Here is a 63,297-nt window from a genome sequence, read left to right on the forward strand (position 1 = left end):
TTATCTTTGTGTTACTGGTGACTGTTTTATGATTTACTTTTGCCCCATTATTTTTATAGTCTGCCTGAAGGTCTATAAGATTGCAATTACAATTTAAACTTTTACATTCAAATCATACTTTTTTGTAGTGTTTATTCCCATGACATGCCTCTTGGTGTTTTTCTCTGGCTTTATCAATATTATGTAACATTTAGGGGCAAAAATGCTAATTAATAACCCAAATGCTGAGGACAAAATTGCAAATATTTCCACAGCTACAGTGAACTTTCCAGGAGAACTGACATATGCTGGGATAAAGGTGATCCAAACAGCACAGAATATCAACATGCTGAATGTGATAAATTTGGCTTCATTGAAGTTATCTGGCAACTTTCTTGCTAAGAATGCAAGTACCAAACATATTACTGCAAGGATCCCTATGTATCCCAGCACTGCATAAAAGGCAACCTCAGAGCCTGTGTTACATTCAAGAACTATCTTCTTGTTGCTGTATCTGAAAACTTTATCGGGCATAGGTGGATTTAATTTCAACCACAATATACATATCACTATTTGAATCAAAGTGCAGGAGCAAACAATGATCCTTTGTTGAGCGGGACCAAACTTTCCTGCAGCTTTGTTGCTTGGATGTGTGGCTTTAAAAGCAGTTACAACAACAATTGTTTTTCCCAAGATACAGGAAATGCAAAGTGCAAATGTCACACCGAAAGCAGTGTGACGCAGCATGCATGTCCAGACTGTTGGTCTGCCGATGAAAGTGAGAGGGCAGAGAAAACAAAGGAAAAGAGAAAACAACAAGAAGCAGCTCAGCTCAGAGTTGCTGGCCTTAATTACTGGAGTTTCCTTGTAGTTAATGAAAACAGCCATTGTGACCAGTGTCAGGGAGGCCCCGAGCAGTGATAAAACTGTAAGAGCTATTCCCATTGGCTCATGATATGTCAGAAACTCAATTTTCAGAGGAATACACTCATCCTTTCTCTCATTGGACCAGTATTTGTGTGGACAGGGTGTGCAGTCTGCTGCACCTGCAGAAAAACAACAACAAAAAAAAAACACTTGTGGATATTTACCGATATTTACACTGTTTTAAATAAAATTATGAAACTTTAAATCGGAAAATTTAATTTTGTGCAATAATAAGAAGGAATACATAACACAAAGACTGCATATTTTTGCATTACTACATAGTACAAGTAATAATTTTGTGTCTGCCTACCTGTTGTGTTGACTATAGTTCCATCTGCACATGGAATACAATCAAAACAGCACATAAGTTTTCCTTTGATTTGAGCTTTCCTTGTTCCTTTTGGACAAACATTAGAGCACACAGATGTGGGGACCTAAAGAAAAAAAACATTAGCTATGCCAGAAAAATGCTACACATATTTTAATGTCTTGTTATTTAACAAAATGGAATGTAGTTGATAAAAAATAAAAGTGAACAAAAAGGTTTGAACAATTACAGTTTTTCCAGTCCTCCATACTATCTTTTCCTCTTCTATGCTGAGTTTATAATTATTTTTTTCAGCAATTGCAAAATGACCCAATGTCACATGTTGCACCTGCCCATTTTTCAGCTGCCAGTTAATAATATCATAAGAAGCAGGAGGGTCACCCTTCTCATCAAAAAACACATAATCTCCAAACTGGTTCCTGAAGTTGACCCTTTGGAGGTGATAAGTGACCTGTGCAGAAGGGAAAATTATATGTCAGACGCTTAGAAGCCTTCTTTTTGTTGTTATTATTGATGTTTTTTGTTTTTGTTTGTTTGTTTGTTTTTTCCAGACAGCTGTACTTATTATTTTCTCAGTTTCTCACCTCTTTGGGTTGGATGTCAGATATATTTACACAAATCCTTGTTTTGTTTACTCCTACTGGTTTACAAAATACCAGCTGGTGAAGGGCATGTGCAATAGCATACACAGCTTTATACACATTATATGCCACTCTGAGCTCTGTCACATTAAAGAATACATCCTGAGAATTTATTAATGTCTCATTGCCAGTGCATATTTTGTTTGTTTCCTCAGTACTTGTGTCAGTACCAGGTGAAACAGGTCTACAGCCAACAATTAGCTCCCAGAAAGCCTTCACAAATGCTGCACTTGGATCTGAATATGGGTTAATATTTGAGAGAAATGGATTCAGATTTGGAATAGCCATCTTCTGCACCACAAATCCCAGAGCTCCACCAAAAGCTTGGTACATTTCAGGTGTGGAGGGTCGAGCAGCTGTTATCCATGCTTCACTTGCAATCCACTGAATGCCTGTAAGATTCTGCTTCACAATTTCTTTCATCAGAGGGTAAAAGTCCCCCTCAGGAACAAATGCAAGAATTACTTTAACAGTTGATTGTTTGATCATCTCTACAACTCTTAGAATTTTTTCTACAGGGTATGTACGCAGAACTGTCTCAACAAAAGCAATACAAACTCCAAACTTTTTAACCTCCTCTGTAAAAGCCATGATGCCATTTCGTCCATAATCATTGTCTGACTGTATGGCTCCAATCCATTCCCAGCCAAAATGTTTGATGAGTGCTGCCAAAGCTTTTGCCTGGAAGTAGTCGCTCGGGATTGTTCGAAAAAAAGTAGGGTACTTAGCTCTATTACTTAGGCAGGCACATGTTGAGAAATAACTTACCTAGGAAAAAGAAAAAGCAATAAAAGAGGTTGTTTTTAAAGACCACAAAAATATCCAGATTACATATCTCAAAGTGTAAAAATTGTGGGATAAAATATCTTACTGTTGGTATTTGGAATGGTCCAAGAGTTGTAGCAATAGCAAGGGACTGAGATGATCCTGACTCTGCTACAAAAGCAGATAAGGCTGGAGGACAAAAAGAAGTTGAACTGATCTCGTTTGAAAGACTGGCCAAGGTTAGTGCAGCACGTAAAGTATTAGTGGGAGACGCACATGAGTCAAGAATCCTATAACCAAGCGATATGTTTGGGAGGAGTTCAGCATCTCTGTTGATTTCTTCAATTGTAAATAACATCACTTGGGTCCATCGGAAAGCTCGCAGGTCAAATCTAAAAAGAATAAAGAAAAAGAAAGAAACGATACTGAATGATATATTTGAAATATATGCTTTAAAATATATGAACAAACATGCAAAAGTATGAAAATGAAAATGAAATGTTATACCCTGCGCATGCCACTCCAGGAGGCTCCCTCTCAAATGTAGAAGTGGTGCTTATCTCTTTGTTCGAAACTGGAAAAATTCCTCCAATCATTATATCACCTTGTTTAAATATACTTGGCATGTTAAATTTGCCTAACAGCTCACAACCAAAAAAAGTCTTAATGTAAAAAACACACAGAAATAGAGAATTATATTTGTGCATCTTTGTACTGCATTGCCAAATAAAGGTAAGCACAGAGCTCTTATAACATTTGTGTCTGATATGGGAAGATATCCCTTGAGGCAAAGCAATCTTACATTGCTAAAACCTGCACAACAGGGAAAAGTGACTGCAACAATCAAACTAGACAAATCCGTTTCACTGCTTTGCAAAGAAAGTAATGGGGAATTCATCATTATTTTTTTTTTACCAAGATTAATAGAAAAAAAGCTGATTAGCAAAAAATTTTAGTAATTTTGCTTAATAGTCAATAGCCACCAGATACTATCAGTACAGACTACATAACTCAGGGTCTTTGTTAGCCTGACTCACAGATGGGTCACTCTGGTCACATCAATGCAGGTATTGACTGGAATGAAACGGACTGGTTATCAGGCGTAATGCTACCTAACGAGCCTCTATTGTGAGGAGAGTGAGGACAATCTGCATATGAATCTAGCTTACACAACATCTCAGCTTTAAAAGCTCTAACTCAACACTCTGCTTTTTGAATTGCGAAAGCTCATAGGAGAAGTGAAATGTCTTTAGCTACAGAATAGAAGCCCAGTTGTTTTTGTTTTTAACCTTTTTTGGATTTACCATGTTCTGGATGACTAAGAATCTTTACCAGCAATAGAAATTGCAAGAATGTGTTTTTTTTTTTTTAAATTTAACTGTGAAAGTTAGACAAAGTCAGCCTAATAAAATATGTGTTAAGGTGTCTGTAAATAAATATCAAGTATCCTCTTAGCTAGTATATAATCTTTGTCACTTATTTAAAAAAAAAAACAGACCAAAATGTTTAAAATTGTTTTGCCCAGATCTGTTTTGAGTGCTCCATTTTGTTTCTGGTTAAATGTCTTTTTACCAAGTTAGACCTCAAGTTGTCAATATGCTTTTATATATATATGTGCTTTTATGTGTGCATTCCATTGAATGCACATAGTTCATTGCTCCTATAGAATTTGTTTTTAATTCATCAAAGAAATGAGCCAAACCTCACCCATAAACACTGATTTGTTATTCGTTGACACCCTAAAACTGTCTTGGCCTTTTATCTATTGGAAAATGCAAGCACCCGATGCAAGTAATAAAATTTGCAAGGAAAGCTTACCAAAATTACAAAAAATCATGTAGTTCTCATGTACATTGTCCAAAAATCTATTTAAATGAATGCTCTTACAAATACACCCTGCTTGGCTGGGGGTGGGGCAGGTGGCTTTTACACCACCACCATCTCTTTAATGAAAAGTTACACAATATCCAATTTATACAAAATCCATAAATGTGCTAAGCTGGCTTTAAGGTATTCTTTATTAAAAGGTAGTATAGGTTGAATAGACAATAATTTGGATGATTCTTTTCTCTTCTGGTGAGCCATTAGGGCTTCCACAGTAGAACTTAAATACAGACAGTTCAGATACAAATACAATGTAAAACATGAAACTGTGTTTTATTACTTGGTACATTAGGTATCCATTATAAATGTTTGTTTTAGACATATGCATAAATGTTATCTAATAGAATTAAACTTTCTGTGCACATTTACTGTGTTAATGTTCATTGAACGTTTATTGTCAGAACACAAACTCAACATTACAAACTCAAACATTTATTGTCAGATCACAAACAGTATTTTAAGATATATTAGCAAGATATTAAAAGTTCACTGGGTGTCTTAAAACTGTGAGGTCGATAAGATTTACATACAGAAATTATGCTTTTTTAAGACTAAACCTTTCCCATGACATGCCTCCTGGTGTTTTTCTCTGGCTTTATCAATATTATGTAACATTTAGGGGCAAAAATGCTAATTAATAACCCAAATGCTGAGGACAAAATTGCAAATATTTCCACAGCTACAGTGAACTTTCCAGGAGAACTGACATATGCTGGGATAAAGGTGATCCAAACAGCACAGAATATCAACATGCTGAATGTGATAAATTTGGCTTCATTGAAGTTATCTGGCAACTTTCTTGCTAAAAATGCAAGTACCAAACATATTACTGCAAGGATCCCTATGTATCCCAGCACTGCATAAAAGGCAACCTCAGAGCCTGTGTTACATTCAAGAACTATCTTCTTGTTGCTGTATCTGAAAACTTTATCGGGCATAGGTGGATTTAATTTCAACCACAATATACATATCACTATTTGAATCAAAGTGCAGGAGCAAACAATGATCCTTTGTTGAGCGGGACCAAACTTTCCTGCAGCTTTGTTGCTTGGATGTGTGGCTTTAAAAGCAGTTACAACAACAATTGTTTTTCCCAAGATACAGGAAATGCAAAGTGCAAATGTCACACCGAAAGCAGTGTGACGCAGCATGCATGTCCAGACTGTTGGTCTGCCGATGAAAGTGAGAGGGCAGAGAAAACAAAGGAAAAGAGAAAACAACAAGAAGCAGCTCAGCTCAGAGTTACTGGCCTTAATTACTGGAGTTTCTCTGCAGTAGATGAAAACAGCCATCGTGACCAGTGTCAGGGAGGCCCCGAGCAGTGATAAAACTGTGAGAACTATTCCCATTGGCTCATGATATGTCAGAAACTCAATTATCTTAGGAATACACTCATCTTTTCTCTCATTGGACCAGTATTCGAGTGGACAGGGTATGCAGTCTGCTGCACCTGTTGAGGAAAAATAATTTTTTTGTTTACTTATAGAAACAGTTTAATTTAAAAAAATTCTATAGTTTTTTCTATCAAAATGAACTTGGAATAAACATTGCACATATAATGCCTGATACACTAGATTATTAATATATGTTTCCTTTAGTATGTGTAGCACATGTCAATTGTATGTCTGCCTACCTGTTGAGTTAGCTATAGTTCCATCTGTACATGGAATACAATCAAAACAGCACATAGGTTTTCCTTTGATTTGAGCTTTCCGTGTTCCTTTTGGACAAACATTAGAGCACACAGATGTGGGGACCTAAAGAAAAAAAAACATCAGCTATGCCAGAAAAATGCTACACATATTTTAATGTCTTGTGATTTAACAAAATGAAATGTAGTTGATAAAAAATAAAGGTGAACAAAAAGATTTAACAATTACAGTTTTTCCAGTCCTCCATACTATCTTTTCCTCTTCTATGCTGAGTTTATAATTATTCTTTTCAGCAATTGCAAAATGACCCAATGTCACATGTTGCACGTGCCCATTTTTCAGCTGCCAGTTAATAATATCATAAGAAGCAGGAGGGTCACCCTTCTCATCAAAAAACACATAATCTCCAAACTGGTTCCTGAAGTTGACCCTTTGGAGGTGATAAGTGACCTGTGCAGAAGGGAAAATTATATGTCAGACGCTTAGAAGCCTTCTTTTTGTTGTTATTATTGATGTTTTTTGTTTTTGTTTGTTTGTTTGTTTTTTCCAGACAGCTGTACTTATTATTTTCTCAGTTTCTCACCTCTTTGGGTTGGATGTCAGATATATTTACACAAATCCTTGTTTTGTTTACTCCTACTGGTTTACAAAATACCAGCTGGTGAAGGGCATGTGCAATAGCATACACAGCTTTATACACATTATATGCCACTCTGAGCTCTGTCACATTAAAGAATACATCCTGAGAATTTATTAATGTCTCATTGCCAGTGCATATTTTGTTTGTTTCCTCAGTACTTGTGTCAGTACCAGGTGAAACAGGTCTACAGCCAACAATTATCTCCCAGAATTCCTTCATAAATGCTGCACTTGGATCTGAATATGGGTTAATATTTGTGAGAAATGGATTCAGATTTGGAATAGCCATCTTCTGCACCACAAATCCCAGAGCTCCACCAAAAGCTTGGTACATTTCTGGTGTTGATGGTTGAGGTGCTGTTATCCAAGCCTCACTGGCAAGCCACTGTATTCCAGTGATGTTGTGTTTAACTACTTCTTTCATTAAAGGAGAAAAGTCCCCTTCAGGAGTAAAAGCAAGAATTACTTTTACAGTTGATAGTTTAATCATCTCTACAACTTTCATAATTTTTTCCAAAGGGTATGTACGCTGAACTGTCCCAACAAAAGCAATACAAACACCAAACTTTTTAACCTCCTCTGTAAAAGCAAGAATGCCATTTCGTCCATAATCATTGTCTGAGTGAATAGCTCCAATCCATTCCCATCCAAAATGTTTGACTAGTGATGCCAATGCTTTCGCCTGGAAGTAGTCGCTCGGGATTGTCCGAAAAAAGGTGGGATACTTAGCTCTATTACTAAGACAAGCACATGTTGAGAAATAACTTACCTAGGAAAGAACAATAAAACAAGTTTAATAACAAAACAATAAGTGCAGAATTGAAGTATAACAAAGCACAACGTCTCTAAAACATTTTTTTGTCTTACTATTGGCATTTGAAACGGTCCAAGAATTCCAGCAACAGCCAAGGACTGAGATGATCCTGCTTCTCCGATTACAGCAGATATAGCTGGAGGACAGCCAGAAGTTTTTTTTTGGTGTATTTCTTTTGGTGTATTGGCAAGTGTTAACGCAGCTCGTAAAGTATTAGTAGGAGATGAACATGAGTTAAGGATTCTATAGCCAAGAGATATGTTAGGTAAGAGGCCATTATCTTTGTTGATTTCTTCAATTGCAAATATCATCACTTGGGCCCATCGAAAAGCTCGCAGATCAAATCTGGGAAAGTTACAGAGTTACCAGACAATGTAAGATGACTGATATGCTGCTGTAATGCAGATGTACATTCAACACTAAACTCAGAAAGGAAGGAAAATGAAATGCATACAGAAAAGCCAGAGACGAAGACAAACTTACAATGCACATATGACTTCATTAGGTTCTCTCTCAAATGTAGCAGTGCTGCTGACCTCTTTGTTGAAAACTGGAAAAATTCCCCCAATCATAATGTCCCCTTCTTTAGATAAACTAGGCATGTTAAATTTTCCCAAAAGTTCACAGCCAGTAACTGTATTCACACAGAGAACACTCAGAAATAGGAGATAAGCTCTTTGCATGTTTGCATTACGTTGTCAAAATTAGATGAGCACACGGCTCTTAAGATTTAGTGTGTTTCGTCATGGAGAGTTTTTTTCCCCACAAGGCACAGAAATTGTGGATTGGTTAACATGAAGGGAGGTGTTTTACAGGTGTGTTTTGTGGATTGTAAAAAAGCTTGTCTGTTATTGTATTCTTTATCCTCTTTAAGTCATAAACTGAATGCATTATAATATATATATATATATATATATAGTAAAGTAAAGAAAAAAAGAAAAAAAGTAAACAAAGGGGGAACACCATATCAGTTTATGTCCCTAAATAGCTACTCATTTCTTCTTCCACTTAATGCTTAAATGTAGGTGGTTCAGTGGTTCCTACCAGTGCTACCAATTTTCAATCACAAAAGTTAAAGCTGAATTGAAATGTGTTTTGAAGCCAACATCAGTGAAAATATATCCATAAAATATGTCTTTTTGTAGAAATTTTAAATTAAAAATAAAAATTACTATATCTTTTGGTAAATCTGAATATTGAAGAAACCACTCGGGTGTTTTCGGCTTTTTCCGTGACTAACCCGGAAATCTGACGTCCAATGAGCCACTGAGGTTCACTATATCTTCCTCAGTGAGCGGATGAATATTAGTACAATATAGTTCAGTTTGTTGGAATTAATTGTTCGAACAGGCCAGAAAATACAACTGGAGTTAAATTTTTTGGGTTCCCAAAAGATAAAAAACCTTCCTCAGATTTGGATCCATAAACTCCGATGTGGGAATTATTATCAAAACTCGGGTTCGGATCGACATCAAAGGGGGCAGCGCTCAGACCTTCGTTAATACGGTGGACTGACTTCACGCCAAAAAAAGAGGAACTTTTGCCAGCAGCGGTTCTAGCTAGTTTTAATTAAAAAATAAAAAAAGTAAAATGTGGAAGAGGACAGCACCACAGAGAAGGAGAGGGGCAACAGGAAGTTTTACTTTGGACTGATGTGAACATGCGCTGTCATTAAAAGGTCTGAGCTGCTTACAGGCCAACAGCCTGAGATCAGTTCAGAGCAGTTTATTGATGAAAAAATATAAACAATCTATGTGTGATTAAACAAAAGTCATATTCTGAAACTGCTGTTGATTAGTTTACTCTGGTGTGAGAGTTTATAATTGCTACTCCCAAGCATGCTCACATTTTTCACTAGTTAGCATCTGGTTAGCATTGTTAGCATTGGGCTAGCTTTGAGTTAGCAATAATAATAATAATAAATTTAATTTGTAATGCACTTTTCATAAACAAAAATCTCAAAGTGCAACTAAAATCAGTGAAAAAAAATCATCATCATAAAATCACGTGGAGGCAGAATGTGAGCTCTCCCCTGCTGTCTTTATGTTGATTTTTAGTGTTGTGTACTGATGTCATGACAATGATCTGGGGGTAATTGGTTCTCACTGTTCCACGTTCCCAACTCAGTCGTTATGCACATTGTTTTGTCGGCCATGACGGTCCTGGCGATCATCAGAATCTGAATTTAAAGAGTTTTCTTATCTGATTCCGGAGATCCAACCGTCGATTCAGGTTCATACTGGTATGGTTGTATATGCATCACTCCTGCACAGTCTTCCAGGATTTCTCTGTGTTCAAAAAAAGGCTTCTTCTTCCATTTCCACTAGAAAACAACAGGACAGTAACGGCGTTCTTGGCCAGCCTTGGCACAGTGCCCATCATGAACTCCACCCCACAAATCACCCACTTCGGAAATTATTGACTAAAACCAGTTTATTTAACTTTTAGATAGATAAAGTTTTTTAAAATTTGATTTCAGTTCAACTTTAACAATTAAAAGTTAACAAAACCAACTTTTAGAAGCGTTACAGTTTGTTGATACCACACAACAGCAAAAAAAAAAAAAAAAATAATAGAAAAAAATACATTTACATAATCTGTCAAAATATGCAGTAAAACTGTGCCAGTTGTTTTCACATCAAGATTGTTCTGGGTAGAATTACAGATTAAAGTGTTCTTGGAGGTACTTTTCCCATCAAATGTTTTTTTGTGTTCTGTTCTGGCTTCAGTATTATAATATAACATTTCGGAGCAAAAATGCAAAGCAACAAACCAAAACTAGAGGCGAGAATTGCAAATATCTCTACAGCCACAGTAAACTTCCCTGGAGAGCTGACATATGCTGGGATGAAGGTAATCCAGACTGCACAGAATATCAACATGCTAAATGTGATCAGTCTGGCTTCATTAAAGCTGTCTGGCAGCTTTCTAGCCAGAAAAGCAAGTATAAAACACAGGACAGCAAGAAGTCCAATATAACCCAGCACAGCCCAGAACCCAACAGCAGAACCAAGAGCACACTCTAAAATGATTCGATCTTTATAGTACTGCATGTTCATACTTGGAAATGGGGGACTTATTGTTAACCAAAGTATACAGATAACAACCTGTATGAGGGTAAAAATGAAAATGGTAATCCTCTGCTGTGGAGGCCCAAACCATTTAATCACATTACTGCCTGGAAGTTTTGCTTTGAAGGCCATTAAAACCACTATTGTTTTCCCCAGAACACAAGAAATACAAAGGACAAAGGTGATGCTGAATGCTGTGTGGCGTAGCATGCAGGACCAATGAGTGGGCCTACCGATGAAGGTCAGAGAGCACAGGAAACACAGTTTTAATGAAAACAGCAACAGGAAGCTCAATTCAGAGTTGTTTGCTCTTACAATGGGTGTCTCTTTATGAGTAAAAAATATTATTGATATAAGGAGGGATAAAAACATGCCAAAGGTGCTGAATCCAGTAAGAAGCGCCCCCATGATATCCTTGTAGGAAAGGTATTCAGTGCGTTTTGGAAGACACTTGCCTTTCTCTTCATTTGGCCAAAATTCAGGTGGACAAATCAAACAGTCAACAGAATCTGCAAGAAAAATCAAATAACACTGAAATGTAGCACAAAAGAGGATCTCAGTTTACTTTTATTGTTCTCATACATTTGTTTTTTACATATAGTTGCACCAGTCTTGGCTTTTACTTGAAATTTTTGCTCACTTGTCTGATTACTAATTGTTCCTTCAGGGCACTCAAAGCAATCAAAGCAACACACAGGCTTATTCTTGTTTAGTGCCTTTCGAGTCCCTGGTGGACAGGGTTCTCTGCAGACAGACTTTGGCACCTGAGAAGCCAAAACACAGAATATAAAAACTCAAATATTCAAAAAACTGTATGAATTTTTATTTATTACCTGCTAAAAGATCAATGTTTCACAGATGCATATAATTACCTCATTGCTGTCACCCGCCCAAACTATCTTGGCATCTTTTTTTAATTTTAATTTCTGCCCCTCAGGTAAAGAATCATCATATTGACCAATTTGCTTTATTTCAACTGAACCATCTTCTTTAATTTGCCAATTCACAAGGTCATACTGGGCAACTGAGTCGCCGTTTTCATTAAAGAAAACTTTGGCCCCGTTCTTTGTTGTGAAGTTTACGTACTTTAAGTTTTCCAACACCTTTGGGAACACAGATTTTAAATGCTTAAAACCTACTAGCAATGGGAAAAAAATACATTTGACTCACTCAAAAAAGGGAAAATGTTTGTGTTAATTATACACAAAAAGAAAAAAAGAAAATTCTAAATGATAAATGTGCTTTTACAAACGACAACTTACAAACTTAGGTTGAACTTCGCTCTTGGTCACACAGGCTTTTTTTGTTGTTGGGTTTAAATCATTTTGACACTGCAGAATGGCATGCAGGGTGTATGCTACAGCATACACAGCTTTGTATACATTATTCTCTTCTCTGAAATATGTGACATCTGTGTAGTCACTAAAGACTGTCTTTAGATCTTCTGTACCAGTACACATAGTGGAGGTATTTGATGGAGAGAAGCTGCAATCAAAGAAAATCTCCCAGAAAGCTTTAATTATAGCACTTTGTGGTTCATCGGAGGGTTTCAAGCTAAGTAGGAATTCACCAAGACCTGGTATGGATGCGTCAGGAAGGGCAAAGCCCATTGCCCCATATAAGATATGCTTTCTGTCAACAGAAACAAGGTCCTTCTGTGTGATCCAGGACTCACTGCCAACCCACTGCTTTCCAGTTATGTTATAAGCTTCCATAGTGGACAGAAAGGATTTTACATAAGACAAGGACATAAACATCAGCACCACCTTTGATGAGGACTTCCTCAGTGCCTCCACTATAGTGTCCAATTTTTTCTGAGATGTTCTAGAGTACACGAGCCAGTATTCTACACATATCCCCTTCTTTTCGGCTTCCTTAACAAAAGATGTTGTGCCTTCTTCGGCATATGTGCTCTGAGAGTAAATAATTCCCACCCAGCGCCAGTCAAAGTATTCCATGAGCTGCACTAGAGCTGTGCTTTGGAAGTGGTCACTTGGCACAGTTCTGAAGAATGTTGGGTATCGTGTTTTTTCACTTAAACATGCACAAGTAGACAGGTGACTCAGCTTCAAAAAAAAAAAAAAAAAAAAACTTTCAATAAAGAAAGGTTACATACATTCTTAGATGACAAAGCATTTTTTTTCTCACCTGTGGTATAGATACAGAGCTGAGTATGATGTTAATGATTTCACTCACTCCAGAGGATGAGTGACCTAAGACAGCCAGAGTCTGACCACTACACTTCAGCAAATTATTTCCATTTATGGCTTCGACAGCTGCTCGATTCAAGTTTGTAGTACCACATCCATTGTACACTCTATAACCCAGACTTACTCCAGGGAGGAGTGTAGGATCTCTGTTGATCTCTTCCACTGTAAAAATCATTGTCCTGGCAAACTTCAGCTCCCTATCATTCCAACTGTAAACACAAGGTAATGTACACACAAATGCACAAATCAACATAATAGATAAAGCCCTTCCTATAACAGTATGCAGTTTGTTGATGTTCACTCACCGTGTGCAGTATGAATATGGAACTGCCCTGTAGCCATTATCTACTTTTTCCTCAGTACTTGTCATAGAGAAAACCCCAGCTATATTAAGATCACCTTCTTTGGAAAATTCTACAAATCCTGTCTGCCCTATCACTTTGCACGTTTGGTTTTCTGACTTTATCCTTGCAAGAAGGCTTAGCAAGATAATGGTTAGCCAACCCATCATGAGCTACCCTACCCTTTTACTGAAGCAAAAGTGAATTGAGAGCTGACCTTTATAGATTTTTTTCAGCAGGAAAGTGATAATTAACAGGCAATGAGAGTAGGCAGAGAATTCTCAAAAGATGAATCTGCCTGCATCACTAAAACAGTTTTTTTTAAACTCAAATTCAGTTTATATACATTATGGCAAAAATGATTTAAGAGTGTAGTAGACATGTCAGCTGTCAGGAATGCCAGGTTGATGTTGTGTTTTTGTAGTGAGGTAGAGATAATTTTGCATGGAAAACAGAACTCAAAATGTGTTTGTGTGGATTGTGTGCAACAGTGTGCCTTTTTTTGGGTGTGTGCATTATTTTTTCTTTCAGATCTCTTTTAGTTAATTTTGGTTTCTTCCATCTAATTTTCTAAACATTTTCAGTTTTATTATTTCACAGGGCTTTCTGAAACTCACTGAATTGAATGCAAGTTGAAAGCAAACTCTTGCAAATAGCAACTGTTGTGTTTTCGGTTGTCCACACTTAGAACTTAGTGAACGTTTTAATGACTGGACAGTGCAGGAGCACAGTAGTCTTACAATATCTGTTTTAGATACAATTACTAACAAACTATTCTTGATTGTTGCACAATTCAAGTAGGGTAGTAGTTAAACTTAAAATGGATTAATTGATTAATCAAGCATCATATTGAAATAATGTTGCAAACTATGAACTGAAGGGGAGTTTAATCTATTACATGTTTTAAGTGTAGCTGGGAAAGAGGATTTCAACACAGCAGGAGGAGGACAAGAAGATGGAGGAGGAAGAAGAGTTTAGACAGTAGGGGGTTCGATAAACTATCAAAGCCAAACAAGACCGAAAATGAAAAGCAAGTGAGACACAAAAGAGGTCAGATCTTCTAGTGGACAAGCTTGTAGTTAACCATTTCACTGAGCATTTTCATGCCTACCAAAAGTTTAAATGTGATGAGCTGGACATTTTCATGGCAGATATTCTTGTTTTTTGTTTTTTACATGCTTTTTTGTCCTTTTATTTTTGTCAGTTTTGGAGTGCACAATTCAGTGAAATCTCGGGATTGCAGTGTGATTATTGATGTAGGTGTTTGCACTTAAAAGTAAATGTAAATAAAAGGTAATCATTGTATAGTGTAAAATCCAAACTAAAATAAAAGAGCAATTTAAAGTGTAAAAAGTTGCTAACAAAGTGAGAAATTAAATATATATATATTATGAAAAAAAATGCAATGCCTTTACTTCAAAAGTTTTTGTTTGTTTATTTTTTGTCTTGGAATACCTCTGGGTGCACCTCAGCCTTGTACTACTGAACCACCTTGGAGACAGTGATCGTTAAACTTTTCTCTTCCTAACAAGGGGGAAGTCAAAATGAAAGTATAAGATCATACTGTTTTTGTTATTTTGGTATTTGTCAGCATGATTCAGTGAAAAATAATGTATATTAGACAACAAACTTATTTGCTTGGGTCTTGTGCACAATTTTGAAAACTGCAGTGCAGACTTATAACTTAACTACAGAACCAAAAAGACATCTTTGCAGGTCTTTATTAGTGCGTTACAAACAACAGCAATAAAACAAAAACAAACAGCTACAAAAGCATCAAATAAAGCATGCAAGTGACAGACTGTACTGCAGGCCCTTATACCCTCACTCAACATGCCCCATTTCTGATTGTACATACAGTACAATTGGCCCCAGACACTTTACACTAAACTACATACTGCTGCACTTCATTACAAACAATTCTTACTGCACAATTACACTACAGCACCAATGATACATATATTCATACATTTTAAAACCTTTGTGCCCTAATGCCCTTTAGTAAATACTTGTAGTTTAGTAATCTTTTGTACTGCTTATATGATTTTAGTTTTATCTTTTATCTACCCATGGGTTGGACAAAAACACATTTTTAATCCTCTTCATGTCCTGCACATAGAGTAATTGACCATTAAGCTGACTTGAATTAAAGTTAAAGATATTGTATTGATGATCTTACATAAAGATGTCATCTCTACAGTCTGAACTGTATTAAATTCAGATCCAAATGACACAAAACATAACAATAATTTGATTACTTCAATTGAAGTGAAAGCCATTTGGGCTGCTGCTTCACCAAGATTGTGAAGCTATGCTTAGCCTGAATGTTCCTACTTTATTTTAAAATGCAATCCGTTGTTGCTCACAGTAATTGTTATCACCCTAGCAGCATCCCGAATTTACAGTAATGTTGTGTAGTTCTTTTTCATTTACAAATTCTGAATGGCAAAACTTCCTAAACAAAACTGCGATCCTCTGAAAATGCATTATGTTACAAAAAGCAACATCAGTACTTCAGCAATGATAATAATAAAAAAGAAAAAACAATAAACATTAAAACTGACTTAATGGATTTGTTACATTTTGAAATGATTTTTTTATTCTTCACATTTTTATCTAAATTGACAAGCTTAAATTGTACAAAACGATGTTTAAAAATGTAACTTTAAATCAACCTGTTTATCCTAATAACAAGTACGTACTGTGTCGGTAGCCTTGAATTTTGTTGACATATGACCAGATGCAGATGAAGTAAGACACATAAATAGTTCATCTTTGTCAGGATGAATTGTAACAAAGATGGAAAGTAGATAAAAACACAGTACAACAGAGCTAAAAACTCAATCTGCCCTAAAATAGTCCAGGACCTCCACGTTGATTCTCCACTAACCCCAACATGTATGTTTTTAGGCCGTTGTTTTAAATGACTATTTAGAAAAACAGCATTAAAAGTCAAACAGAAAAACAACACAGTTATAGATAGAGATCTTAATTTCTGATGTGAGGGAAAACACCTTTTAATGACAGTATATAGAGCCTCACAGGCAATTAAAACACATATAGTTGTTCCGAAAGCAGAAACAAAGTAAAACACCATCATGAACGAATCTAATGGATGGTGGACTGCAGCTGGTGGTGAAAAACAGCACATTATCAGGGTGAAAAACATAACCATGGTGGAGTGGTAGTTATAAACATGACTTTTTATTCTCCTTGTGTAGATTGCAAACACTACTAGTGCTGCTGCCAGAAAAACTTTACCAACACATTTGCTGGAGACTGGTGCATCGAACACTTTCTCTGTGCAAACAGGGAAATTTATGATTTCTGTGAAAGAAGAAAAATAAATATTTGTAAGTAGCTATTTAAAACATAGTTTGTGTAGACATTTCTTGCAATAAAAAACACATTTTATTTATTTTTTTTACCTGCTTGTTTAAGAAATACTTCTTTTGAACAAGATGAGTAAAACATCTGCTGAAGAAAAATGAAAATGTCTAATCCAGCACACTCATCACAGAATTATGCAAATGTAGATGGGCAATATGTGAAATTGCAAACATTGTTTTTTCTGGTTTTACAAATTCTATATGACTTATTTAGCAAAATGAGCATTGGGAATAGCATGGAAATTTTTGTCCTTAAAAAAATGAAGGCCTAGTATACACACCTCAACAAAGCAGATTAGGAGAAAAGCTCTCTTTGATGCTTCAAAGGTCACAGAGCTTAATTGGCTGTCAGAAAATATGAAGGTACAGTATTCTGTAAATCCAGTTCTATGAATCTTGCACCTAGAATCTTGCAGGATTTTGACGTCAGGGTTCCACGCATTAAAAATTGCGATATAGTCTCTTGTTTTCCATTGATGCACCAAAGCATTGTGGGTGCAGTGAGTCACAGATACCAATAAAACAGATGTATCAAATACATTTCTGTGATTTAACTGTGTGATGTGGAAATTATTTTTTTCCTAAGGAAAGTAATAAACAAATAAGATTATTATTGTATTTTATAACAAATTTATGATACAGTGCACATTTTATAGACCAGAATGAAAAAAAGTTAAGGTAAAATCACATTTAAAATTGTACTTTTTTTAACATAGACTACTATAACTTCAGCACTTACCTCCACATAAAGTAAAAACCAAGTGGTCTTAGATGTGAAAAACACCCAAAACCTCAAAACTTCACATTTGCATGTGCATCTTTTTTCTTCTGCAGTATTCACAGTGTGCTCGGCTCTTTGTATGAGGTTCACACATGTATAAAAGAGCATGTACACCAAAGATACTGTAGAAAGTAGAGGATCATCTATTGTAAATCTCTCTTGTGCCAGAATCTTCTCATAAGTAATGTTTATTTCAGCAGATCTAAAATTACAAACACCATTTCATGACATTACTGCATTTATTAGATTATCACATGTATGCTTTTTGCACATTGATGTTATTTCATATCTGTTCATCAAGGCTTAGCAGACATAAAAAAACAATGGCATTGAAAAAAAACATAAATGTAAAAAAGTTAAACATTTTAAAATGCAACACTAAAATGTAAGTATAATAACACTACAGAGTCCCTTTGTGCACAAAAAAGCATAAGAACCCAGCAGTGAGACAATTTGTGTGTAATTACCAAGAAATTACCTAAAATTGTGTTTGACTCTACAATCTCCTCAAGAGACTATCTAATAGTCATTTTAAGTGTCTCTTAATGGGGTATTTGCACCCATTTAATTGAAGCTTTTCCCCTGCCAAGGAGTTATTCAAATTAGCCCAACTGCTGATGAATATGTTGAAAATCTATACTGAAGTGTTCAAATCAACAACATGACAAAGCAAAGTTATAAAACTGTGAAAACAGAAAATAAACCTACAAGGAAGTTACTCACCTCTCAAATGTCAATGATTCTTTTACTTTGTCACATTTGTGACTAACAGAGTTTTCACATGATGCATTTAAGGCCTGTTTTTCTTCATAAAGCTCATTGTGATTAAATTTAGCCCTCTCATCCAGGTTATACCAAGAACCAGATGGCATGATCCATGTGAACAGCATTAAGAAGACAAACGTGACTGCTGTCATTGCAGAGCCTTGCCTTTGGCGAACTCCTTTCTTGGAAATCTGTTTTTTATAGCTTTCTTTCTGCATCCATGGTGGAGGAGGTACCTTTATGAATCGGCATTATTGGTATGTAGTTGTTTTTCTCTTTTTTTAAGATTTAAAAATCACACAACAATTGGCTGTCGTGAAGTGTTAAATAAGATTGATGTACAAAAGAAGAAGAAGAAGAAAAAACTAAATTTTTAATTTATTTTTTTGGCAAGTCTAATATGACAACAACACTGATATATAGAAAGTGAAACATTGATTGTGTCAGTAATGCAAGCAATCCTATTTTAAAACAATAGCCACCAGTTACTTGGTTGATACTACAGCAGAAGCATTAGTGTTTGTAGTTTACTTGCCTCCACACTGATATCAATTTGCAATTTATGTATGATATTAAAAGGTCTAAATCTTTAAAACTGGTTATTAGTGTATAAAAACTACAAATTATTAATAAGCATGAATAGTACTTTTACACTTTCAACTTCTTCTTTGTTTTTTTCAGGGGTCACCTCCGCCATCTAACTGTCTTCTGCATCCTCTGTCCTCACTCCATCTACCTCCATGTCTTCTCTAACTGCTTCCATATATCTTCTCTTTGGTCTTCCTGTTTGTCTTTTTGCATTTCTAACATGTTTCTACCTTTAAAACAATTTAAAACAATGACTGGATATTAATAATAATTGCTTCTTAACTGACGACAAAAAGGCCCCTGGTTTGGATCTCAGATGGGCCTTTCTGCACGGACAGTATGTTTTCTCTGTGAATGCTTGGGCTTTCTGAAGGTACTCCAGTTTCCTCACACAGTCCGAAAGACGTATGTACACTATGTTAGTCCTGTGGTGGGCTAGCAACGTGACCACAGGTGTACTTTACTGCTCACTCTTTTACTGCTGGTATAGACTCTAGCCAAGTTGCTTCACTTGAAGTTTTGGTCAAACTGAAAGCCACAAAACTAAAGAAAGGGTTGACAGGCCTTTAAGTTGGCTGATAACGAACCCCAGAAAGATAACAAGGAAGCTGTTTTCTTCTATGACTCAGATTATTCATCAAAATTTTTTGTTGCATATCAACCCTACTGAAATCAGGTCCACTGCTTACCCTGCTTACCCAGGCCTCTCACTATGTTATAGGGATGTAAAAATAAAACATTTTATACCAAAACACAAACATGTACCGGAATGCAGGTTTGTTTTAACAATAACTCATTTTTGCTGCTTACATATCTTTAATGCATCGGATTGTTGGTCATGTGTGGAGATGCGTTGTGTACTGGCCACTGACCACAACTATAGTAGGTAGATAATGTCTCATACTATATAAATTCGTAGTCTCATTAAAATAATTATGGAACATTTTCAGTCTTGTTTTCTAGAAATGCCTACCAGCCATCAGAATTTGTTCTTTCTGAGGCCCCATTGTTAGTATCTCTTATTGTGGTTAACCCAACAGGAATGTGTTCTGATTCTGATATGAAAACTCTCAAACTGCTGTTTAAACATATACGTGAGATACTGACAACTGAAAAATCCTTCAAATAACATCACTTCAAAAAAAAGTGAGTAATTAGGCCAATATCATCTACTTAAATAATATAATAAATTCTTGATAAGCATTTTCAACATGTTTTTGTCAAACAGTTCACCAGCAGCTGAGCAAAGTAGGTCCAAGGTCAAACAGGAAAACAACAAGAGAGATAGGAACATCAAAACATTGTTTTAATTAATCGCCAACCAATGGTTACATGTTGTGACAAAGTTTTTAATTAGATTACACATCTCATTTTTCTGCGTGAAGTAACATGACACCTGTTGTTCCTGTTGTTGTGAACAGGAATAGAGCAATGGGCTGCATTGTTTCATCTCTAGAGTCTGTTTTTGCAGCTTGTCCGTCCCACTGGAGTTGGTCTACTGAGTAATAAAGTCATGTGTGCAACAGATGGGGGCTTTCTATATTCAGCTGTTTTTCTTCTCTTTATGTTTGTGTGGGTTTTTTTTGTGTGTGAATAACCTTTTGTAACCTTTGATTTGAACTACAGTATGACATTTTTCAAACTATGTCCTGCAATGACATCCACTGGAAAACTAAGTAATATTGTGCATATTTTTATTTGCATTACTTTTTTTCTATTTTCATTTTTTTTATATGGTCTTGTTAGCTCATGCTTTTTTTTCTTTTTATTTCCATGCCCTGCAATAACTATAACAGATTAGAAATAATAATATCAGAACTGAAGGTTTGAAATTGAAAAAAAATAAAAATAATGTTGTATCAGTTTTAGGTGCCTTTTCCCATCATATTTTTCTTGGTATTCTGCTCTGGTTTTAACAAGATGATATAACATTTTGGCAGAAAGATGCAGAATAGGAGTCCATAGGAGGAGGCCAAAATGGCAAATATTTCCACAGCATCTGTAAACTTTCCAGGAGAGCTGACATATGCTGGGATGAATGTAATCCAAACTGTGCAAAATATCAACATGCTGAAAGTGATAAATTTAGCTTCATTAAAGTTATCCGGCAGCTTTCGGGCCAAAAAGGCAAAAACAAAACACAATATAGCCAGAAGGCCTATATACCCCAAAACAGCACAAAACCCAACAGCTGTCCCAAGACTACACTGTAAAATGATTCTGTCCTCATAAAGCAACAAATTCATAAAAGGAAAAGGAGGGCTCAATGATAGCCAAAGTATGCAAATCAAAACTTGTATTAATGTTAAAGCCAGAACGCTGATTCTCTGCTGTGCAGGCCCAAACCATTTCATGACATTACTGCCTGGAAGTGTAGCCCTGAAGGCTATTAAAACAACTATTGTTTTACCCAGAACACATGATATGGAGAGTACAAAGGTGATGCCAAATGCTGTGTGTCGCAGCATGCAGGACCACTCAGTTGGACGACCGATGAAGGTCAGAGAACACAGGAAACACAAAGTCAAGGAGAAGAGTAGCAGGAAGCTCAGCTCGGAGTTGTTGGCACGTACTAAAGGAGTCTCCTTGTGTTTGTAGAAGATTAGAGTTGTGATCAAGGTTAGAAAAATTCCAAGCAGAGAAAGTATTGCCAGCAGTATCCCCAAAATTTCGTCATATGCCAGAAACTCTATTGATTTTAAGATGCAGGCATCTCTTTGTTTGTTGGACCAGAACTCTGGTGGACATTCCATGCATTGTGGTGACTCTGTAAATTTAGAAATAAAAATTCATATCTAATAATTTATTCACTTCTCATAATGTGAAACATACATGTATGTTCTTATAACTAAATCAGTAAACATTTTGGTTAATTTACCTGTTAAATTACTGATTTCACCTGCTGGACAGGGTATGCAATCATGACAGCAAATGGGTTTTCCTTTTTGGAGAACCTTATAACTTCCTGGGAGACATTTATTGCTGCAATCTGACACAGGCACCTTATGCACAAAGATAATTGTTTTGTATTTGAATTATAAATACATACATATATATATATATATATATATATATATATATGTTGAAGTAAATGATTTAAAATATGAATTAAAAAAAGTAATGAGAATATAATGTCATAAAATCATTGACTTCTGTTTTACCTCGGTCAGGCCATTGCCCCAGACAACTGAGATGTTGTTCATAATAAACTGGTTGTCATCTTGAAGAGAAGCATCAAAAATGCCAACAGTTTTACCTTCCATGGTTCCTTTGTTTGTAATTTGTAAATTAAAAAGTTCATATCTTGCTGGTGAGTCACCATTTTTGTCAAAATAAACTCTTTCCCCATCCACAGTGGTAAAATTTACAAAGTTTAGATACTGCAATACCTACGGGACAAAATAAAAGTAAGTTTTCTGATAACATTTTTCCACAAAAAGTGGGTCAGTTTCTTACCTGCCACGGTTGAACGTGTTTGGTGTTGTAACAGCTGGCATCAGAAAGCGGCCTTCTAACATCATCACATTTGATAAAATTGTCAAGAGCATGAGCCACTGCATATACTGACTTGTAGACATTTTTAGTAAATCTGAGCTCAGACACATCAGTGAACTGTGAGGAAACAGTTTGCAAGCTCTCAAAGCCAGTGCATGGCTGCTTTTGTGTGTTTGCAGTTTTGTTCAGAGAGCAGTCAAACACATCTTCCCAGAAATCTCTCACAAACTCACTTTCAGGGAACTGTGAAGGGTGGAGCTGCCTCAGATGCTCCTCCAGACCAGGAATCCTCGCTTTGGCAACAGTGAAGCCAAGTGAGCCCAGCAGGATGGTGTATCCTTCACTATCTGTCAGTGAGGGATCTGTGATCCATGCATCGCTGCCAATCCACTGCAGCCCTGTTATGTTCTCTTTGTACAACTCAGAAGCTAGCAACTTAATTTCTCTGTGAGAAAGAAAGGCAATGATAACTTTGGAAGTAGAATGCTTAATGATTTGTACTATTTTCTGTAAAACATTTGGAGGATCTGAAGATGAAAATGCTACAGAGTACTCTATACAAACTCCATAGTCTTGTGCAGCTTGGATGAATGCTGCGATGCCATCCAGACCATATTCATTATTCACAGCTACAGCCCCAACCCAGGTCCACCCAAAATACTTCACCAGCTTTGCCAGAGCTTTGCTTTGGTAGAAATCACTGGGGATAGTTCTGAAAAAAGTCGGGTACTCTCCTCTGTTGCTCAGACAGGCGCAGGTAGCAAAATGACTAATCTATAAATAAGTAGAAACAGTCAAACATCTCACTAGCAGTGACAGAGGAATTATCATGACAATAATTATCATTAACGCAATATTTTAAATTTTGTTTCACAGAACAGTGAAATAAAAACCTCAAGTTTAACATAATGACTATCAACTCACAAGGTTTACTGACTTTTGCTTTTTAACTTACCACAGGTATTTGAAATCTTCCAATAACCTGTGCAAACGCAATGGTTGGGCTTGATCCTGAGTGCCCTATGATAGCTTGCACTGTCTCAGTTTTTGTGCAGTTGTCATCACTGACTTCTGTTTTTAGTCCACTCACAAGTGCCAGTGCAGCTCTCAGTATGTCCATAACTCCGCAGCTATTATAAATCTTGTAGCCAATTCTAACACCAGACAGCATCTCTGGGTTTTTGTTGATTTCATTTATAGCAAAAATCATTGTTTGAGCAAATTTAAATTCTCTAAAATTGAAACTGTGAAACACAGAAGAAAATATCTGAATCTTAATGGTTTAAACAAAAAATCTGAAAAAAAAATCATTCAGAAATTGAATAGGCCATACTTGATGCATTTTCTGAGTCCTGGAATTGACTGAAATGTGTCAATAAAATAATCCTGATCTGTGCGAAAGGAAAAAATGCCTCCGATAAAAAGATCCCCATCCTGAGAAAGTTCAGGAGGCTGTGCTAAGCCTTTCAGTCGACAAACAGACCTTCCTTTTCTCATCAGTAGTACCATAAGGAAAAGCCCCAATAGTGACATAGTTCTTCTCTGTCAGTAAACAGCTCTACGTGTCATTGCAGAACTTTATACACATTCAGTTATGGGGGTGTGTTTGTCACAGTAAAACTTCCCCTCAGGGGAGGTTAAAACAGACTTGTTTTTGTCCATGAATATTTTTTTTTAATTTTTTTTATTGAAGTTTCATTAAGTTTTTATAATAAATTAAAAACACATATATTTTATCCTTGTAACATACATTAAAACTACATTTAATATGTTTGCTTTACAAAAACAAAGAAAAAAATAGATATGCCATAAATACATTGCAAAGAATATTTTGAAAATGCATTATTGTACAACAAAACAAATCCTTATTACACTCACTGACAAAATAAGTTAAGCTCCAATAGAATGGTCTGATTTGGACATAATTTGTTTTGCAAGTAGTTGTCACATCTAGATTAAGCACCAAAGGGCATAAGAGCTGGTAAAACAGTAAGTCAAGATCACCAGAAACAGTTGGTGTTTTGTAAATGCATTATTACTATTTTGAAAAGTTTAAAAGGGGTTGAAATATGGGTGTGCTTGAGGCCAGGTGGTCGTATTTTACAACTGGGGCACATAAATGTCACAATGGCCCAATGCTGGAATTAATGGGTATGTGAGAACACCCAAACATATGTGAAGGTTCCAATCACCCAAAACAGACTACACCTGACATTAATTAGACTACAGATTCACTATGCAGTGAGTAGGCTGTAATGAACACCAGAACAGAGACATGGACTGATGACGAGTGTCACTGTATAATTTCATAGATAAACCTCATAAGGTATGACTTTAGGCCACATCGGAAAGTGGACTCCGTTAAGTATCTATGAACTGCCAGCATCATATTATAGTCCTTCTCACACCAGCCAAGTCCCCTTATCTTTTTAAATAAATTAGTAGAATCAGCTTAGATGTCAACTCTGTTCCAGTGCCAATCTGTCCTTTCTTAAAGACCATTTATAAGTGTTAGGTACCGATTTGTGAAAGAAAATGATATAATGGCTGACTCCATCCTGCACCAAATCATTCCTTGTAATTATGACAGAGGGTGCGCAACACCCTAATAATGTGTGAACAACAGTATGCCCATAAACTACCAACTCTGTTATCCAATTGACCTGTTACTGTAATTATTGCAGTGCAGTCTGGGGACCTTTAAACACAGGCACTTTATTTTTTCCACCACTTTGTCTGCTTAACTTATTTTTCAACAGTGAGTGTATTTGAAAAAAAGTTGTTTAATCATAGGTCAAGTATAAATTTTCAGTTGAACAATTACAGGAACATAAAAACACCTTGCATCTTATTTCTGTCAGTTTTCAAAATTATTTTGGTGCCCCCTTTCCCATCATATTTTTTTTTGTATTTTTGTTAGGTTTCAGCAAGATTATATAACATTTTGGAATGAATATACAAATTAAAAGTCCAAAACTTGAAGCAAGAATTGCAAAAATTTCTACAGCTACACTGAACTTTCCAGGAGAGCTGACATATGCTGGGATAAATGTGATCCATACTGCACAGAATATCAGCATGCTAAAAGTGATTAATTTTGCTTCATTGAAATTATCAGGCAGTTTTCGAGCAAGAAAAGCAAAAATGAAACACAACATGGCAAGAAGTCCAATGTACCCAATTACAGACCAGAAACCTACATCTGAGCCCAGAGCACACTCCAAGATGATTTTATCTTTGTATTCTTTCAAATTCTTCATTGGAAATGGAGGAGAAATGGTTAACCAGAGAATACATATGATGACTTGAATAAAAGTAAAAGTAAGAACACTGAGTCTCTGCTGTGTAGGCCCAAAGAGTTTCATCACTTTGTTCCCTGGAAGCAAAGCTTTGAATGCCATTAAAACCACTATTGTTTTCCCCAGAACACAGGAGATGCAGAGGACAAAAGTGATGCCAAAAGCTGTGTGACGAAGCATACAGGACCACTCAGAGGGACGTCCAATGAAGGTCAGAGAGCAGAGAAAACACAGAGTCAAGGAGAAAAGCAGCAGGAAGCTCAGCTCAGAGTTGTTTGCTCTGACAAGAGGAGTTTTCCTGTATCTGAAGAAAATGACAGCTACGGCAGCAGTCAGACATGTTCCAAACAAAGAGGCTACAGTGAGCAGTGCTCCCATAATCTCTTGATATGATAGAAAAAGTTCTTCCTTTTTAATGCAAGCATTTCTTTTCTCATTTGACCAGAACTCGGGAGGGCATTTCACACAGGTGATAGAATCTGAAAAAATAATATTGAAATCTTTATTAATTGTGCTTGCTGAGTAGATTGATCTAATTTCCCTAATTCTTTGTCTTACTTGAAGGTTTTCTGCTTAAACGAAATCACAACAACTTTGATGGTGACATATTTTTGAAACACACAAGAAATAATGAAAATATTTTTGTGTCAACTTCTCATTTTTTGATACCTGACACTTTCACAATAAAAAAGAGCTAATCTTCTAAGACTATGTTGTGCAAATACATAACACAAACATTGTGTATGGTCCTCTATAAATTCTTTCAGTGTGTGAAAAAAAATGGAGAAGCTTGATGATTTTAAAAAAATCTGTATTATGTGTTTATTTTATTGTACAATTCCATTTTATGATTCATACTAAACCTGTGTTGTTGCTCATTTCTCCCTCTGCACATCTTACACAGTCATAGCAGCAAACAGGTTTTCCTTTCTGGAGAACTTTCCGTGTTCCTGGAGGACACTTCTCACTGCAGACTGACACAGGAACCTGCAGGTTCAGGAACACAAGCAATATAAAAAACTGGGAGACAAAATACTTGTGTTGTCTGTACAAACCTTTATTTATACTTCTGATGCATCAGTTGCAAATAAACAAAAGTAAAGCAGGATTGCCATTTACCTGCAGTGATTGATTTGCCCAAATTAAAGACTTGTTCTGCAAACTCATCTGTTTGTCTGCTGGTAACATTGCATCATAAAGACCAACTGTTACAAATTCCACATAGTCATTTACTTTCAGCTGCCAGTTTATAATTTCATATTTTGCTGCTGGGTCACCATTTTCATTGAAATAAACTTCATGTCCTTCTTTTGTTTTGAAGTGAATCTTTTGAATGTGCTGTAAAATCTAGAAGACCAAAAAAAATAAAAAGATTATTTTAAAATCACCAAGTTTTTCCTATAATAATACATTTTACTTTTCAAACTTAACTTATACTAATTCTAGTTGATGTTGATATTAAACTCACAGTGAAGGGATTTAGCTTCACCTTGTTGCTACATGTTTTATTACACTCAAGGATATCATGAAGAGCATGGGCCACTGCATACACTCCTTTATACACATTATAAAGAATGGGCATGAGTGACATGTCTGTGAAGCTGTTTTCCACTCCAGTCAGATCTTCATGTCCAGTACATTCTGTCTGAATCTCCTCTAATTGTATCTGCTTGAAATTACAGTTGAATAATGCCTCATAGAACTCTGTAAACAAGTCATTATTTGATGAATTAAGTGGCTTCACATCTAACATAAACTTTTTAAGACCACTGACATGTGCTTTTGGGATAGAAAGTCCTATAGCTCCATCCAGGATGTGATTCTTATCCCTTGTTGCAGTCTGAGAATCAAAAATCCATCCCTCACTGCCAACCCACTGATACCCTGTCAAGTTGCTTTTAGAAAACTCTTGTAGTAACACGTCCAGATCCATGTGAGAAACAAACGCAACAATAACCTTTGAAGTTGAAGCCTTGATAATGTCCATTATCTTTTGTATTTTGTATGATGAATCTGTTCTAAAGAAAGAAACAGAATATTCCAGACAGATGCCCAGCTGCTGGGCAGTTTCTGTGAATGTTGCCATGCCATTGTTGCCATAATCATCATTGGTTCTAACAGCTCCAACCCAAGTCCATCCAAAGTGTTTGACCAAATGAGCCAAAGCTCTGCTCTGATAGTAGTCACTGGGTATGGTTCTGAGAAATGAGGGGTATTTGGTTTTGTCACTGAGACAAGCACATGTGGAAAAATGGCTGATCTGATAAAAAGTACATATATAATTGTCAAGTAATCACAATGTGCAGTTTCACAGAAAACAAAAAAGTAAAATGTTTTGGAAAAAAATACCCACCAGTGGAATATGAAATGGTCCAATAGAAGTAGCAATTGCTGTGCTAGGAGAGGAAGAGGTTTCTCCCATAATAGCCTGGACATGTGCAGGTCTTAAACATGCATTTAAAGGTGAAGTTACAATTTCATTACCATTAACCAAGGCCAAAGCAACTCTTACACTTCTGGCAATGGAACCACATGTATCGTAGATTTTATAACCCAGAGTGATGTTTGGCAATATGTCTGTGCTGTTATTAATCTCCTCAATTGCAAAAAGCATAGCCTGAGCAAACTGGAAGTCTCTGAAATTTAAACTTAATGCAGACAGTTTATGTATGAGACTTTTTACTAATTTAATCTTAAAATGATCAACAAATGAACACAACAAAATTCAAGAGAAGTTTCTTTTTTACCCCCTTAAAAGTGTAATTTACCTGGTGCATTGTAGTTGCAGAGGTTTCTCTGTATATTCATCACGACTGTTTTTCCAGCTGCTATGAAAAGAGAAGATTCCTCCCAACAGAATGTCTCCATCTTTAACTAGTTGAGGGACATCAGGATCCCCTCTTTGTTTGCAGGTCAGCTCCTCAGCATGAAAGCAAGATGCTATAAACAATAAATAAAAAAGTGCCCATTCTGGATGTGGCCACCTCAGTGTGAACGTCATGCTGAGTGAAACAGCAAAACTAGAAACATTTACACTAGTATTTATACAACTCGTTTTAGCTTGAGATATAACAAATGACCAACGATGGTCCAACCTACAGGGCGGAGCAAGAAAAGAAAATTTATTTTGAATTTATCCGCCACTTAGAATAGGAAAAGTTACTATATGTAGGCTTTTGTTAAACAGAAAATAAAGTTTTTTACATGAACACATAAATTTGTCACAAATGTTCAGGAATGGCAAAATTTTATTAATTACAGCAGTAGTTAAATGGTTACAGTTTCTGTTACATGGTATAAAGAGCTAGAAATGAACATTCAATCATAAAATATATTACTGCAAACAAGTAAAATACAAATGGCATCAACATGCTTGGTTCATAACATGACTATCAGTTTTTTAGAATGCCTTTGGTGGCCCTTTCCCCATCAAATTCTTCTTTGTATTTTTTTCTGGTTTCATCAACATGATGTAACACTTTGGGATGAAGATACAAATCAGCAGTCCAAAACTAGAAGCAAGAATGGCGAAGATTTCTACAGCAACACTAAATTTCCCAGGAGAGCTGACGTATGCTGGGATAAAAGTGAGCCATACTGCACAGAATATCAACATGCTAAAAGTGATAAACTTTGCTTCATTGAAATTATCAGGCAGTTTGCGAGCCAGAAAAGCAAAAATGAAACACAAAATTGCCAAAAGTCCAATGTACCCAAGCACAGACCAGAAGCCTATAGCTGAGCCCAGAGCACACTCCAAAATGATTTTATCTTTGAATTCTTTAAAATTTTTAGATGGAAAAGGAGGGGAAATTGCTAACCAGGCGACACATATGATCAACTGCATAAGAGTAAAACCCAGAACACTGAGTCTCTGCTGCGCTGGCCCAAACCATTTCATCATATTTGTTCCAGGAAGTGTAGCTTTAAATGCCATTAGTACTACCATTGTTTTTCCAAGAACACAAGAGATGCAGAGAACAAAGGTGATGCCAAAAGCTGTGTGACGGAGCATACAGGACCACTCAGAGGGACGTCCAATGAAGGTCAGAGAGCAGAGAAAACACAGAGTCAAGGAGAAAAGCAGCAGGAAGCTCAGCTCAGAGTTGTTTGCTCTGACAAGAGGAGTTTTCCTGTATTTAATGAAAATGACAGCTACAATTGCAGTCATACATGTTCCAAATAAAGAGGCTACGGTGAGCAGTGCTCCCATAATCTCTTCATATGACAGAAACACGGCCTCCTTCTTTAAACAAGCATCTCGTCTATCATTTGACCAGAACTCAGGAGAGCATCTCACACAGGCAACAGAATCTGCAAAATCACATTAAAAGACATAATTCATTGAATAAAATTGTAATAATTGTGCTTGTTTTGTGCATTTTTCTCCTTCTGCCTAATTGATTCTCATTAACCTAAGACACTTTACCTGAGTCAGTTATTTATAATCTTGTGAACATGTAACTTTGCAAACTCCAGATAGACTTTAGGTAGTTATTCTGTAATAGCAAAAGCTTGGGTCTCAGTAGATTAAGACAAATACTAAATACTCAATTTTTTGAATAATTTAAGAATTAGAATGTTATTATGAGCCTTTTTTCCCCATCTGGGAACTTGATTATTGTCAAAGGCTTTTAATAGCTGCATTAAATACAAACTAACCTGTGTTGTTGCTTATTTCTCCCTCTGCACATCTTATACAGTCATAGCAGCAAACTGGTTTTCCTTTCTGAAGAACTTTACGGGTTCCTGGTGGACACTTCTCACTGCAAACTGAGACAGGAACCTGCAAGAATAAATACAACAATGAAAATAAAAAAATCAACATTATAGTATTGTTTAATGTATCTCTGTTATATTGCATGAAAACCAAGCATAAAATAGCACACAGTGTCATAATATGTAGTCATCAACAATGCAGATAATTTTTATGAGATCGTACCTGCATTGCTTTTTGTGCCCAGATTAAAGACTCAGTTTGCACATCCATCTGTTTGTCTGCAGGTAATGATGCATCATAAAAACCAACAGTGACAAAGTTTACAATACCACTTTCTCTTGGCTGCCAGTTTATAATTTCATATTTTGCTGCTGGATCTCCATGTTCATTAAAATAAACCTCATCTCCTCCTTTTGTCTCAAAGTGAATCCTTTGTATATGCTGTAAAATCTATGATGTCAGAAAAAAAATACCTAATGAACATTCTGCAGTCTTATTGTCACAAGTATATGGAATTTTATACAACCGTACACTTAAAGTTTTAAACCTTGTTCATAGTAACTGTAAATATTTTTATATTACACTCACTGTGTATGGATCTAGCTGCACACTGTTTTTGCATGTTTCATTACAACTGAGAATATTGTCCAGAGCATGGGCCACTGCATACACTCCTTTATACATGTTGTTGAAAATGGGCATGAGTGACATGTCAGTGAAGGTGTTTTCCACTCCAGTCAGATCCTCATGTCCAGTACATTCTGTCTGAATCTCCCCGGATTGTGACTGCTTAAATTTACAGCTGAAAAGTGCCTCATAGAACTCTGTAAAAAAGTCTTTATCTGTCAAATTAAGTGGTTTTACATTAAATATAAACTCTTTCAGACCACTGACATGTGCTTTTGGGATAGACAGGCCTATAGCTCCATCCAGGATGTGATTTGTATCGGCTGCAGCTGTTTGAAAATCAAAGATCCAAGCTTCAGTACCAACCCACTGGTACCCAGTCAAGTTCTGTTTGGAAAACTCATGAATAAGCACATCCATGTCAGCTTGGGAGAGGAAAGCAACAATCACTTTTGAAGTTGAAGTCCTAATAATATCAATATTTCTTAGTATTTTGTATGATGAATCTGTTCTAAAAAAAGAAACAGAATATTCCAGACAGATGCCCAGCTGCTCTGCAGTTTCTGTGAATGTTGCCATGCCGCTGTTACCATAATCATCATTGGTTCTAACAGCTCCAACCCAAGTCCATCCAAAGTATTTGACCAAATGAGCCAGAGCTCTGCTCTGATGGTAGTCACTGGGTATGGTTCTGAGAAAAGATGGGTACCTAGTTTTATCACTGAGACAAGCACATGTAGCAAAGTGGCTGATCTGAAATAAAATAAAAATTTTATATCCTTCAAATAAAATATGAGACATTTTTTACAACAATAAACGTAGTAAAAAGTAACTATAAAGACTAATATTATTCATAATACAGCATTCATTTCCAATTCTACCTACCAGTGGAATAGAAAATGAACCAATAACAGTAGCAATTGCTGTGCTGGGAGATGAAGAGGCTTCTCCCATTATGGCCTGCACATGTGCAGGTTTTGTACATGCTTTAGAAGGAGCAGATATATTGTCATTACTGTTAAGCAGTGCCAGTGCAACTTTTACACTTCTAGCAATGGATCCACAAGTATCATATATTTTATAGCCCAGAAAGATTCCTGGCAGCAGGTCTGAGCTGTTGTTAATCTCCTCGATGGCAAAAAGCATAGCCTGGGCTAACTGGAATTCTCTGAAATTTAAACTTGATTCAGACAATTACAAATAATTGACATAATAAACAGCTTTTTTCTGAAACTCTAAAAACATCATATAGAAATGAAAGCAGTCAATTTTATTATTCTTAAGACAAATATTTTTTACATTTTATAATATGTAGGAACAGCACTTTGTACCTGATTTGTACCAATATTGAAGTTATCTTAAAAAATTAATCTAATTAATTGTCTTAAATAATTTACCTGGTACATTGCAGTGGCAGAGGTTTGTGTAAGTACGTTTCCTGTTTTTCTTTCCAGTTGTTGTGAAACGAGAAAACTCCACCTAACATAATGTCACCATCCTTGACTAACTGAGGGTTTTCAGGATCTCCTCTTTGTCTGCATTCTGGTTCTTCAGCAACAATGAAAGATGCCACAAACAACAGATGTATGAGTGCCCAACCCTGCTTTGTCAATTTTGTAGATGTCATGTTGAGCAAAACATCCAATGGCCAAGAAGCATCACATGGACATTATCGCAAATGCAAGATGTGCACTGATATTTATGCAGTTTCAACCAGCAAAACATCATAATAAAAGTGTGATGATTATTCTCTGAGGACTACAAAGTAGCTGTTATTGAAAATGATTATTATTTTTATTTATTCATTTTGCTGTTGCCGTCTTTCATTTGTTAGTGTATTATACTGTTTTTGTCTTTGTCTTTTTCTTTTTTTTTATTTTTTTTGTCAGACGACAAACGGATGCACTTCATTTCAAAGAACTCATTCTCTCCTCCAAAAAACTCTGGTTCCCAAAAGGCCTGAAACCACTAATCGTGATCAAAGTTGCATTTACTTTAGCATCTGAAGCCAAAGCTAATTAATTGATGATTAGTATTTAAAAATTTGGAGTTCTCGCACTAGAGCAGTTTAGTTTAAATGTAAATCAATGAACAAACATTGATTAGTCCACAGTATACAGTTGGGTAACAAACTATACTGAGTTTAAAACTTAAAAAACAAAAAGAAACACACACAGCTGGCACCAGTTATTGTTTAAAACTGTTTATTTCGTTTGTCAACCACAGGCACATTTAGAATGACTCAAAGCAAACTAACATTCCAAATAAAAATTGAGCAAATAAAAGACCTGTTATATTTTATGACCTTTCTTTTTCATCAAGATTTGAATACACCCTTCCCCATCATATGCTTTTTTGTATTTCTGTCTGGTTTTAGTAACATGATATAACATTTTGGGAAGAAGATACAAATCAGCAGCCCAAAACTAGAAGCAAGGATGGCAAAGATTTCTACAGCAACACTGAACTTTCCAGGAGAGCTGACATATGCTGGGATAAAAGTGATCCATACTGCACAGAATATCAGCATGCTAAAAGTGATAAATTTTGCTTCATTGAAATTATCAGGCAGTTTTCGAGCCAGAAAAGCAAAAATGAAACACAACAGGGCAAGAAGTCCAATGTACCCAAGCACAGACCAGAAGCCTACAGATGAGCCCAGAGCACACTCCAAAATGATTTTATCTTTAAAATCTTTAAAATTTTTAGATGGAAAAGGAGGGGAAATTGCTAACCAGGTGACACATATGATAACTTGTATTAGAGTAAAACCCAGCACACTGATTCTCTGCTGTGCTGGTCCAAACCATTTCATCATATTTGTTCCAGGAAGTGTAGCTTTAAATGCCATTAAAACCACCATTGTCTTCCCAAGAACACAGGAGATGCAGAGAACAAAGGCAATACCAAAAGCTGTGTGACGGAGCATACAGGACCACTCAGAGGGACGTCCAATGAAGGTCAGAGAGCAGAGAAAACACAGAGTCAAGAACAAAAGCAGCAAAAAGCTCAGTTCAGAGTTGTTTGCTCTGACAAGAGGAGTTTCTCTGTATTTGAAGAAAATGACAGCGACAGCAGCAGTCATACATGTTCCAAATAAAGAAGCTGTGGTGAGCAGTATTCCCATAACCTCCTTGTATGACAGAAACTCAACCTCTTTTGTCACACAGGTGTCTCTATTGTTGTTTGACCAGAATTCAGGGGGACATCTCAGACAAGTGACAGAATCTGAAAAATGATGTTGAAAGTTGTGTGACTTAATAAATATAATTCTTTGTTATTTAGGCATTACAAAAAGGTAACAAGCGCAGTTTTTATTTTTATTTTTAAATAAGCCATTTTGGAAAAAGAAATACAGTTAAACAAATTTGAAATGACATCATAAAAACTTACAAAACATTAACAAACCTGTGTTGTTGTTTACTTCTCCCTCTGCACATCTTATACAGTCATAGCAGCAAACAGGTTTTCCTTTCTGTAAAACCTTAAGTGTTCCTGCAGGACACGTCTCGCTGCAAACTGACACGGGCACCTGCTCAAACAAAAGAAATACAGGGAACACAAAAAAGCAGACAAACAAAAAAATGTCCTTCTGGGTCCTTTTTTTAACCTTGTCAAGGCAAAATCAGATATTTTGAAACATTAATACACTATACTAAACATTAAATGCAAGTTACCTGCAGCGAGTTGTTTGCCCAAATCAAAGTTTTTTTCTGTAGATTCATCTGCTTTTCTGCTGGCAATGATGCATCATAAACACCAACAATGACAAAGTCCACTTTGTCATTTTCTCTTGGCTGCCAGTTAATGATTTCATACTTTGCAACAGGATCTCCATTCTCATTAAAGTAAACATTCTCACCTTCCTTTGTTTTGAAGTTAACTTTTTTTATGTGCTGTAAAATCTAAGAAAAATACATAAAGTAATTATATTAAAACATCTTATCTTAATTACTAATAAATGTGATGAAGTGTCAAAAAGGTATAATTCAAATTTAAAAGTAACTTTGTGGCTAATGATACTTGTGCCTCACTGCTCTAAAATAGTATTCGAATTCTTGAACCCTAGATGTTTCCTGTAAATTTTAATGATTTTTCTTTACTGTTTCTTCTCCTTTAAACTAGCTAATAATAAAAGAAATGAAAGGTTAAATATTTTATGCAATTGACTTTGGTCAAAAAATTAATTTGTTTTGTGTCTGAAAAATGTTAAGACATGTTTTGTTCCAAGATGGACCAGTTAAAACATACACAGAATGTGACCGTAGATTTGTGAAAAACATTTTTTTAATATTGATATTAGGCTCACCATAGAGGGATTTAGCTGCACTTTATTGTTGCATGTTTTATTACAGCTGAGAATACTGTGCAACGCATGGGCCACTGCATACACCCCTTTATACACGTTGTTAAAAATGGACATATGTGACATGTCAGTGAAGATGTTTTCCACTCCAATCAGATCCTCATGTCCAGTACATTCTGTCGGAACCTCTTCTGATTGGGATTTCTTGAATTTACAGCTGAATAAAGCCTCATAGAACTCTGTAAACAAGTTATCTTTTGTTGAATTGAGTGGTTTCACATTAAACATAAAGTCTTTAAGACCACTAACATGTGCTTTTGGAATGTAGAGTCCTATAGCTCCATCCAGGATGTGATTCTTATCCCTTGATGCAGTTTGAGAATCAAAGATCCATGCCTCAGTACCGACCCACTGAAACCCTGTCAAATTGTGGGCAGACAGCCCTTCTATAAGCACTTCCATGTCCATGTGAGAAAGAAAAGCTACAATCACTTTTGATGTGGAGGCCTTGATAATTTTAATTATCTTTTCTATTTTTTCTGATGGGTCTGTTCTGAAGAATGTCTCAGAATATTCCAGACAGATGCCCAGCTGCTGTGCAGTTTCTGTAAATATTGCCATGCCATTATTGCCGTAATCCTCATTTGATCTAACAGCTCCAACCCAAGTCCAACCAAAGTGTTTGACTAAATGAGCCAGAGCTCTGCTCTGATGGTAGTCACTGGGTATGGTTCTGAGAAAGGATGGGTACTTAGTTTTATCACTGAGACAAGCACACGTTGCATAATGACTGATCTAAAATGACATAATTACATTGTGTTCTTAGACTAAGATTAAAAATATACATACACACTCACACACTCATATAGTCATCAGTAGTGGAGAGCTTAATAATCCTACTCACCAGAGGGGTATGAAATGGCCCGGTGACAGTAGCTATTGCCATGCTAGGAGAGGAAGAAGCTTCTCCCATTATGGCCTGCACATGTGCGGGTCCGGTACATGCCTTCACAGTTGCAGATTCATTTTCATTACCATTAATCAAGGACAGTGCAGCTTTTACACTTCTGGCAATGGAGCCACAAGTATCAAACAGTTTATAGCCAAGAGTGATCCCTGGTAGTAGATCTGAACTATTATTTATTTCTTCAATAGCAAAAAGCATAGCCTGGGCTAATTGGAACTCCCTGAAATTCAAACTTGAAACAAACAGTTAAAATAATTGATATAAAAAACAGTGTGTCATGGGAAGATCAAAATTCTATCATAGTGAAATAAAAGCAGTAAGCAGTCTTAATACAAGTATTAGTTCTAAACATTAACATATTTTTTTTTCAAAAGATATTGATATTTTAGTATTTTTTACTTTAATAGGTCATTGTAGTATAAATTACCTCATGCATTGTAGTGGCAGGGGATTTCTCATGTAGGTTTCTTCTTTTTCTATCCAGTTTGTGTGGAAAGAGAAGAGTCCACCCAACATGATGTCCCCATCCTTAAGTAGTTGTGAGTTTTCAGGATCTCTCTGTCTGCATTCTGGCTCCTCAGCCAGTGAGAAAGATGCCACCAACAACAAATGTAAAAATGCCCATCCCTGCTCTGGCCACATCTGAGTAAATGTCATGCTGAGTAGTCAAACCTATAGGTGGCATTACATGTACATGAATGAGAATAAAAGACTTGCACTGATATTTATGCTGTTTGGACAGAACAAGTTGTGATATTAGCAAAGTAAACACTCCTTCCTGTGAAAGGTGGGGCAAAAGAAGGACGATGTCTAAATAGAAATGGAGGTTTTGAAAGTATGTTGTGTCGTTCAACTTCATAGTTTTTTTGTTTGTTTGTTTATTTGTTAGTTTTTTTCCCCTCTGGGGTTGGATATCATTTAGTGGTGCATTAAGCTTCTGTTGTTATAAAAATCTTTTTTTTTTCTTTGCAATGTATTTCACGGTCAGGAAAAATAAATTAAGCCAAACTTATTCTTTACTACAGAGGTTTTTGGGGCAGCTGTGGCTCATTGGTTAAAGCAGTTGGCCTCCAATGAGAGAGTTGGAGGTTTGATTCCTGCCTGCAGTCACATGTTGAAGTGTCCCTGGGCAAGACACTGAACCCCTCATTGCTTCTGATGTGTGCCCCATCGGTGTATGGATGAAGTTTAAAGCACTGATTAGACGCTCTAGAATGATTTATTCAGGTTACCTTTGTAGAGATGTAGCAGAGGGCTGTATGAATGTGGATGGGTAAATTAGGACAGATTGTCTTGTAAAGTGCTTTGAGTGGTCTGGTTGGCTAGAAAGGTGCCACATAAGTATAGTCCATTTTCTGAAGGCAAGACCAGAAAAGTTCATTCTAGTTTCTTGTACAAAGTCTACCACGAGATACTTTTAATGTTTATATTTTTGATATATTAATATTTAGCAGCTTGATTAATTTTGCATATTGTTTTATATTTGATAATATAATTTTGTACTCTTTTCTTATGGTGACCTGTTGACATCTGTCCAAGGTTGACAAATGAAAATAGTCTTTTGACTGACTGTATCACATTTACAGTAATGTTTATTGATGTGCAAAGTCCTTCTTAAATAAACAATAAATAATAAAATATAAAACTGATCTGTCCTTACATAAAAAATGACATGCACAGAAATCCTATGTGCTGAGTCCTGGGAGTTACATTCTTTTATTTTTAATATTTACAGGGAAGGTGCAAAATGGAGTTTTACAATTCATTACAGTTGAAGCAAGGCAACTTGATGCTGTGACCCCCAAACTGGAAGAATGGCTCCAACAGGTCCTGGGAAGAACCTCAGAGATCTCTGTCCAGAAGAGCGCAGTCCTAGGAACAGCTAAGATACTGCGTAGAACCCTCAAGCTCCCAGACCTCTGGTAGAGAACCTGACCTTGAAGTGAAAGTGGAACTGCCCATGTGGAACAGATAGGGTGAGACAGAAGTTTGTGATATATATATATATAGTTTGTTTTTATTTGTTCATCTGTTTTTAACATTATTCCATGAAGCTATAAGTTACCATATGGGTAGACCATAAACAAGGAACTAATAAATTCTCAGTTTCATTTCTGATATTTGTTTTCCAGTGAAGGAATGTGAAAGGCAATTGACTGACTGGCATGGGACCCGAGTTATGGCTTTTGGATAAAAAGGAGAATTTGAGCTCTACATCTCTACACAGTAATTTCATAGGAGCAGTGGGTGTAACTTTGTAGCATTGAGAGTAACTTAATCCTTAAGAAACTAAACAATAAGCTCACAGCAATCATCTACTTTTTTTAGGAGGGGGGACACAGGATGTCTTTTTGGCTGTCACTATCTCCAACAAATTTAAGAAAATTTGGCCTTCTCCAATAACATGTAAAAGAACTGAAGTAAACCATGTACTGTGCTTTTAAAGGGTTCTATCTGCAAGACTGCAAAATCCAGCAAGTCTTAAATATTGACTAGAAATCAACTTTTTTTTGAAAAGCTCTGAGGTCAGTGGTGTGATGTAGTACCTGTTACCAAAAATGGATTGTTTTTACCCATAAAAATAAATAGGAAACACTGAGCTGTTATGAGGAAAGACAATGTTTCTATTGTGGCACCAATGAAATCATTAACTCTGAACGCAGTCTTGATTCTTTTAGTAGTTACAGCTTTTTATGGTGCCCCAGTCTTGTGCAAGATTATCATGAACTGGCACATGCATATAAATTCATTTATACATTAGTCAGTTAATTAAATAATAAAATAGCACTTAAAAAAACTTCAAGACAGTCTAATTTTATATTTTTAGAATGATTTAGATACACCCTTCCCCATCATATGCTTTTTTGTATTTCTTTCTGGTTTCATCAACATGATGTAACATTTTGGGATGAAGATACAAATCAGCAGTCCAAAACTAGAAGCAAGAATGGCAAAGATTTCGACAGCAACACTGAATTTCCCAGGAGAGCTGACATATGCTGGGATAAAAGTGAGCCATACTGCACAGAATATTAGCATACTAAACGTGATAAATTTTGCTTCGTTGAAATTATCAGGCAGTTTTCGAGCCAGAAAAGCAAAAATGAAACACAACATGGCAAGAAGTCCAATGTAGCCAAGCACAGACCAGAAACCTACAGCTGAGCCCAGAGCACACTCCAAGATGATTTTATCTTTAAAATCTATTAAATTTTTAGATGGAAAAGGAGGAGAAATTGCTAACCAGAGAATACATATGATAACTTGTATTAGAGTAAAACCCAGCACACTGAGTCTCTGCTGTGCTGGTCCAAACCATTTCATCATATTTGTTCCAGGAAGTGTAGCTTTAAATGCCATTAAAACCACCATTGTCTTCCCAAGAACACAGGAGATGCAGAGAACAAAGGCAATACCAAAAGCTGTGTGACGGAGCATACAGGACCACTCAGAGGGAGCTCCAATGAATGTCAGAGAGCAGAGAAAACACAGAGTCAAGAACAAAAGCAGCAAAAAGCTCAGTTCAGAGTTGTTTGCTCTGACAAGAGGAGTTTCTCTGTATTTGAAGAAAATGACAGCGACAGCAGCAGTCATACATGTTCCAAATAAAGAAGCTGTGGTGAGCAGTATTCCCATAACCTCCTTGTATGACAGAAACTCAACCTCTTTTGTCACACAGGTGTCTCTATTGTTGTTTGACCAGAATTCAGGGGGACATCTCAGACAAGTGACAGAATCTGAAAAATGATGTTGAAAGTTGTGTGACTTAATAAATATAATTCTTTGTTATTTAGGCATTACAAAAAGGTAACAAGCGCAGTTTTTATTTTTATTTTTAAATAAGCCATTTTGGAAAAAGAAATACAGTTAAACAAATTTGAAATGACATCATAAAAACTTACAAAACATTAACAAACCTGTGTTGTTGTTTACTTCTCCCTCTGCACATCTTATACAGTCATAGCAGCAAACAGGTTTTCCTTTCTGTAAAACCTTAAGTGTTCCTGCAGGACACGTCTCGCTGCAAACTGACACGGGCACCTGCTCAAACAAAAGAAATACAGGGAACACAAAAAAGCAGACAAACAAAAAAATGTCCTTCTGGGTCCTTTTTTTAACCTTGTCAAGGCAAAATCAGATATTTTGAAACATTAATACACTATACTAAACATTAAATGCAAGTTACCTGCAGCGAGTTGTTTGCCCAAATCAAAGTTTTTTTCTGTAGATTCATCTGCTTTTCTGCTGGCAATGATGCATCATAAACACCAACAATGACAAAGTCCACTTTGTCATTTTCTCTTGGCTGCCAGTTAATGATTTCATACTTTGCAACAGGATCTCCATTCTCATTAAAGTAAACATTCTCACCTTCCTTTGTTTTGAAGTTAACTTTTTTTATGTGCTGTAAAATCTAAGAAAAATACATAAAGTAATTATATTAAAACATCTTATCTTAATTACTAATAAATGTGATGAAGTGTCAAAAAGGTATAATTCAAATTTAAAAGTAACTTTGTGGCTAATGATACTTGTGCCTCACTGCTCTAAAATAGTATTCGAATTCTTGAACCCTAGATGTTTCCTGTAAATTTTAATGATTTTTCTTTACTGTTTCTTCTCCTTTAAACTAGCTAATAATAAAAGAAATGAAAGGTTAAATATTTTATGCAATTGACTTTGGTCAAAAAATTAATTTGTTTTGTGTCTGAAAAATGTTAAGACATGTTTTGTTCCAAGATGGACCAGTTAAAACATACACAGAATGTGACCGTAGATTTGTGAAAAACATTTTTTTAATATTGATATTAGGCTCACCATAGAGGGATTTAGCTGCACTTTATTGTTGCATGTTTTATTACAGCTGAGAATACTGTGCAACGCATGGGCCACTGCATACACCCCTTTATACACGTTGTTAAAAATGGACATATGTGACATGTCAGTGAAGATGTTTTCCACTCCAATCAGATCCTCATGTCCAGTACATTCTGTCGGAACCTCTTCTGATTGGGATTTCTTGAATTTACAGCTGAATAAAGCCTCATAGAACTCTGTAAACAAGTTATCTTTTGTTGAATTGAGTGGTTTCACATTAAACATAAAGTCTTTAAGACCACTAACATGTGCTTTTGGAATGTAGAGTCCTATAGCTCCATCCAGGATGTGATTCTTATCCCTTGATGCAGTTTGAGAATCAAAGATCCATGCCTCAGTACCGACCCACTGAAACCCTGTCAAATTGTGGGCAGACAGCCCTTCTATAAGCACTTCCATGTCCATGTGAGAAAGAAAAGCTACAATCACTTTTGATGTGGAGGCCTTGATAATTTTAATTATCTTTTCTATTTTTTCTGATGGGTCTGTTCTGAAGAATGTCTCAGAATATTCCAGACAGATGCCCAGCTGCTGTGCAGTTTCTGTAAATATTGCCATGCCATTATTGCCGTAATCCTCATTTGATCTAACAGCTCCAACCCAAGTCCAACCAAAGTGTTTGACTAAATGAGCCAGAGCTCTGCTCTGATGGTAGTCACTGGGTATGGTTCTGAGAAAGGATGGGTACTTAGTTTTATCACTGAGACAAGCACATGTTGCAAAATGGCTGATCTAGAGTGAAATAATTACATTGTGGACTTATATTAGGATTAAAAATACATACACACTCACACACACAAATATATATATATATATATATATATATATATATATATATATATATATATAATATTAACTTATATTGTCAACAGTAGTAGAGAGTATATTAATCCTACCCACCAGGGGGATATGAAACGGCCCAATGATATATATATATATATATAATATTAACTTATATTGTCAACAGTAGTAGAGAGTATATTAATCCTACCCACCAGGGGGATATGAAACGGCCCAATGACAGTAGCTATTGCCATGCTAGGAGAGGAAGAAGCTTCTCCCATTATGGCCTGGACAGTAGCAGGTTTAGTACATGCCTTCAAAGACTCATTTTCATTACCATTAATCAAGGACAGTGCAGCTTTTACACTTCTGGCAATGGAGCCACAAGTATCAAACAGTTTATAGCCAAGAGTGATCCCTGGTAGTAGATCTGAACTATTATTTATTTCTTCAATAGCAAAAAGCATAGCCTGGGCTAATTGGAACTCCCTGAAATTCAAACTTGAAACAAACAGTTAAAATAATTGATATAAAAAACAGTGTGTCATGGGAAGATCAAAATTCTATCATAGTGAAATAAAAGCAGTAAGCAGTCTTAATACAAGTATTAGTTCTAAACATTAACATATTTTTTTTTCAAAAGATATTGATATTTTAGTATTTTTTACTTTAATAGGTCATTGTAGTATAAATTACCTCATGCATTGTAGTGGCAGGGGATTTCTCATGTAGGTTTCTTCTTTTTCTATCCAGTTTGTGTGGAAAGAGAAGAGTCCACCCAACATGATGTCCCCATCCTTAAGTAGTTGTGAGTTTTCAGGATCTCTCTGTCTGCATTCTGGCTCCTCAGCCAGTGAGAAAGATGCCACCAACAACAAATGTAAAAATGCCCATCCCTGCTCTGGCCACATCTGAGTAAATGTCATGCTGAGTAAAGTCAAACTGATGGGTGGCATTACATGTACATGAATGAGAATAAAAGACTTGCACTGATATTTATGCCGTTTAGACTGTTTTCTGTGAAAGGTGGGGCAAATGAAGGAAGATGCCCAAATAGAAATGGAGTTTTTGAAAGTATCCTGTGTAATTAGACACTGTTTTTTTTGTTTTAGTTTGTTTTCCCTTTATCTGGGTAGATCAAGAAATTCTTCTTTTCGTTTGTGATGTTGGTTTTCTATGTAAAGGTGTACAGGAAGATTGTTTAAAATGTAAAATAATACTATGGAATGTGGACATATTTTATTCAGAATAAAGCATTTTATTAAAGATTTATTTTGTGGATAATGATGAAATATCATTGTATAAAATACTTTTTGAAGACTAGATAATTGATAATAATAAAATTTAAGCCAACAGAGAACAAAAATGAAAATAAATCTGTAGAAAATGAACAAAAAAGTTACAAATAACTTTGGATTACTCTGCCCAATCTAAGTGTAAAACTAGCTTAATTGTTTTTGAAATCAATAAAGCACAAAAAACAGTACAATCCACTGGACCCAAAGATTGGAAGAATTTATTCTGTATGTCAGAGCATTTGAAATTGTTGGTGATGTTGAAACATGGGTTCTGAATAAGCAATTTTTTTAGTCTTCATTATCTAAGGCAATGGAGATGCACAGGGTAGCTGACATTTTTATTATTTAGTACCATTTGTGATGACAAGGTTTTAGGGGGATGGCTGTGCATTGGGACCAAAAAGTCACAGGCTCAAGTCCTAACCATATCCATATGTTATATAGGTACATACAATGATGAAAACATATAGCTCCTTCTAATAAAACTTCTGAGAGACATTGGAGTCTAATAATTCCTATTACATCCAAAAGACCAATCTGGAAACAGGTTGATGAATACTGTTTGATTTCTAACAAACAGCTGATCAATTTCCTTTGAGACTGTGTCCAACAAAGATAGATCATTAACGCTGTATCAGTGTTTTGCATCACAAATTTGAGGAGAAAATAAAAGGTGCAGGGCAATTGACTGCGTGGTGTGGGACCCGAGTTATGACTTTTGGTTCTATGGTGGCACCAATGAAATCGTTAACTCTAAATGCAGTCTTGATTCTTTAAGTAGTTACAGCTTTTTATGGTGCCCCAGTCTCTTGCAAGATAGTCACAAACTGGCACATGTATCTAAATTAATTTATACATTAGTCAGTTTCATTAAATAATAAAATAGTACTAAAAATAACTTCAAGACAGTCTAGTTTTATATTTTTAGATTGATTTAGATGCACCCTTCCCCATCATATGCTTTTTTGTATTTCTTTCTGGTTTCAGTAACATGATGTAACATTTTGGGATGAAGATACAAATCAGCAGTCCAAAACTAGAAGCAAGAATGGCAAAAATTTCTACAGCAACACTAAATTTGCCAGGAGAGCTGACATATGCTGGGATAAAAGTGAGCCATACTGCACAGAATATCAGCATGCTAAAAGTGATAAATTTTGCTTCATTGAAATTATCAGGCAGTTTCCGAGCCAGAAAGGCAAAAATGAAACACAACATGGCAAGAAGTCCAATGTAGCCAAGCACAGACCAGAAGCCTACAGCTGAGCCCAGAGCACACTCTAAGATGATTTTATCTTTGTATTCTTTAAAATTCTTAAATGGAAAAGGAGGAGAAATGCTTAACCAGAGAATACATATGATAACTTGTATGAATGTAAAACCCAGAACACTGAGTCTCTGCTGCGTAGGGCCAAACCACTTCATTGCATTTCTTCCTGGAAGTGTAGCTTTAAATGCCATTAAAACCACCATTGTTTTTCCCAGAACACAAGATAGGCAAAGGACGAATGTGATGCCAAAAGCTGTGTGACGAAGCATACAGGACCATTTTGAAGGTTGGCCAATGAATGTCAGAGAGCAGAGAAAACACAGAGTCAAGGAGAAAAGCAACAGGAAGCTCAGCTCAGAGTTGTTAGCTCTAACAAGAGGGGTTTTTCTGTATTTGAAGAAAATGAAAGCTACAGCAGCAGTCAGACATGTTCCAAGCAAAGAGACTGATGTCAATAGTGCTCCCATAATCTCTTCATATGATAAAAACACAGCCTCCTTCTTTACGCAGGCATCTCTCTTCTCATTTGACCAGGACTCAAGAGGACATCTTACACAGGTGATAGAATCTGAAAAGGAATGGTAAAACATGAGTCAACTGTTAAGTTATGGTTGGTCTACTTTTCTTTTAAATTTCAAATCACCAGAAAACTGTTATTGATCAATGAAATCAGCTCTGCTCTTGAATAGTTAAGAGTAGATACGCTTTTTAACTTTATTGGCTCTGACTCAAAAGACACAACATATTTGTTAAAGCTAATAAAAAGTCCTCTATCAATTCATTTTTTTAAGAGTTTTTTAAAGCTGTCTAAGCTCAGATGGGGTGACAAGTTCTCTTACATAAGTGTGATAATGTTGTCATATCAACTCAGTCATAATGTTTCTTGAAACTGCTAATAAGAAATATATTTGTTATTTGGCTACTTAGAAGACAAATATATTTTTGTGTCAGTTTTTATTTAGCATATATTTTATATTAGATAAAAGGCAAGCAAGAAAAATAGGGTAAATTCAAAACAAGCAAAACAAAACAAATAATAACAAATAATTAAATATTTCTTAAAAGAGTTGCCAATATGGACTGCAAGATAATCTGCAATTCTTTCAATGGCCATTTGAGGCAGATGCTGAAAGTATATCAAAACTTTAGCCATTTTTTGAAACTGGCATGTAATTGCATAAACTTTATTTCATGCAACAGTAAAAGTAAAAAGCTTGTAGGAAAATGTATTAAACCTGCACTGTTTGTCATTTCGCCCTCTGCACATGGAACACAGTCATGACAACAAACAGGTTTTCCTTTCTGTAGAACCTTGCGTGTTCCTGGGGGACATTTTTCACTGCAAACTGACACAGGCACCTGCAATAAATAAAAGCACCAAAAAAAAGAAGAAAAAAATAACAATTTTACTGTGTCCTCATACGTCTCTTTTAATATTGTTGATGAATTTACTCATTTGTTACTCATAGATTTAAATATTATGATTCCACATGAAATGCTCACAGCTTTTACCTGCAATGACCTCTGTGCCCAAATTAAAGATATATTTTGCAGATTTAGCTGTTTGTCTGCAGGTAATGATGCATCATAAAGACCAACAGAGATAAAGTCCACAATGCCGTTGTCTCTTGGTTGCCAGTTTATAATTTCATACTTTGCTGCTGGATCCCCATATTTATTGAAGTAAACCTCATGGCCCTCTTTGGTTTGGAAATGAATCTTCCTTATATGCTGTAATATCTATACAAATTGTTTTTTGGTTAGTTTGTCATATAATAAATGCTTTGGATGCATGTTAATTCAAGTATTTGACAGTCCACATGACTTCCTAACATTTAAAAAAGCTCACCGTGAATGGTTCAAGCTGCACACTGTTGTTGCATGTTTTATTACACTCAAAAATATTGTGCAGAGCATGGGCCACTGCATACACTCCTTTATAAACATTATTAAAAATGGGCATGAGGGACATATCAGTAAAACTGTTTTGTACGTCAGTCAGATCCTCATGTCCAGTACATTCTGTCTGAATCTCCTCTGATTGGGACTGCTTGAACTTACAACTAAATAATGCTTCCCAGAACTCTGTAAACAAATCATTATTTGATGAAATCAATGGTTTCACATGAAACATGAAATCTTTAAGAGCACTGACGTGTGCTTTAGGGATAGAAAGACCTATAGCTCCATCCAGGATGTGATTCTTATCCATTGCTGCAATTTGAGAATCAAAGATCCATGATTCACTGCCGACCCACTGGTACCCTGTCAAATTATGATTGGACAGCTTGTGTATGAGCACATCCATATCCATGTGTGAGAGAAAAGCAACAATAACCTTTGAAGTTGAAGCCTTGATAAGCTCAATGATATTTTGAATCTTTTCTGATGGATCTGTTCTAAAGAAAGCAACAGAATATTCCAGACAGATGCCCAGTTGCTCTGCAGTTTCTGTGAATGTTGCCATGCCATTGTTGCCATAATCATCATTGGTTCTAACAGCTCCAACCCAAGTCCATCCAAAATGTTTGACCAACTGGGCCAGAGCTCTGCTCTGATAGTAGTCACTGGGCACTGTTCTAAGAAAAGATGGGTACTTTGATTTATCACTGAGACAAGCACATGTAGCAAAGTGACTGATCTGAAGGCAGAAAAAGAAAACTTAAAACTACCACAGACTGAGTCTAAAAATGTAAACTAAAAACATTTGCTCCAATCACTTGGTGGAAGATTGAAATAATCATTCTGGGTTTCACAAGTAAAGTTTTGGATTTATCAGCACAACTCACCAGAGGGATTTGAAATGGTCCAAGAACCGTAGCTATTGCTGTACTAGGAGAAGAGGAAGTTTCTCCCAAAATGGCCTGTACTTGTGCACGTCTGTTACATGACTCTTCAGAGTTTGAAGATACATTATCATTACCATTGTTCAAGGCTAGTGCAACTTTCACACTTCTGGCAATGGAACCACAAGTATCATGAATGCTATATCCAAGAGAAATTCCAGGAAGTAGGTCGGTACTATTATTAATTTCCTCAATGGCAAAACGCATGGTTTGAGCAAACTGGAACTCTCTGAAATTCAAACTTAATTCAAAAATAATTTAAAAACAGTTTGCATAAAATGGTTTTCTTTTGAAACCGAGTTTAACATGTACAAATTAAACCATTTACTTGTTCTGACAACATTAAAACAAAGGCAAAATGAAAGACAGATTTCTGTGGTATAATTTACCTGATGCATTCCAGTGGCTGAGGTTCTTCTGAATAAGTGTTCTCTTTGTTTTTCCAGCTGCTGTGGAAAGAGAAGATTCCCCCCAACATAATTTCCCCATCTTTAGACAGCTGAGGGATGTCAGGATCTCCTCTGCGTCTGCACAGCGACTCCTCAGACTGGGAAAAAGACATCAACAAATACAGCTGTAACAGTGCACAACCCTGCTCTGGCCACCTATGTGTTGACATCATCTTGCTAAAAACACTTTATTGCATCGCATGTACCTTAATGCAAATGAAAAATTTGAACGGATATTTATGATCTTGGAATAGCTCATAACAAATAATAAACAGGGAGGTGTTTTTCTCTCTGAAACTAAAAGGTGGAGCAAAAGGATGTGTGTGGTGGGCAGCTACAGTCATAATAGAAAGTATTAAATGAGTAAGTTTAAATGGACAAGAACATGTTTTATTCTTTTTTTCTTCAATAAAGTGTATGCAGTTTATTAAAATATCTTCTTATATATTTATAAGTTATATATTATAACTTCTTAGAGACTGAGAAAAGAATCATGTATGAAAAATAGGCTAGGATCACATACAAAACCTATTTGCTCTGCAGAGTCTGATCAGGCTCCAAGGTTACTTTATTCCTTTGATCTTTACAAGTTTTGAACCATTTGAAACAATCAGTACTATTTTTTATTTTATTTTAAAGAGTAATTGTTTTAACAGCAACAAGAGAAACACCTCAGTTTACTGCCACAATACATTTTGTCACTAAACTCAAACTGTCAAAACCTCTCAGGAAAATGTGTTTTGTCTGTTGGTTTACCATCAACTAACAGACAAGGAAACATATTTGGTTATTTTGATGAACAATTATTTAGGGGCCAAAGTGGAGTGCTGCCAGCTTAAAAGAACCAGTCTCATATAATTTATAGCAGTTCATGCAAACACTATTTAAAAAAAAACCCCATCACATTATCAACACAGTCAACTGGGCAGAAAAATTTTCATAATCCTCCAGAAAATCTTCCATAAAATATCTGAAGCAATGGTAGAGCAGTTTGGCTTCATACCTAAATGGTCTACTTTCTACACAAAATAAACTGCTACGGCAAAACTGCTGTTACGCATGACAAAAAGCAAACAAAAACATTTCAGCATTCCACTTCTAAAGTACAACACATAATATAGTTGTACCAACTGAATTAGAACACTGAAGTTGGGTGGAGAAAAGATATTTCTTAAAATTGCTACTGTGAGCTTGGCCTGCTGTGTGCCAAACAACTGAAAGTCTTGACAGTTCTCTTTCTGGCATGTTGTCAAACACAGAAAACCTCAATTTGGCATATATTTTTTTAATTTTTATTAGTGTTATTATTATTTTAACTGGGTTATTATTTTAAATTAGCAATTTCAAAAACACAAACTGCAGTTTATTCATGATACACTCTCTCAGACACATTTGTTTTAAACATGAATGTAACACTGTACATAAAATTTAAATGTATGAGACATTTTGAAATATTTATTTATTTTTAGTCCTTCAGATAAATTCAAAATTATTACTTTACTTTGTTAAGGATTAAGATAACACACAGAAAATAATGAACATAATTTAAAAAAGACCTACATGTATTACAAATCAAATAAATATGTGATACTATAAAAGTAGAAACTCTCGGAAAACACAAACCTCCGCCAAGGCCATGGCGTCATCAAAAGTGCAATCTGGATCATGATCCAGACCATCACCAAAATTTAATCAGTTGTTTTTCTTGTGACAACGCCAATGACAAAGAGGTCTCCAGCTGGAACAAAGGCAAAGTTTTAACAAAGGAGTAACCTGTGACCTTAACTTTGACCCCATGACCCTGAAATCAGTAGACACAATTCTTGACCTATGAGGTGTCTATCTGCACAGTTTGACATTCCTACATTACATGGTTGCAGTTAGAGCACCCAGCCAGCTGTGACCTTGACCTTTGACCTTAAAATCAATGAACAGCATTTATGACACATGAGGTGTCCAGTGTCACTAAAGAATCACCACAAAAATGTAACCAATTGTTTGTTGTGATAAGCCCAACATTTCCTGAAAATTTCATTCAAATCTGTTTGGTAGTTTTTTGGTAATCTTGCTAACAAAATAAAACAAATGGACAAACCAACCAACAACTACCAAAAACATAACCTCCCTGAAGACGTAAAAAGTATTTATATGTAATCTGATGCTGATGCTTAAAAAACCTGTTTCACAAGAATGACTGAAAGCAAACAAAGCTTTATTGATAGTTTAGTTACCAAATTACCATGTAAAACTTTCAATAGCAGTTAAAATGTCTGCATAATTATGCTTTTTAGAATGTGAGCACCAAGCTTTTGTTTATTAAAATGATTTTGATGTTGCTTTCCCCATCATATTCTTTTTTGTGTTCCTTTCTGGTTTTAGTAACATGATATAACATTTTGGGACAAAAATACAAATCAACAGTCCAAAACTAGAAGCAAGAATGGCAAAGATTTCTACAGCAACACTGAATTTTCCGGGAGAGCTGACATATGCTGGGATAAAAGTGATCCATACTGCACAGAAAATCAGCATACTAAAGGTGATAAATTTTGCTTCATTGAAATTATCAGGCAGTTTTCGAGCCAGAAAAGCAAAAACGAAACACAACATGGCAAGAAGTCCAATGTACCCAAGCACAGACCAGAAACCTACAGCTGAGCCCAGAGCACACTCCAAGATGATTTTATCTTTAAATTCCCTAAAATTCTTGGAAGGAAAAGGAGGAGAAATTGTTAACCAAAGAATACATATTATAACTTGTATAAGAGTGAAACCCAGCACACTGAGTCTCTGCTGTGTTGGCCCAAAAAGTTTCATCACATTACTGCCTGGAAGTGTAGCTTTAAATGCCATTAAAACAACTATTGTTTTCCCCAGAACACAGGAGATGCAGAGAACAAAGGTGATGCCAAAAGCTGTGTGACGGAGCATACAGGACCACTCAGAGGGACGTCCAATGAAGGTTAGAGAGCAGAGAAAACACAGAGTCAAGGAGAAAAGAAGCAGGAAGCTCAGCTCAGAGTTGTTTGCTCTGACAAGAGGAGTTTTCCTGTATCTGAAGAAAATGAAAGCAACAGCAGCAGTCAGACATGTTCCAAATAGAGAGGCTGTGGTGAGCAGTATTCCCATGATTTCTTCATATGATAGAAACTCTGCCTCTTTTGTTACACAGGCATCTCTTCTCTCATTTGACCAGGACTCAAGTGGACATCTCACACAAGTGATAGAATCTGAAAATAATGACAAGACAGGAGTTAGACCAACAAGTTAGTTTGTATTTGATACTCATTTTATGAAATGACAAAATGGTTGTTCAAATTGTGTAAAGCAGTGGAGGGTGAACAATTAAAAAATATTTCATTGTAGCAATTTCTGTTCTTTTTTTATACATGTAAATACATGAAAGGCTTTGAAAGTATACTACACACTATTCTTTTAGTTTTTAGTGAGTGTTTTTACATGTTTTTTACATGTTATGAAAGCATTTGCGCAGAATGACAATAGACTAAAATGTAACAGCGCAAATTTGAATACAAATATTTGCAGAATGTCGTGCAAATTAAAGTTTGGTCTTTTGAAATTAAATAAAATACATGAAAATGACTTAAACAATGGTGCAAAGTTGCAATGAAATGGGTTTGAACAGTGCAAAGTTAGAGTAATATAACTATGTGTACTTTTTCTGGTTCAAAATTGACCCGAAGTTACAAGTGCTTCTCTACCTCTCTTCCCCTCTCTCTCTTTGAGGGCTTCAGAAAGGTTAAACTACAATGTAAAATTCCAACTTGTCACTGGACTGCAAATAAAATCTAATTGAAATTAAATGCTCATCCCCTCTACCTAAGCTCCAACACAATTATCTGAGCTTTAAATCAAACAACAACCTCCAGTTAACAAAAACATTGCCAACACAGTACAAAACCGCTACAGATTTTCAAATGGCAAATTAAGGCCAATACCAAAATTGTATTCTGTTCAGTTCATTTGTATAGTGCCAATGTAAAACAGAAGTCATTTCAAAGCACTATGTAACAAAAAAAAAAAGCAAACTGGTACAAATTATATAAAGGTACCTGTGTTGTTGCTCATTTCTCCCTCTGCACATCTTACACAGTCATAGCAGCAAACAGGTTTTCCTTTCTGGAGAACTTTCCGTGTTCCTGGAGGACACTTCTCACTGCAGACTGACACAGGCACCTGTATAAATCAAAGGTTTTAAAATGATATCTTCTGATTTTCTCATCACAAGCCTATTGTCAAATAAAAAAAAAAGTTAAATGTTGGAAAATATTGTTATTAGAAAAATTGATTTTACCTGCAGGGAATTCTGTGTCCAAATCAAAGATCTGTTTTGCAAATTCATTTGTTTGTCAACAGGTAACGATGCATCATAAAGACCAACTGTGACAAATTGTACTTGGCCATTTTCCCCTGGCTGCCAGTTTATGATTTCATATTTTGCTGATGGATCTCCATTTTTATTAAAGTAAACCTCCTCACCCTCTTTTGTTTTGAAATTAGCCTTTTGTATGTGCTGTAAAATCTAAAAATGATAAGTATTAACACAGCTAAATGGCAGAAAATATTGAAGATTTTATGATACAAGAAATTGTAAAATGTTTTTTTTTCTCTTCTTTCTTTTTTTTTTTTTTTGATGTAACAACTGACTTATTGATGTAAAGCTCACCATGAATGGATCTAGCTGTACATTACTGTCACATGTTTTATTACAGCTGAGAATATTGTGCAGAGCATGAGCCACTGCATACACTCCTTTATACACATTATTAAAAATGGGCATGAGTGACATGTCAGTGAAGCTGTTTTCCACTCCAGTCAGATCCTCATGTCCAGTACATTTTCTCTGAATCTCCTCTGATTGTGACTGTGTGAACTTACAGCTGAATAATGCTTCCCAGAACTCTGTAAACAAATTATTATTTGTTGAATTTAGTGGCTTTACATCCAGCATAAACTCTTTAAGACCACTAACATGTGCTTTTGGGATGGAAAGCCCTATAGCTCCATCCAGGATGTGATTCTTATCTCCTGCAGCAGTTTGAGAATCAAAAATCCAAGCTTCAGTACCGACCCACTGGTATCCAGTCAAGTTGTGGTTGGAAAACTCATGTAATAATATGTCCAAATCCATGTGGGAGAGGAAAGTGACAATCACTGTTGACGTGGAAGCTTTGATAATGTCAATTATGTTTTGTATTTTGTCAGATGGATCTGTCCTAAAGAAAGAAACAGAATATTCCAGACAGATGCCCAGCTGCACTGCAGTCTCTGTAAATATTGCCATGCCATTATTGCCGTAATCCTCATTTGATCTAACAGCTCCAACCCAAGTCCATCCAAAGTGTTTGACTAAATGAGCCAGAGCTCTGCTCTGATAGTAATCACTGGGTATGGTTCTGAGAAAGGATGGGTATTTTGATTTATCACTGAGACAAGCACATGTTGAAAAGTGGCTGATCTACATAAAAAAAAAACATTTTTAGATATAAAACATTTTACATACACTACTGTTCTCATTATCTATATACTACATTTTTCATTAATTTTAATTGGCTCCAGTCATACATACCAGTGGGATATGAAATGGTCCAATAGAAGTAGCAATTGCTGTGCTAGGAGAGGAAGAGGTTTCTCCCATTATAGCCTGAACGTGTGCAGGTCTTAAACATGCATTTGAAGGCGAAGCCACATTTTCGTTACCATTAACCAAGGCCAAAGCAACTCTTACGCTTCTGGCAATAGAGCCACAGGTATCATAAATTTTGTAGCCAAGAGAAATGCCCGGCAGCAGGTCTGAGCTATTGTTTATTTCTTTGATGGTAAAAAGCAGGGCCTGGGCTAACTGGAATTCTCTGAAATTTAAGCTTGATTTGAACAATTATAAATAGTTGGTATTATAATCAGAGTTCTCTAAAATAAGTGTTATAAGTGTTAAAACAAACAAAATGCAATATTTCTAAATGTAAAACATTTGTATTTTTAGCTAAAGTCCTTTACTGTTACAAATTCATATTAAAATGATCTTAGATCTTTTTTCATTTAATAAATTCATTAAATTTATTTGATAATAATTACCTGGTGCATTGCAGAGGCTGAGGTTTCTGCATGTAGGAATCTGGTCTTTCTTTCCAGTTGGTGTGGAAAGAGAAGAGTCCACCCAACATAATGTCACCCTCTTTAACTAGTTGAGGGTTTTCGGCATCCCCGCTCTGTCTGCATTTTGGATCCTCAGCATGAGAGAAAGATGCCACCAACAGTAACTGTAAAAGAGCCCATCCTTGTTCTGGCCACCTCTGTGAAAATGTCATGCTGAGTTTAATGCTGATGTGCTGGGTACTATTACATCTGCCTGAATGTAGAAGAAAGACTTGCACTGATATATATGCTCTTCAGAACACCAAAACAATAATTAAATAAATAATCGAACAAGAATGGCTCATCTCTGAGGACCTAAAAGGTGGGATGAGACAAGATGCTCAAAGAAAAAAAAATCCTGTTTTAAAGATGCTTCTAAAAGATTTTTTTTCTACACCTTTATGAAGTAATGGATTATTTTCTTTAGTTGTTTTTTTTTTATAAAATACTGCAAAGTAACAAAGTCCATCTCAAAATCCCTTTCAGGTGTAAAATCACTAGTGTTTTCTGTATTTAAAAAAAAAAAAAGACAGCCCATTTACTGGTCAAGACACCTGATCTGGATTATTGGCTTCTATGTTTGTTTTTGTTTGTATCTTTTTAAAATCAACAGTAGTAAACAGTTCATTACAATACACCAGCCAATAAGAATGAAAGTGTTGCTCAGACAACATTTCTAATTTTTGTTGTTATGACATATCAGAATGAGGATCTGAGGATCTGACAGCATCAATGTGGGCACCAAATTCTAAATCCTCATCCAAAACTTTATGACTTTAATTTTGTAGTGTTTGAGACTCAAGGTAAAAGTTGAACTGTATTCTCTTTTGTTGTTTATCAGTGTTTGTATTGTGAAGGCAACAACTTCGAGAGGGAAATCCAGATATCCCTTTTCCCAGCAAAACTACAGATCCTCCTAGGGGATCCCAGTGTGGAGCTCTGGGTCTGCCATGGGGTCTTCTCTCATTGGTACATCCCTAAAAACACCTCAAGGGAAGCACCCTGAAAGTATCCTGATCAGTTGCTCAGAATACCTCACCTGACTCCTTTTGATTCAGAGAAGGAGTGACTTTACTCAAACTCGGATGATGGAGCTCCTCACCTTATCCTTAAGGTTGAGCCCATCCACCCTATGGAGAAAGTCCATTTCAGCCATTTCTATCCAGGGTCTTGTTTTCTTTTGGTCATGATCTGTACCTCAACATCATAGATTGTTTGTTGACATATGTTTTTCTATAAAAATACATTAAAATATCACAATGACATGAGTTCTAATGAGTTAAAAACAGTTTGTTTTGTAGGTAAAAAAGAACAGGTTTAGGCAGTGTAGGAAGTTGTTGTCATTGTACAGTTAATAAAGTTTATTGAAATTCAAACAGGTTTGTGTACAGAGTACAGCAGCATATCATAGCTCTGCTCACAATATAACCACTAGATGGTGTTGTGTGTCAATCTTGCTTTATGTTTATTTGTTTTGGATGTACTACAATTGTTCATCTAATCTGAACGTGAAAGGCCAGGAGGTGGGTGAGACGTGTCGTTATCGTGAGAAAGAGACAAGAGAGTGACTGCACCGAGGTGGACAGAAGCATAGTGGCATGAACATTAATCAGTCCAATGTTTCAGTTAATACAAATTTACCAACTAGTAAAGAATTTTGAGATTCATGCACAAGGTAAATGCCTTTGCATGTATGTTTTGGTGCTGCTTCAAACTGAATCAGTGTGTTAAAATTAAGAATGCTAAGTATAATTAGTGGATTAGCATGCTAGCAGACTATAGCACTTTGTTAACATGGTAGCGCCACATGTTACAGTTTGTTTTTAATGTTTGCTAATGTTACATGCTAGCTAAGACTGCATGAAAAGTAAACAAGCTTTATAAATACAGTTAGAGAGACTAAAAGAGCTATTATTATATGCAGTGGTCCAGGAAGTATTTTGAACCTGCTAGAAGAGTAGACATTTCCTTTTACGTGTCTTATCTTTAAGACTGTGATTAAACAAGTGTTCTTGGCATTTTCAACCTTCTTGACTGACTATCTGCAAACATCTCTTGTTTCATTTTTTCTGTTCTTAATTGTGTTTTGGTGCCCCTTTTCCCATCATACTCTTTTTTGTATTTTTTTCTGGTTTCATCAACATGATGTAACATTTTGGGACAAAAATACAAATCAGCAGTCCAAAACTAGAAGCAAGAATGGCAAAGATTTCTACAGCAACACTGAATTTCCCAGGAGAGCTGACATATGCTGGGATAAAAGTGATCCATACTGCACAGAATATCAACATGCTAAAGGTGATAAACTTTGCTTCATTGAAATTATCAGGCAGTTTCCGAGCCAGAAAAGCAAAAATGAAACACGACATGGCCAGAAGTCCAATGTACCCAAGCACAGACCAGAAGCCTAAAGCAGAGCCCAGAGCACACTCCAAGATGATTTTATCTTTAAATTGCTTAAAGTTCTTAGAAGGAAAAGGAGGAGAAATCGTTAACCAGAGAAAACATATGATAACTTGTACAAGAGTAAAACCCAGAACACTGAGTCTCTGTTGTGTCGGCCCAAACAGTTTCATCACATTACTGCCTGGAAGTGTAGCTTTAAACGCCATTAAAACCACCAAAGTTTTTCCCAGAACACAGGAGATGCAGAGGACAAAGGTGATGCCAAAAGCTGTGTGACGGAGCATACAGGACCACTTAGAAGGACGTCCAATGAAGGTCAGAGAGCAGAGAAAACACAGAGTCAAGGAGAAAAGCAGCAGGAAGCTCAGCTCAGAGTTGTTTGCTCTGACAAGAGGAGTTTTCCTGTATCTGAAGAAAATGAAAGCCACAGCAGCAGTCAGACATGTCCCTAGTAAAGAAGCTGTGGTGAGCAGTATTCCCATAACTTCTTCATATGATAAAAAGTCGGCCATTTTAGCTACACAGGCATCTCTTCTTTCATTTGACCAGGATTCCGAGGGACATCTCACACAGGTGATAGAATCTGCAAAAAAATAATAAAGTTTAGATTGATCTTTTTTCACAAATTGTACATTATTTTAATTTCAAAAGTACCAGATGACCAATATTGTTGTTGCTTATCATACCACATTGCTCTGGTAAAAATTAGCTGTGTGAGATGAAACTTTATCAGTAAGGCTTTATGTCTTTTTCAGTTTTTGCAGTTCTGACACTTAAGATTTCCTAAACATTTAGAAAGGTAATTCTGTTTTTTTCTTTTTCTTTTTACTATTGTGGTAATTTGTGACATCAGCAAACTGGATATTTTATTTTTAGTTTTTTTTTTTCATATTCTTTTGTCTGAAAGTTTCTCAGTTAAAAATGACTAAGTCCACAAAAATCAGTGTCCAACAAAAAAGTATTAGTGTTGCAGAGCAGGTGGGTTCACAATGAGGAAGGATGATTTCAACTCACTTAAAAGCTTACATTAAATAAAAACTAACCTGTAATGTTGTTTATTTCTCCCTCTGCACATCTTATACAGTCATAGCAGCAAACAGGTTTTCCTTTCTGGAGAACTTTCCGTGTTCCTGGAGGACACTTCTCACTGCAAATTGACACAGGAACCTGCAAGAATGAAAGCAGCATTATAAAAGTGTCTATGTCTCTTCCTCTTTACTAATTATGGTACAATAAAAAAATACTGAAAAATTATTTCAAAAGTACTTTTAATACATAAAAAAGCTAATAACATTTTCAGTAGATTTTACCTGCTTTGAGCTCTTTGCCCAGTGGAGAGTCTTATTTTGTAGATTTAAATGTTTGTCTGCAGGCAACGATGCATCATAAAGTCCAACAGAAACAAAGTTCACAGTGCCATTTTCATTTGGCTGCCAATTTATAATTTCATACTTTGCTGCTGGATCTCCATTTTCATTAAAATAAACCTCCTCTCCTTCTTTTGTCTTGAAGTGACTCTTTCTAATGTGCTGCAAAATCTAAGAAAAAAGCAATTATTTCAATAAATATATTTTATAGTCCAATCAAGCAATTTAATACATATTATTTATTGTACATTTTTCTTTGTTGTTAGTTCCTAATGTAAATTCTATAAGTCCTGTCTTATACTTACTGTAAATGGTTCAAGCTGCACACTGTTGTTGCAGGTTTTATTACACTTGAGAATACTGTGCAGAGCATGGGCCACTGCATAAACACCTTTGTAAATATTGTTGAAAATAGGCATGAGGGACATATCAGTAAAACTGTTTTTCATGTCAGTCAGATCTTCATGTCCAGTACATTCTGTCTGAATCTGTTTTGATTGCGAATGCTTGAACTTACAGCTGAATAATGCCTGCCAGAACTCTCTAAACAAGTCATTGTTTGATGAATTCAGTGGCTTTACATCCAGCATGAACTCTTTAAAGCCACTGACATGTGCTTTTGGGATAAAAAGGCCTATAGCTCCATCCAAGATGTGATTCTTATCCATTGCTGCAATTTGAGAATCAAATATCCAGGCCTCACTGCCAACCCACTGATACCCTGTTAAGTTCTGGTTGGACAACTCCTGAATTAGCACATCCATGGCTGGGGGAGTAATAAAAGTAACAATCACTTTTGAAGTAGAAGCCTTGATAATGTCAATTATCTTTTGTATTTTTTCTGTTGAGTCTGTTTGAAAGAAAGAAACAGAATATTCCAGACAGATGCCCAGCTGCTGTGCAGATTCTGTGAATGTTGCCATGCCATTATTGCCATAATCATCACTGGTTCTAATGGCTCCAACCCAAGTCCATCCAAAGTGTTTGACCAAATGAGCCAAAGCTCTGCTCTGATAGTAGTCACTGGGTATGGTTCTGAGAAAGGATGGGTACTTTAATTTGTCACTGAGACAAGCACATGTAGCAAAGTGACTAATCTGAAAAAGAGTTACAATTATATTAGAAAGTAAAAGTTAAAATAAAGGTGTAACATTATATATATATATATATATATATATATATATATATATATATCAAAAGCATAGTTTTTATGTTTATCTCATTCTACTCACCAATGGAATATGAAATGGTCCAAGAACAGTAGCTATTGCCATGCTAGAAGAAGAGGAGCTTGGTCCAATTATGGCTTGCACTTTTACAGGCCTAGTACATGGGTCTTCAAATGCTGACACATTCTCATTATCATTGTTCAATGCAAGTGCAACTTTTATGCCTCTGACAATGAAACTGCATGTATCATACATATTATATCCCAAAGAAATGCCTGGAAGTAGGTCTGTACTGTTATTAATTTCCTCAATGGCAAAACGCATGGCCTGAACAAATTGGAACTCTCTGAAGTTTAAACTTAATTCAGACAAATATAAACAGTTATAATAATAATAGAATGATGACCTTTTTATCTTTAATAAAAAATAAAAATAAGGATAAACAGCAGCTGTCTATTTGATACTTTACCTGATGCATTCAAGTGGCAGGGGTTTTTGTGTATAACTGTTCTCTGTGTTCTTCCAGTTGTTGTGAAAGTAGAAGATTCCCCCTAACATTATGTCTCCACCCTTAGACAGTTGAGGGATCTCAGCATCTCCCATCTGTCTGCACAAAAAAGACTCCTTAGACTGTGAGAAAGACTCTATCAGAAACAGCTGTAAAAGCGCACAAACCTGGTGTGGCCACCTTAAAGTAGACAACATTCTTTTTGCAATCACTTTGTTGCACTTCATGAGCAATAATGCAAATTCAAGTCTTAAACTGGTATTTATGAATGTACAACCAGCTTGTACATTATTTAAGGGTGATATTTCTATGGAAATAAGAGGTGGGGCAGAAGGAGGGACATGTTAATGCTACAGTTCTGTGTTGAGTATTTTTTCTTTTGTATGTGAAATATGGCAAGAATATTTGCTTATGTGCAATAGAACCATATGCACTGGTAAAAGTCTTTTTCGTTCTGTACTTTTGTCTATGTATAAGAAGATTTGCTTTTGTACCATGATAATTCTTTTTCCAGTACCCTATAAAATGATATTTCATGTCAATGTTAAATGGGACAGTAAATGGATTTATTTTTGGGAGTCATTATCTTAATGTTAAACCATACTCATAAAAATACACAATAAGAATAATGTTTTCCAATATAAGATCTGTTTGTTTTCCTCCTAATCAAATAAGTTTTCATTTTTATTATTATTACTGTGTCCTCAAAAGTCACCCAAAAAAGGTACAAAAATTACTCCAAAATAAAGATCATACCTGACCCCCAGTAAAGGTCCAGACCTGCCTTGGTTGGGTTCTTTAAGGTCCTACACCAGGGCTTAATCTCTCATGGAGCAACACTGTGTCTTTGCATTTTATGGGGCCCTTCTAAGTGACCTGTACCAGTATGTAGACTGCTTTTAACAGCTGATGAATGTTCTTTCTAGCAGACTAAAAGGTATAAGGTCAACTAGAGATCATGCCAGGATTAAGGGCTTCATCAAATGCTTTAACAAAAAGAAGCAATGGGCGGAGATCAATACCATCATTGCTGTGTGACCCTGCTTCTTCGTGTGAAGAGTCTTTGTCAGCTATGTATAAAAGAAGCTTTCAAAAGACCTAGAGCTGGACACATTTTACATTACACATAGTCACACGTCACATAGTCCGGTTGGTGAAACACTGTACAGTCTTTAGCTACCCCTTCAGTTTCAGGTCTTTAACCTGTTTTGGTTAATTTGACCAACATTGAGATCATCCTTGAATTGCGTGCTGCTACCATTCAGGGATCTCTGTGGCAGTTAGAAACAAAATACTGTACATGGAATGTTCTACCAAGTTAGACGTCTTTCTAAGAAATGCCTCTCCTCTGCTTTTTCTAAAGAGATCAGTGCTAAAATATGACTTTTGCAGGGCCTTTCATACAATAAGAAGGTCCTTTTTCCAGGTATTATTCCCAGGACAAAACTGCAAAGAAAGAGAAATAAGAATTTTGTGCTGCTGCCTCTCACTTGTGGAATTCTCTTCCTGACTCTCTTTGGACATTTCAGTCTGTGGACACTTTGAAGGATTAAATCCTGATCATAGCCTTGCCATTCTTTTAAATTGCATCTTATTGCAAGTTCCTCCTTGTCCAGTCGGCATTTAGGTCCGACCAACTCTCCATCACCTGACAAGTGTATTATGAATGTAAATTATTATTATTATTGTGGTACTGTAAAAATCATACTTTTTCTTATACATCTTGAGCTGTAAAAGCAAATAAGACAACCATGTAGTCTATTTACTGAATGTTAGTCAGCCAGTTTGATCCCCTGGAATGTCTTGTACCCTTCTCCACAGAAGTTAAGGTCTGGATCCAAGATCTGTGGGAGAAGAAATGAAATTGGGATGATCCAACAATACCAGCACTTGCTTCACATATGGAATGAGTACATCCTCTCTGACCTTGCAGAGGTAGTGCTACAGTCTTAAATTGCGGCACCTGTCAGTTTGCACAAAGGATGCTTGGTGAGACTTGAGGCTGATCACCACTGTGGCTGCTGACTGTTTGGTTCTATCAGGTTTTAGAGACTCTTTTTAAACTGTATATTGGTTGTTTTTTTCATAATCACAAATAAGATTCTTAAACTTTCAGCTGTCTTCAGTCTTCATTTTATGTTGTGGTCCAATAAGTCGAGTTGTAAAAAATATATTGATTGTTAAAATTTTATTGGCTTTCTCAAAGATGATTTTTTTAAGAAAGCATGTCTTTATCAATGTCATGTGGATGTTATGTTAAAGGTAAAAGATAAAAACTATCCATTGAGTTGCTCAGTGGATAGGAAGAACATTTTTAATTTTCCACAAAAACAGGAGTGAAACATTATAATTTGTTGGAAACCAAAAATAGCTTTAAAAAAGGATAGATTTATTTTTACCTCTACTTCTTGAGTATTTTTCAGCTTTCAGAAAAAGATCAGAAGATATTTCATTCATTTTTTCACAAATCATTGACATAAAGCATGTTTTCACATACTTTGTTTTTTTTATCACTTTATTTTTATTAACATTTTCAGAGTAGACTCACCAAAAAAAGTAAAACACAACATAGAAATGATAATAAGCAGACAATACAGAACAACCAAAGACAAAATAAAAACAACACATTAAGGGGGATTCTTAACTGAATGGCACAAAATACAAGGGGACGGCATATCCTAATTTAGTCCTGTAACGTTGATGTGACATTTGTCCATTTTTCCCATTTGTCCTGGCATTGCTCTTCTTGTGTCCTCAGTCTGTGTGTTAGAATCTCCATCTCAAATAGCGAGTTCACCGTTTGTGTCCATTCCTCTATGGTGGGAGGCTCAGATTGACACCACTTCCTGGTTATTACTTTTTTGGCTGCTACCAACAGAATTTTGAACAAGTAACAATCTTTATTAAGTACAACATTTTCCGAAAGACCTAAATATAAAACCTGACTGGTCCTAGATATTGAATATCCCAGTATTGTTACAATCTCTTTGTGTATTTTGTCCCAGAACTGTGTAATCCTGGGACAAAGCCAGAAAATATGCGCATGATTAACATTAAGCGCTCCACAATCTCTCCAACATGGTTGAACTCTGGATTTGAATTTACTAGTAATTTTGGGTGTTATAAAAAATCTGATTACATTCTTCCAACAGTATTCTCTCCAGATTCTGGAAGAGGATGTTGTAATTTGGGTCTTCCAGATATTCAGCCAGTCGTCTTCTGTTAACAGAATGCCCAGTTCCCTTTCCCATTTTGTCTTAATTTCCAATGTGTTAGTGCCTCTATTTTCTAACAAATATTTATAAAGTAAGGATACTGTTCTGTGCTTTTTACCCTTATAGATCTCAATCAGCATTTTGACAATCCCATTTTCATTTGGGTCTATTTTATGCTTTATCTCTTTGTTATAAAAGTCCCTTAATTGTAGGTATCTAAAGTGATCTTGAGTCCTTAGAGCAAACTCTTGCTGTAGTTCCTGAAAACTTTTAAAGTGTCCATCTTTAAGGACTACACTTATTGCTGTTAGACCTCTTCCCAGCCACTGTTTAAATTGTAAGTCTTGAATAAAATATTTATTATAGGCTGGCCACTGTATCAGACATAAGTGTTTCTCTAATTTGCATTTCCTAATTATGTATAACCATTTACCCAGTGAGAATCTAGTAACGGTATCAACAGTCCTAAGTATACTCTTGGTGGCCTCTATATCTCCAATGATACTTCGCAATTCTCTACCTTGGACTCTTTGTTCGATATTTTTCCATTTTGCTTCATAATTTTTGGCACTTATATTCATTATGGGACTTATTTGGGCAGCGTGGTAATATTCTCTAAAGTCAGGTAATGCCATACCTCCTTTCTCTTTCTCTAATTGTAAAATATCAAATTTTATTCTGGGTTTTTTGCCGTTCCATATGAATCTAGATGAAATCTGGTTCCATGTTTTAAACTGTCTATCCGGGATTTCTATAGGTAAAGC

At 35.9% G+C, this 63,297-nt stretch overlaps 11 protein-coding genes across 11 annotated transcripts; all 11 read right to left on the reverse strand.

Annotated features, from left to right (window-relative positions):
* Positions 1 to 93: 93 nt before the first annotated feature.
* LOC108240871 (extracellular calcium-sensing receptor-like) lies at positions 94 to 3,236 on the reverse strand. Its single transcript, XM_017424668.1, has 6 exons — positions 3,148 to 3,236; positions 2,747 to 3,032; positions 2,071 to 2,643; positions 1,563 to 1,685; positions 1,217 to 1,340; positions 94 to 1,019 (listed from the first exon to the last, which is right to left on the reverse strand). Exons 1-6 carry the CDS (start codon positions 3,234 to 3,236, stop codon positions 94 to 96), a joined length of 2,121 nt encoding a protein of 706 aa, XP_017280157.1.
* Positions 3,237 to 4,939: 1,703 nt separating this feature from the next.
* Positions 4,940 to 8,201, reverse strand: LOC108240872 (extracellular calcium-sensing receptor-like). Its single transcript, XM_025007739.1, has 6 exons — positions 8,113 to 8,201; positions 7,683 to 7,974; positions 7,012 to 7,584; positions 6,504 to 6,626; positions 6,158 to 6,281; positions 4,940 to 5,968 (listed from the first exon to the last, which is right to left on the reverse strand). Exons 1-6 carry the CDS (start codon positions 8,199 to 8,201, stop codon positions 5,076 to 5,078), a joined length of 2,094 nt encoding a protein of 697 aa, XP_024863507.1. The 3' UTR covers positions 4,940 to 5,075.
* Positions 8,202 to 10,295: 2,094 nt separating this feature from the next.
* LOC108240873 (extracellular calcium-sensing receptor-like) lies at positions 10,296 to 13,280 on the reverse strand. The gene is made up of 6 exons (XM_037980598.1): positions 13,216 to 13,280; positions 13,015 to 13,119; positions 11,963 to 12,791; positions 11,573 to 11,803; positions 11,341 to 11,464; positions 10,296 to 11,209 (listed from the first exon to the last, which is right to left on the reverse strand). The coding sequence occupies exons 1-6, from the start codon at positions 13,278 to 13,280 to the stop codon at positions 10,296 to 10,298; spliced, it is 2,268 nt and encodes a 755-aa protein (XP_037836526.1).
* Positions 13,281 to 20,639: 7,359 nt separating this feature from the next.
* On the reverse strand, positions 20,640 to 23,635 carry LOC108240874 (extracellular calcium-sensing receptor-like). The gene is made up of 5 exons (XM_017424671.3): positions 23,225 to 23,635; positions 22,231 to 23,043; positions 21,936 to 22,163; positions 21,653 to 21,776; positions 20,640 to 21,541 (listed from the first exon to the last, which is right to left on the reverse strand). The coding sequence occupies exons 1-5, from the start codon at positions 23,477 to 23,479 to the stop codon at positions 20,640 to 20,642; spliced, it is 2,322 nt and encodes a 773-aa protein (XP_017280160.1). The 5' UTR covers positions 23,480 to 23,635.
* Positions 23,636 to 25,139: 1,504 nt separating this feature from the next.
* LOC108240875 (extracellular calcium-sensing receptor-like) lies at positions 25,140 to 28,197 on the reverse strand. The gene is made up of 5 exons (XM_025007736.1): positions 27,922 to 28,197; positions 27,037 to 27,828; positions 26,688 to 26,915; positions 26,432 to 26,555; positions 25,140 to 26,047 (listed from the first exon to the last, which is right to left on the reverse strand). The coding sequence occupies exons 1-5, from the start codon at positions 28,180 to 28,182 to the stop codon at positions 25,140 to 25,142; spliced, it is 2,313 nt and encodes a 770-aa protein (XP_024863504.1). The 5' UTR covers positions 28,183 to 28,197.
* A 749-nt stretch (positions 28,198 to 28,946) lies between these two features.
* LOC108240876 (extracellular calcium-sensing receptor-like) lies at positions 28,947 to 32,542 on the reverse strand. Its single transcript, XM_017424673.2, has 6 exons — positions 32,313 to 32,542; positions 31,801 to 32,095; positions 30,877 to 31,668; positions 30,511 to 30,738; positions 30,231 to 30,354; positions 28,947 to 29,882 (listed from the first exon to the last, which is right to left on the reverse strand). Exons 1-6 carry the CDS (start codon positions 32,540 to 32,542, stop codon positions 28,969 to 28,971), a joined length of 2,583 nt encoding a protein of 860 aa, XP_017280162.1. The 3' UTR covers positions 28,947 to 28,968.
* A 666-nt stretch (positions 32,543 to 33,208) lies between these two features.
* On the reverse strand, positions 33,209 to 37,220 carry LOC108240825 (extracellular calcium-sensing receptor-like). Its single transcript, XM_017424615.3, has 6 exons — positions 36,616 to 37,220; positions 36,126 to 36,420; positions 35,225 to 36,016; positions 34,593 to 34,820; positions 34,324 to 34,447; positions 33,209 to 34,143 (listed from the first exon to the last, which is right to left on the reverse strand). The coding sequence occupies exons 1-6, from the start codon at positions 36,843 to 36,845 to the stop codon at positions 33,233 to 33,235; spliced, it is 2,580 nt and encodes an 859-aa protein (XP_017280104.2). The 5' UTR covers positions 36,846 to 37,220; the 3' UTR covers positions 33,209 to 33,232.
* A 1,318-nt stretch (positions 37,221 to 38,538) lies between these two features.
* Positions 38,539 to 42,731, reverse strand: LOC108240826 (extracellular calcium-sensing receptor-like). The gene is made up of 6 exons (XM_017424616.3): positions 42,546 to 42,731; positions 42,062 to 42,350; positions 41,007 to 41,798; positions 40,375 to 40,602; positions 40,106 to 40,229; positions 38,539 to 39,925 (listed from the first exon to the last, which is right to left on the reverse strand). The coding sequence occupies exons 1-6, from the start codon at positions 42,632 to 42,634 to the stop codon at positions 39,012 to 39,014; spliced, it is 2,436 nt and encodes an 811-aa protein (XP_017280105.1). The 5' UTR covers positions 42,635 to 42,731; the 3' UTR covers positions 38,539 to 39,011.
* A 673-nt stretch (positions 42,732 to 43,404) lies between these two features.
* On the reverse strand, positions 43,405 to 47,843 carry LOC108240824 (extracellular calcium-sensing receptor). Its single transcript, XM_017424613.2, has 6 exons — positions 47,653 to 47,843; positions 47,207 to 47,504; positions 46,267 to 47,058; positions 45,930 to 46,157; positions 45,653 to 45,776; positions 43,405 to 44,985 (listed from the first exon to the last, which is right to left on the reverse strand). The coding sequence occupies exons 1-6, from the start codon at positions 47,823 to 47,825 to the stop codon at positions 44,072 to 44,074; spliced, it is 2,529 nt and encodes an 842-aa protein (XP_017280102.1). The 5' UTR covers positions 47,826 to 47,843; the 3' UTR covers positions 43,405 to 44,071.
* A 2,177-nt stretch (positions 47,844 to 50,020) lies between these two features.
* LOC108240877 (extracellular calcium-sensing receptor-like) lies at positions 50,021 to 55,024 on the reverse strand. Its single transcript, XM_037980600.1, has 7 exons — positions 54,971 to 55,024; positions 53,809 to 53,993; positions 53,303 to 53,597; positions 52,400 to 53,191; positions 52,130 to 52,255; positions 51,786 to 51,909; positions 50,021 to 50,942 (listed from the first exon to the last, which is right to left on the reverse strand). Exons 1-7 carry the CDS (start codon positions 55,022 to 55,024, stop codon positions 50,029 to 50,031), a joined length of 2,490 nt encoding a protein of 829 aa, XP_037836528.1. The 3' UTR covers positions 50,021 to 50,028.
* Positions 55,025 to 55,274: 250 nt separating this feature from the next.
* On the reverse strand, positions 55,275 to 59,430 carry LOC108240878 (extracellular calcium-sensing receptor-like). The gene is made up of 6 exons (XM_017424675.2): positions 59,280 to 59,430; positions 58,874 to 59,168; positions 57,947 to 58,738; positions 57,585 to 57,812; positions 57,318 to 57,441; positions 55,275 to 56,857 (listed from the first exon to the last, which is right to left on the reverse strand). The coding sequence occupies exons 1-6, from the start codon at positions 59,411 to 59,413 to the stop codon at positions 55,944 to 55,946; spliced, it is 2,487 nt and encodes an 828-aa protein (XP_017280164.2). The 5' UTR covers positions 59,414 to 59,430; the 3' UTR covers positions 55,275 to 55,943.
* Between the last annotated feature and the right edge of the window lie 3,867 nt (positions 59,431 to 63,297).

Source organism: Kryptolebias marmoratus, linkage group LG2 (assembly GCF_001649575.2).
Source record: "Kryptolebias marmoratus isolate JLee-2015 linkage group LG2, ASM164957v2, whole genome shotgun sequence".
NCBI classification, from domain to species: Eukaryota; Metazoa; Chordata; class Actinopteri; order Cyprinodontiformes; family Rivulidae; genus Kryptolebias; species Kryptolebias marmoratus.

Excerpts from the sequence above, each read along its gene's own strand:
- LOC108240876 (XM_017424673.2), bottom strand. The coding sequence starts at position 32,542 with ATGACATCTACAAAATTGACAAAGCAGGGTTGGGCACTCATACATCTG. Across the intron at positions 31,669-31,800 it reads GTTCATTTTCTATTCCACTG|ATCAGCCACTTTGCTACATG; the intron begins GTAGGTAGAATT and ends ATTTTATTTCAG. Across the intron at positions 30,355-30,510 it reads GGGCACAAAAAGCAATGCAG|GTTCCTGTCTCAGTTTGCAG; the intron begins GTACGATCTCAT and ends TTATTCTTGCAG.
- LOC108240872 (XM_025007739.1), bottom strand. The coding sequence starts at position 8,201 with ATGATTGGGGGAATTTTTCCAGTTTTCAACAAAGAGGTCAGCAGCACT. Across the intron at positions 7,975-8,112 it reads AATGAAGTCATATGTGCATT|ATTTGATCTGCGAGCTTTTC; the intron begins GTAAGTTTGTCT and ends TAACTTTCCCAG. Across the intron at positions 7,585-7,682 it reads GACCGTTTCAAATGCCAATA|GTAAGTTATTTCTCAACATG; the intron begins GTAAGACAAAAA and ends GTTCTTTCCTAG.
- LOC108240874 (XM_017424671.3), bottom strand. The coding sequence starts at position 23,479 with ATGATTTTTGCTATAAATGAAATCAACAAAAACCCAGAGATGCTGTCT. Across the intron at positions 21,777-21,935 it reads GGGGCAATGGCCTGACCGAG|GTGCCTGTGTCAGATTGCAG; the intron begins GTAAAACAGAAG and ends TTTGTGCATAAG. Across the intron at positions 21,542-21,652 it reads TGAAATCAGTAATTTAACAG|AGTCACCACAATGCATGGAA; the intron begins GTAAATTAACCA and ends CTAAATTTACAG.
- LOC108240826 (XM_017424616.3), bottom strand. The coding sequence starts at position 42,634 with ATGTTGGGTGGACTCTTCTCTTTCCACACAAACTGGATAGAAAAAGAA. Across the intron at positions 40,603-41,006 it reads TGCAGCTAAATCCCTCTATG|ATTTTACAGCACATAAAAAA; the intron begins GTGAGCCTAATA and ends TATTTTTCTTAG. Across the intron at positions 39,926-40,105 it reads AGAAGTAAACAACAACACAG|ATTCTGTCACTTGTCTGAGA; the intron begins GTTTGTTAATGT and ends ATCATTTTTCAG.
- LOC108240873 (XM_037980598.1), bottom strand. The coding sequence starts at position 13,280 with ATGACAAGTACTGAGGAAAAAGTAGATAATGGCTACAGGGCAGTTCCA. Across the intron at positions 13,120-13,215 it reads CCATATTCATACTGCACACG|TTGGAATGATAGGGAGCTGA; the intron begins GTGAGTGAACAT and ends TTGTGTTTACAG. Across the intron at positions 11,804-11,962 it reads GCGAAGTTCAACCTAAGTTT|GTGTTGGAAAACTTAAAGTA; the intron begins GTAAGTTGTCGT and ends GTGTTCCCAAAG.
- LOC108240825 (XM_017424615.3), bottom strand. The coding sequence starts at position 36,845 with ATGACATTTACTCAGATGTGGCCAGAGCAGGGATGGGCATTTTTACAT. Across the intron at positions 36,421-36,615 it reads CTGCCACTACAATGCATGAG|TTTGAATTTCAGGGAGTTCC; the intron begins GTAATTTATACT and ends GTTTGTTTCAAG. Across the intron at positions 36,017-36,125 it reads GGCCATTTCATACCCCTCTG|ATCAGTCATTATGCAACGTG; the intron begins GTGAGTAGGATT and ends ATGTCATTTTAG.
- LOC108240875 (XM_025007736.1), bottom strand. The coding sequence starts at position 28,182 with ATGCTTTTTGCAATTGAGGAGATTAATAACAGCACAGACATATTGCCA. Across the intron at positions 27,829-27,921 it reads GACCATTTCATATTCCACTG|ATCAGCCATTTTTCCACATG; the intron begins GTGGGTATTTTT and ends ACTTTTTATCAG. Across the intron at positions 26,916-27,036 it reads TGAAGCTAAATCCCTTCACT|ATTTTACAGCACATTCAAAA; the intron begins GTGAGTTTAATA and ends TTGGTCTTCTAG.
- LOC108240871 (XM_017424668.1), bottom strand. The coding sequence starts at position 3,236 with ATGATTGGAGGAATTTTTCCAGTTTCGAACAAAGAGATAAGCACCACT. Across the intron at positions 2,644-2,746 it reads GACCATTCCAAATACCAACA|GTAAGTTATTTCTCAACATG; the intron begins GTAAGATATTTT and ends TCTTTTTCCTAG. Across the intron at positions 1,020-1,216 it reads AACTATAGTCAACACAACAG|CAGACTGCACACCCTGTCCA; the intron begins GTAGGCAGACAC and ends CTGCAGGTGCAG.
- LOC108240877 (XM_037980600.1), bottom strand. The coding sequence starts at position 55,024 with ATGGCTGAAATGGACTTTCTCCATAGGGTGGATGGGCTCAACCTTAAG. Across the intron at positions 53,994-54,970 it reads GGCTCAACCTTAAGGATAAG|TTACTGTTGGTGGCATCTTT; the intron begins GTGAGGAGCTCC and ends GCTCTTTTACAG. Across the intron at positions 50,943-51,785 it reads AGAAATGAGCAACAACACAG|ATTCTATCACTTGTGTGAGA; the intron begins GTACCTTTATAT and ends CATTATTTTCAG.
- LOC108240824 (XM_017424613.2), bottom strand. The coding sequence starts at position 47,825 with ATGTCTTTTTCCCAGTCTGAGGAGTCGCTGTGCAGACGCAGAGGAGAT. Across the intron at positions 47,505-47,652 it reads CAGCCACTGGAATGCATCAG|TTTGAATTTCAGAGAGTTCC; the intron begins GTAAATTATACC and ends TTTTGAATTAAG. Across the intron at positions 46,158-46,266 it reads TGCAGCTTGAACCATTCACG|ATATTACAGCATATAAGGAA; the intron begins GTGAGCTTTTTT and ends CAATTTGTATAG.
- LOC108240878 (XM_017424675.2), bottom strand. The coding sequence starts at position 59,413 with ATGGGAGATGCTGAGATCCCTCAACTGTCTAAGGGTGGAGACATAATG. Across the intron at positions 59,169-59,279 it reads CTGCCACTTGAATGCATCAG|TTTAAACTTCAGAGAGTTCC; the intron begins GTAAAGTATCAA and ends GTCTGAATTAAG. Across the intron at positions 57,442-57,584 it reads GGGCAAAGAGCTCAAAGCAG|GTTCCTGTGTCAATTTGCAG; the intron begins GTAAAATCTACT and ends TCATTCTTGCAG.